At 39.3% G+C, this 72089-nt stretch overlaps 2 protein-coding genes across 3 annotated transcripts in view; both read left to right on the top strand.

Annotated features, from left to right (window-relative positions):
- LOC146641586 (uncharacterized) overlaps positions 1-497 on the top strand; it is a 33739-nt gene extending 33242 nt beyond the window's left edge. The window contains exon 20 of the mRNA XM_085399584.1: positions 1-497. This exon is cut by the window's left edge and continues 2259 nt beyond it. The gene's annotated coding sequence lies outside the window, so the exon portion shown is untranslated.
- Positions 498-30822: 30325 nt separating this feature from the next.
- Positions 30823-65111, top strand: abi3bpb (ABI family, member 3 (NESH) binding protein b). 2 transcript variants are annotated; one of them, XM_085399558.1, is made up of 24 exons: positions 30823-31102; positions 40254-40433; positions 45275-45343; positions 45426-45558; positions 47656-47837; positions 48050-48105; positions 48745-48769; positions 49138-49218; positions 49618-49692; positions 52270-52473; positions 53629-53706; positions 54172-54363; positions 55263-55328; positions 57342-57428; positions 58924-58992; positions 59102-59227; positions 59727-59816; positions 59976-60185; positions 60343-60448; positions 61556-61635; positions 62261-62290; positions 62377-62535; positions 62622-62744; positions 63416-65111. In XM_085399558.1, the coding sequence occupies exons 1-24, from the start codon at positions 31012-31014 to the stop codon at positions 63529-63531; spliced, it is 2628 nt and encodes an 875-aa protein (XP_085255684.1). In that variant the 5' UTR covers positions 30823-31011; the 3' UTR covers positions 63532-65111. The 2 variants fall into 2 exon arrangements, with proteins under 2 accessions (XP_085255684.1, XP_085255682.1); XM_085399556.1 differs by lacking the exons at positions 30823-31102; positions 49618-49692; positions 52270-52473; positions 53629-53706 and having other exon boundaries at positions 40258-40433.
- Positions 65112-72089: the final 6978 nt, after the last annotated feature.

Below are 72089 nucleotides of genomic sequence, written 5' to 3'. Positions count from 1 at the left end.
AATAGAAGTTCTCATCTGCAAAACAGCCTCTTAAAATCTGTCTTTGTTTTCTCTTTTTAAGTACTTGAATTTTCTGTTTGTTGCTATGAACTAAATGATTTGTACTAACTGTAGTTGATAGTACAACCACTGATATTTGTTTTCATATATGTTTAAGCTTGGTGTATGTTTGTCACTTTAGAATGCTTGAATCCAAAACAACTGTTTCAAAATGTCAGTCGTGACTCAAATGGCTTCTCAACCCCAAAATTCTTCTTTAAAGCAAAGTTGATGGATCATGTTCTATTGTTTTGCATGCAGGTCTCGGGCTTTCTGTTTTCCTCCATGTTTTGTTTTGTATTGTGTTTTCTATGTGGTATGTACAGCCAGCACAGGAGGGCAATATTCTGACCAAACCTGAGTGTTCTAAATGTAAAATGTAAATTTCTGATAAAAAAAAAAATCATCCTACTCAGAGTTTCTGTTTTAGTGTTTTTCCATAAATTTCCCACTTTTTTATATAAACTTTTACTATAAATAAGGATATTATATACCTTAATATTTTCTTTCTTTCTATCCAATTATTAAATCTGTCTGGCCACTCTGAAAGTTTCTTTATATTATTTATTTTTTCCACTGATTTAAAATAACCCTAACAAGCCATAATTTTTCACCCAATAATAGCGTGAAGAGAAAAAACTATTCAGACATGATGTGTAATTGTGAGCTAGCACAGTCACATTTTTCTAAAATAAAAGGATTTTTTTTACAAAATCATTTGTCTCACAGGTTTTTTTTTCCTTCTAATGAGAACGGATGAAATATACCACTAATGTTTTCAAAATTTCTGTGGCAAAGAATGTAAACTGTGAATTAAATATGTTATGCTTCAACTTACACTTACTAAATGCTGATAAACATAAGTGTTAACAGTGACTGACAGTCTGATGACACAAAGTCTGGATGTTCCAGTTGTTTTCATTTACAAGAAGGTTTCTTGTAATAACCCCTTGACTGCTGTCAGATGGAGGAATGTAACCGAGGTGAGCAAATACAGAAGGTGTCAGTCAAACTCATTATCACAACAACTTACTGACAGCAGAGGTAAAGGTGAATAAAAGCTATAACAACAATAAGATTTCAGGTTCATTGTCTATTTGTTTCTCCTGGTTTTAAATGTGATGCTTTCTCTTTTACGCTTTCTTTCTCTGTTTTCATTCTTAAAATTTCTTTGTGTAAATAGTTCTTTGATCCTTATATATACTACTACTACTACTACTAGCATACATTTTATGTTACATTTTTAAATATTTTGTTGTTTTTTGTTGAAACGTTCTTATTTTACTTTCAGTATATGGAAAATATCTTTATTTGAATCTCTGAAAAATGCCAAACTTAAACAAGAACTGGGCTGAAAATCAGTTTACAACACAGCGGAGGCTCTGTCATAGCTCAGAGCTCCATTTCAACCAGTGGTGTTGGAGATCTTGTTTGCAATTATGAATGTCATCAAATTTTGATCCACCATACAATCCTATCTGGAAAGCGTCTGAAAATCTTGATTTTCAAGTTCTTTAGAACTATACAAACTTTTTGCCTGACATACTGTATTTCTGTGAATACATGTTTCAATAAATCAGTGCACCTATTTCCCATTTTCCAAGAAAAATATAAAGGAGTGAGGGGTGACTCAAGACTTTTGCATACAGTACTTTCAGCTAACAGTCTTAGTGCAGAGAATGATGAGGCTGCTGATAGATCTCTTTCTTCATCATCTGACATACTAAATTCAGACACTCAGGGAGACTGATGACAAACAGATAAAGGAACAAAAGGGAAAATATTTTTGTATTTTTTCATCAGCTTCTGACAGAAGGAATGTTTAAGGACTTGTTGTTGTTTTTTTTCCCGCCTGTCCCATTTGGTTCTTTTGCCAGGCGAAGAAAGATGCCCAACGGATTAACTTTACCAAATGGACCATCCCGGCCTTGCCGTATTGGTCCATTTGATTGAACTTTGTTTTTATTGTTTATTTTATTTTATTTTCACTTGCTACACACGGGACAGACATGACTGGAGGAAAGAAAAGGGAGAAAGAAAGAGGTAGGGAAAGAAAAACAGTGGGGAAGAGGAACGGTGATAAAGGGCAAAAAACAAACAAAACAAACAGACAAAAAATACATAAATATATATCGATCACCTGTTGAGAAAGAAAAAAGAGAAAACAAGCAAAAAAGAGAGCAATATAATAAACAACATCATCATGATAATCTATGGGAATATAACAGTAAATACTAAATATTGGATATTATTGTGCAGCACGTAAGATCGACAGCACACAGTGTGCTTTGAGGTAGGATCCAAAAAGGGTGTAGTTTGTGTGTGTGAGCACCCGTGTGTACACCTGTGAGCATGAGCGCGCTTGTATTCAAAAGGTTCCTTCATGTAATGATCTGCTAGAGGGTGTGGGGAGCCATAGCGCCGTCCTCCAGGGCATGAAGAGATGGAGGAGATCCAGGCTCCAGACATCCAGAGACCCTCAGAGCACAAGAGACCAAGGAAGACCAACGGAGGGGCAACCGTGCCACTCTCCCGGAAAGAGCTGAGGAGAGCCCCAGATGAGGGGTCACAGCAGCCGCAGAGCAGGGGTTGCAGTGACGTGCCTGTGAGCTCCGCCGGCAGCCAGCTGTGCCAGAGTGACCGAGCTCCAGGCCAAGAGGCCGGGGGCACCCCACCCCCCGAAGGGGCCCGAGCGAGCCCCAGGCTCCAGGCCCCGACAAGCAGCCACCAGGAGTGAGCCGGTGCGTACCTGGACGCCCATCCCCGGACACCAAGAACCACGAACGCACCAATGTCTGAGGGCGTCTGCCACTGGCAGGGGGAGTGGTGTTGGGGGAGTGTGTGTGTGTGTGTGTGTGTGTGTGTGTGGGGGGGGGGGGGTGTTGTGTAATGCTAAGGGTGTAGTGGTGTTTCAGCAGGAAGCCTCTAAGCATTTTGTTTTTGAACTTTCAGCTGTCAGGAATGACTGATGTCTGCTGGACTCTTAAACATCACAGGATCCAAATCCCCGAGCAGTTTGTCCTTGATGAACATGTTTATTTCCATAGTCGATACTCTGGAAACTTTCAGCCCAAATGTGTGAAAAGCCCTCATTTTCTCCTCCTGCTTTCTATTTTTAGTTTTTCCATAGCTTGCTTTTGATTTGATGAGAAAATTTGCTGCACATTTTGGATGTTGTCCTTTCTCCCTCCTTCGTGTTTTTGATTTTCTGAGCACTCGTGTTTGATGGACCTAATAATGTTCAACACTTCTTCCTCTCTGAGCTCAGACACAAGTTGTTGTCAGCTTGTTTTGGGCTCATTTAGGGTCAAACAGACTTTTAGACTCCAGGAAGAAACAGAAAAAGAGTGTGGGGGTGCCTACTGGGGTCAGCGGGGGAGCTGGCCCCAGGGAGGCGCTGCTTGCCCCTCCCTTTCTTCCCTCCCCATCCTCAGCTGCCTCCCTATCCTGGATGTTAAACTCAATTGTTACACCTGGTAGAGCAGAACGCTGATCATTTTATTAAAGATGAAAGACTTTAGACAGTTTTTCAACTCTCAGTAATGCCATAGTGATCGTTTGATATATGGACCTGCAGCGGAGTTTAGACCCTGACACGGCTAGTGACGTCAGACTGAACAATCGCTCTACCACACCCACCCACACACGCAGGGCTTGGGGTGCAGGTATGTCACCAGGGTGCAGGGGAGGCACTCCCCCCTCTGTCCCCTTCTGGCCGCCTGTGCCTCAATTTTATTCTGCAACCTAGACATCCACATTACTCACACTCTCACATAACACATACATATAGGGCCTTGGGGGTGGGCACGTTTTACAGCATCCAGAGGATGATCGGTGTATTCCAACCCACCTCTGGCGCTGGTGCCCTACCCTCAATTTTAAATGCATTTAGACACTAAGGGTTTTCGGGAGGAGCTGTGCTGCTCTCTGAGAGGAAGCTAGCACCATGCTCTCCTGAGTTTTAAATGCACTTTAGAACAGCACACAGCAACACTACATATGAGCGGGCGTAGGGATGTTTGAGGTCTTCACTCACCCCGGTTCTGTTAGCCGTCAGGGCTGGGGTGCTGGGAGGAGGTGCTGGCCGTCAGACTGGGGTCTGGGATGCGGGGCCTCCCTGCTACTGCAGATAAGGAGGTGGTCCGCTTGCCTCCACCCCAGAGAGAAGGGTTACATTTCCTGGGTCTAGGTGTGGCTTGCCCCTCTGAGGGTGGGGGTACCTGGACCTGGAATATAGAGTATGTTTGGGGAGTGCGACTGTCTGTGCAGTGTCTATTTGTGTCTGTCTACACGTTGGGTGAGTGCCGAGTATTTGGTTGTGCATATGGGGTGGGAATGCACGTCTGTGTCCGCGTGTGCCTGTTCGTCTGTGTCTATATGTCAGGTTGGGTCTTAGACTCAACCTCTCTGGGTACATCTCAGGCCCTCTAAAGTACGGAGGCCTATCTCCCCTCACCACACTCCCTGCCGGTGGCTGATGCCCTCAGACGTTGGTGTGTTGGTGGTCCTTGTCGTCTGGGGCTGGGCGCTCATGTATGTACCGGCTCACTCCTGGTGGCCGATTGGCGGGCCGGGCGCCTGTGGCCTGGCTGGGCTCCTTCCGGGGGGTGGGATGCCCTCAGGCCTCTGGCCTCTGGGCCTGAAGCTCGGTCCTCTCTGGCACAGCTGGCTGCTGGCAGAGCCCACGGGCACGCCACTGCAACCCCCTCTGGCCTCTGCTCCGTAGCTGCGGGTTGACCTCTCGTTTGGGGCTCTACTCAGCTCTTCCCAGGAGGGTGGCACCGTTCCCCCCCTTTTGGTGGTCCTCCTCGGGTCCTTGTACTCTGGGGCCTCTGGATATCTGGGGCCTGGATCTCCTCCATACCTGCTTCACACCCTGGTGGACGGGGCTATGGCTCCCCACACTCCCTAGCAGATCGTTACATGGAGAAACCTTTGGAATACAAGCATGCTGATCCACACAGGTGTGCACACAGGTGTACACACGGGGGTGTTCACAGACGCGGATTGCAGCTTTCTTGGCTGCTGCCTCAAAGCACATTGTGCGCTGTCTATCTTGCGTGCTGCACAATATCGTTTATTATTTCGTTTCTACTGTTATCTACTGCTAGCTAGTTTATTGTGATGGTGCTGTTTTTTTTTTATTATGTTGCTTTTTGCTTTCTCTTCTGTTTTTTTTCTCCATACAGGTGATCCAGGTGTTTTGTTTGGGGTTTTTTTTCTTTCTTCCCCCCTTTCTCACCATCTCTTCTCCCCTTTGGTTTTCTTTCTCTCCCTCTCTTTCTTTCATTCTTTCTCCCTGTCCTATCCCCCAGTCATGTCTGTCCCGTTTGTAGCAACCGAAAATAAAATAAATTCAAAATTATAATAAAGGTCAATCAAATGGACCAATATGGCAAGGCCATGATGATCCACTTGGTAAAATAAATCCGCTTGGCATCTTTCTTGGCCTTAAGACAACAATTCTGATGGCTAAAGATCCAAACGGGACACAAAAAAAAAAAAAAAAGAAACAGAAAAGAGGAAAAACTTCAAAATTTAAACAAACTAAGCAGTAAAACGCAAGAAGCTTCTACCAAAGAGAAAACCAGAAATTAGAATGTGTGACATGATGAAATATAATAGCTTCATACATCTGAAATTGAGAAATAAGAGCAGGTTCATGAAGCAAACTGCTTTCATTGTTGTCTCTGTTCTCCATACACCAGGCTTGGGCCGAATAGCAAAAAGGTTGGGTGTTTATTGGATGAAGCAAAGTCTACATATGATGTATGTCCCTTCTTGGAAAAATGTAAGCTGTTTGTCATGAAAACTTTCAAGAACTTTAATTCCCTGAGGTCTAAGCCACCGTACTTGATATTTAGGTAAAAGGTAGTTATTGGCACATTAGTCAGAATGATTGTTTTCTTTGTTCCTTGATTGCCTAGACTTTGGGGAACAATTTAATAAAAACTATAGTTACATATTCTCATCGCCTAGGGTTAGAGTTGGCATTAAGGTTTGTGGTAAGGGTTGTCATGATGATGACTTACACCGTAGAGGGTTGTTTTTTCTCAAAACTAAAGTTCCAAGAGCTTTCCTAACACATTCATGAAAAGAAGAAAAAAAATAAATAATTGGATGTTAAAAAAAAGTATCTCCAGCAAAGTCTTGGATGCCTGTTTAATTATCGTTGGAACAAACTATGAGCTGAACAAGCTGTCTGCAGCTGTGGATCCTTAAAAATATCTTATTGCACAAGCAGAAGATTCAGAAAGGTGCAATCCGAATGTTCTGCAGTGCTAACAATCAAAGACAGATTTGGTTGGCTCCCATCTGCTTTGAAGTGGTCACCGTGTACAGGGCTAGGTAACTCCCAGAACTCCTGCTATGTTTAGATTGCTTCCTGGAGGTCCTGCTGTGTCAAAACAGCAACCCTTCAACCTGAATTTTAGCCTGGAAAAGAGAACAAAGTTGTGATGAGCAGCAGTTGTGTTGGTGTGGCCAAATAAGTTTTCATTACAAGCAGTGCTGTTCCAATGGTTTCCTGTGAATGTTTTTCCTCGGACACCCCAGGATGTTACAGCATGTCTCTGCTTTGAAATCCTATATTGGATTTATAGCTGTAAGTCTGTGAAAGTCTTTAGGCACATTCACATAGGAAGGGGCAGCCCGTGACCCCTGGATAGTATCCACAGAATAGAGAAAGGATGACATGATGAAACTTTAAAGACCAAAATCAAAACACTGGGTCAAAAACCCTGGCCCAATGCAGGAAGAAATAAAAAAATAATCAAAAAGAAATATGAGAACCACAGTGCAGTTTTTTATTCTGAGCTTTAAAGATCAACAACAGCACAGACCAAACCATAAGTAACAAACCCTTCCACATATTTGTGTCACTGCCCTCTGGTGACAGTAAACAGCGACAACATTTAGATCATAATTTCTGTAGCGCCAGCACACAGTTGTGCTTGTTCTTTGATCAGGAGAACTTCAAGAAGAAACGATGAGCATGATCCTGGTCCTAGACTCCTGACCTGATGCCAAGCTGTTGCCGTTGGGTCTCTAAGTTGTTGACAGAGACCCAACTTTGAGCTATGTGAGGCAATTGAACATGCACAAAGCATGTTCTCAGAATTCTAGGTGCAGAGGTGATCTGAAGGTCTGGAGGTGCACAAGAAGTCAACCTTGAAGGACAGATGATGACCAAGTTTTTAAAGGTATTTTTGCTTTTTACAACCACAGTCTCTGAACTTACTGTAGAGCCAGAAGTGGCTAAATCATTAAGTGGCAAAGCAATGGATTTTATAGCCAATGGACCAGCAAGGGAGTCATGGGGGTTTTGGAGGAGGAGATTTGGAGAGAATTCTTAAATGTCAGCTGGATCTTCTGCTGTGCAGACACAAAACACTGTTTTGTGTAAAACCTCCTTTAGTGGAGGCACAATGTATTAATTCTGTGGATTTTTATAAAGGAAGACACCTGCAGGTGTCAGATCAGGACAAAGCTTGAGTAAATGTAACTAAAACCATGAAAGGTTAAATGAATCAAAGTTAATCTATAACACACAATGTGTTGGAGTTCAGCGGTTTGTTCATCAATCATCTGAGTACAATAATAATGGCAAAACATGCAATTCTAAAATCAGATGTTTGGCTAAGTTTCTGCTTGAGTTTTGAACAGTTCATCCTCTAAACGCCATCTTTGTGCTGCAGCTGATCACTTTTCAAGTCATCCCTTTAATAAGCTGGAAAATATGAAACAAACAGGATAAAAAAAAAGAAAAAAAAGAAAAGTCCTTTAGTTCCACATGCTTGTTTCTGAGATATGAGGGGCAAACTCAGAAACTCAGACAGGAAGTTTTGTGGCAAGTCGTGGAAGAGAAAGTAAAAGCAGCTGAAAGATCAGAGTTCTTATTCTGATGAATCACAGGAATGTTTAAACTTAAGTCTTTTATGTTTTTTTATGATTTCTTCTTAAGTATCCAAAAACTATGAAGTGGTGCTGACTTGCAAGGCTTTCTAAACACTCTGAAACCTTTAGGCAGGCAAATGCTGGTAGAGAACAGACTCTCTTCTTTCTTATTGATATCAGGAGTTTCTGTTTGGTGAGTCTGAACAATGTCTGTAAGCTGATTGATTTCACACAAATATGTTTCTGAAGGATTTCAGACAGTGAAACGAGACTGAAGCTGTTTGAACAGAAGAGTTTTATTCAGGCTATTGCTCTCAAAGCACAACACCAACTTTAAACCTGCAGAGTTTAAAGGTGGCGTTGTGTCATTAACTATGTTTCAGTTTTAACTGAAGTCGAGTTGAATCCTTTTATTTTGAAAGCAGTGGAGACAGAGCAGAGCACAAAGACAAAATAAAAGCATTGGGTGGCGTGGTCCTCTGTGAGGCCACAATGACCTGAGCGTTCGGGATCTGAGTCGGAAACATTGTTATGTAAGGTTACCTGGACAGATGAGAAGCAGCTGCTTCACCTGGGAGCAATAACTCCATGATGACATCAGAAGCTGCAGACAGATGCATCATGGGAATGCTCGCCTGCTCCCTGCTGACAGAGCTCCCAACAATTCATTAAAATGTCAGATGAACCAATCACAAATCCATCTCCGCTACCCATCATCCTCTTTGTTTCCTTTTTCTCCTTAGTCCCATTCATCTCTTATTTAATCCTTAATTACCTCTTTTCTTTTCTTTATCACTTTAGCTTGCTTTCCCCTTCATTATTCCTTCCTTTCCTTTTTTTGTGTTGCCCTATTATTTTTTCTTTCACTATTTCCTCCTTTCTTTATCTTTTCTATCCTGTACTTATTTCCTTCCATCTCCTTTACTGTCATTCCCTTTCCTCTTTTCATTTCCTTTCATCATTTTATTATTTATTTTCCTTTCCTCATTACCTTTCCTTTTCCTATTCCCCTTCTTACTATCTTTGCCTTTTCTACATTGCTTTTTCTCTTTTATGCCCCTCTGCAGGATTCCAGAAGCTGACTAAAATGAAAATGGAAAAAAAAATGATTTAAGGGCGATGCAGTAAAGCAGCTTGTTTCAAGGCCCAGGATAATATAAAAAGTGATTATTTTGAGCTGTGACTGATGCAAAGCTGTGAGACTCCAATATTAATACAGGGTGGGCCATATGGCTTATATGGCCCGAGCATTCCTAGATGAACAGTTTCCTGGAAAGTGGATTGGTCATCGTGGGCCAGTTGAATGGCCCCCAAGGTCTCCCGATCTGACCCCCTTAGACTTTTATCTTTGGGGTCATCTGAAGGCAATTGTCTATGGTGTGAAGATACGAGATGTGCAGCACCTGAAACTACGGATACTGGATGCCTGTGCTGGCATTTCTCCTGCAGTGTTGCTATCAGTGTGTGAAGAGTGGGAGAAGAGGGTTGCATTGACAATCCAACACAATGGGCAGCACATTGAACCCATTTTATAAGTGGTCAGAAACTTGTAAATAACTCTTGAAAGATTAAAGTTACATTGAAACCAAGCACACCATTGTTTTTCTTGTGACATTACCAATAGGTTTGATGTGTCACATGGTCCTCTTCCTATTGAAAAAACAAAAGTTGTATCCAAGATGGCCGACTTCTAAATGGCCACCATGGTCACCACCCATCTTGAGGAGTTTGCCCCCTCACATGTGCCACAAACAGGACTTTAATATCACCAACCACTCCCATTTTATTACGGTGTAGCCATATAAATGGCCATCCCTGTAGTATGGCTCAGGTAAGGGCAGAATAAATTCACCTGAATCTTATTGGTGAAGTAGGTTCGTTCAGAAAACACATGATTGGTTGTTTTGAGCTGAAAGTCTTCAGCCCCAAAGTCCTGAACTCATTTGAATCCAGACATGCTTGCAGCTCTTCCAGTGAAATGGGAGGAGATTAAGCCGCAGGAAAACCAGGTCCTTCTGCTGACAGTTAAATCAGCTCATGAAGAATCGGCGGCCGCAACTGTAGGCCACTTTCTTTTCATTTAAGGCTGAATTATGAAGCCGCAGACTTGTTTAGGTTGGCGTCGGTGCCATAGTGAAACCGGAGTGCTGCACAAACCGCCAGTTGAAGGCTGCGCTGCTTCTTTATTACTGTTGCAGATGGTTGATGTCACTCTTCTGCCCCACACCGGTGAGCAACTGGGGCCTGAATAAATCACCAGCTTCCATCAGAATCCATGAGTTCCTACATCTCCCACAATGCACTCCTTCTAGCTCAGTTTCCCTCACTTCTGCCTCTCTTTAGGAAGTAAATACCTCCAAACTCTGATAGAAGTGAGCTCACAGTAAATGTTGAAAACTGTCTTGTTGGCTGAACATTTGGACCTCTGACGTCGCGATAATGCATCATTTCCAGGGTTGAGACAGTGATTCGGAGTTTGGCTCCACAGTGGCTCTGCTCGGGCAGGTGTCTCTTTGAAAGGTTTCTGGAAAGTATCGGGACTGGGCCATGTGGAGGTTTAATGGGAAACTCAGTCCTTGGAGAGAACAAGCGCCCCTCTGATCGTCCCGTCACAGACAGTTAGCTTCGGTTGTGTAACCGCTTCTCAAAAAACAAAAGAAAAACCTTGAAACTGTGAAGTTTTTTCCTTTTTTTGGGAAAAAAAACAAAAAAAAAAACCAACAAAAAAACCTCCCAAAAAAAACTTCTTCTTGGAGGTTGGAGTGATCAGTTTCATCTAATGGGTCTCAGGTTGAGTTTCATGTGCTGGAAAAAGCAGAGGTGAGGGATGAAATAACTGTTTGACGTCACCTCAGGCTGCAGCTCCACTCAACAGGTGACGTCTGGATCATCTGAGACTGTCGACAGCTTTAATGGAGACGACAGCATGGGTCGCAGGTCAGCTTACCTGAGTGCCAGCGTGACATCAGAGGTAGATAAAACACTGAGCAATTCAGGGTGGTAAATATTTAAACCAGCTGGTCTCGCTGAAGATATTTAAAGAAAAAAACTGTCTTTTTTATGGACAAGTTGTAAAGTTTCCATTTTATTATGAGGAAAAGCATTCTGGGTGAATTATGTATGTAATGCCAAATGTAAATCTCCAGTTTTACTGTGAGAATGAAAGTAAAATAACTTCCTTGTCTCTTTCTTTAGCTTCATTCAGGTGATTTGTTCTCCTGTCCCAGGTTGCTGACATGTGGACCATAGGCTGCAATCCTGGATCACCCTTTTCATGTTTGATTTTGTTTGAACAACATATATATTTCATATGTACATGTACATATATCCAGCATCTATCTTACAATAGTCTATAGTTGCCTGCTCAGGGATTGGTTACACAGGCCTAGAGACTGGCTGTGTCTGTCCCTGGTCTGTTAATGATCATGAAACTGATCCAAAGGCCCACAGTCAGTCAACGATGCCAGTTTTGTTTTTTAAGCAAATGTACTGTTTATCACGTTAGGGAAACCTGGAGTTAGCTGAGACTGAAGAAGAAGGATGGTTACCTGGATTAGTGATTAAATGTTTCTCCCAATGAAAATGAAATATCTAGAAAAAAAGCATCAACTTTCCTCATCTGGAAGAGTGAGCTTACATTAGGACATTACCTATGCTGCAGGGAAGTATTTTCTGGAGGTTGCTAGGTGATGATACTGCTCCAAAAACCTCGTGATTGTGTTGTTGCCACCAGGTTGCTGCAGTCATGCATAGTTGTCATCAAAGATGCTGTTTTGTCTGCAAATACTCGCTGCCTAACCACTAAGCAATAGCAAAATTTTACTTTGAAGGGAATCAATCGCTGTTTGTGTTGCACTCTTCAAAGTTTCTGTACCAGTTATAGAGTATCTAGCTAGTGTTTCCAGACGAATCCGCATCTTCCATTTAAAACTACTAGCAACCAAAGGCATTGCAAGGATGTTTTTGGTGCAGCACAGTATACCTCTTTGTTATCAATTTTATTAGCAAAGCTTAGTTTTTTCTGAGCGACAAGTAACCTACCAATCTCTAGGCCTGTGAGACTGGGGCCAACATATGCTAGCATATTCTACCAGTTCTCTGAATGCTGGCTTGTGCTTTTTGTTCATTTTTTTTTCAGTTTGGACATTGCTTCTTAAACCTGCATTTCCTCTAATGTCCATCAGATGGCAACTCCTCTGATTGTAAAAAAAGAAAGAACGAAGTGATGTCTTAGAGAAAATGAGCCCATTGATCACCTGATTCCTGAGCTCAGTAAACACTTTCCTGATGAGCTTATAGTTCCAGTCACTAGCTTCAAGTCTTATTTAATAAAATATGATGTTCATTTTGGAAATTATGGTCTCATTAGAGTCAGACAGGCCCAGAAAGCAGGGGAAGATTTAATATGGAGCTGCAGTTTAGAAACACCCCTCCCTTGTCACGTCTGGTTTCAAATGGTTAGCTTGAGGCCTGATGGTGGCTACGTCAGTGTGGGTTGTACATTTGTTGGAAACTGATGAGCCAAATAGTTTAAATTAGAACAAGAGAAAGGGACTTTGGTAACACTCTACAAAGACTCATATTTTCTTGTTTATATAAAGGTTATAGACATTAATCTACAGCCATACTTTAGACATTGCTCTGTGTGCTATCTGCAGTCCTCCTTAGAAGACAGAGTCCTTATTATTCCATCTCCTTATGCTCATCTTGGAATCTTTTGTCTCTCGCTCTGGAGACTGAAACATCAGATTATGGTCTGAAGGCAGTAACTTGTTCCACTGCAGCTGTTTGTGCTGATTGAAGCGACTGGACTGAAGCAGTTTGCTTCATTGCTTTGACTGCAGGAACACACACACAGAAAATCTGTCGTCTGCAGCTGGAGGCCATTCAGGAAAACCTGGTGAAACCCCCGGACGTGATGCTTTCACTGCCTGTGTCCAAAACAGAGATCACTGCCACAAACTTAACTGCATGTAGTTTCAGTTCTGCTCTCAATAACAACAATAACGTGATAACATCTGCTGAAAGAAGGGATCAACTTCTGTTTCTTCTTTTTTTTCTTTTTAGAAGCTATGGAAAAGGGCCGTTTGTGAGGACACTCAATTCAGCAGCTCACAGTTGGAGTTCCATGTGTTCAGATTAAAAAAAATGAGGAGGCAAAGCAAGTATGTGAGGATGGGTTGAGATGGAATAATTCTCCAAGGAAGGACACAGACTTCCTTGATACAGCAGGAAACATATTTGCATTCATAAATCTGTTTTGAATTACAAAGACACACAACAGTCAACTGAAGCTGCCAGCATTCCAGAGATGTTATCTCCAGGGTCAAAACCAATCTCAGCCTGATGGCAAAAACTGAGCAGTAGATTAATGGATATTGAGTCTTTTTCCAAGTATAACAGAGGTCCAGGCAGACAAAGCAAGAACTGCCAATCAGATTACAGTGATGAAGCAACATTTGATTGACAGCTAAATGTTTGTGAACAGATGGCCACACAACATCCAGTCCAGGTACACAGACTAATGTGACACAAGAGCCTTTTCCAAAAAATAGAAACAATGTGTCTCTTTTGTTCCATGATAAACTTTAAGAGACTGGACCATCAGAGCCATTGCCTGACGGCACTCACATATATGGGAACTTATTCCCACTAGCTGTTTTTTTTTAGGCAGAGTTACTATTAGACTTATCTTAAAATTTTCAGATACTATTGGAAATTTTGAGGTACTAATCTGATATTTTCAGTTTGTGAGTAATAGTCATAATTTTGAGATTCTAACCCAACATTTTCACAGATGAATGGCATTTTTTCTTTCTTTTTTTTCAGTGTAAAAACAAGCTTCCAAAACGATGTCATCTTTATAAACCTGTGATGTGAGTGGCTCAATCTGTAGTCAGTTAGATTGTGGGATAACAAAGAGCCAGAACTTGATGTCAGGAGTTTGAGTTGTGTTTGGGATGTACAGCTTTTTTAAATGTATGATTATTTTTTGACCTCTCTCAGTCAATAATATTTTAATTATTTCATTTTGTTCTAACTGATTTAACATCCAAATTCAAAGACACTCATCTATCCCAGGGGCGCTTGAGTGAACTGTTCCTCACTGTTTGGTGTGCTACTCTAAGCTCACACCAGTACATAGGAGATTTGATGTTATTCATGTTATTTTATGCAGATTTAATGTGTTTTGTGGATTGCAGGATTGCACATGTAGCCACACTTTGGTGAGTTTCATGAGACATCAAGTTCAGATTTTTTTGTTCATATTGTAACAGTAAAACCTCTAAAGCTCCATTGCTTTGAGATTTGAGAGACCAAACAACGTGGTTACATGAATAAATGAAAGCACTTAGTGAGCACGACCCCCCCCCCCCCCCATCCCCGAAGGGCAAAGTGTACTGATTTTCACATTTGGTGTAACTTTTCAGATTTCCCCCCAAATTAAATCCATCTTGAAAACTGTGGATGCTAGACTGCTAACAAGCAGATGTATAGACAAACAGAGAAATGCAACCAATTGTGTGCCAAATGTCTGTATTTCTCAATTCAGCTCAAACTGTCTTCCTTCAGCATCAAATTTTCTTTTTGTTACAATTTATGCTTTGCTAGCTACTGCACAATCTTAACTGCTGTGCAAACTATACAGCTACAACAGTCTGAGCCCCAAACTATTAAAGTGCTCATTTAATCTTGTCTGAAACATGCACCCTAGGAGGCATCCTTTTCAGAGGCCCAAACGAATGTTAGCCTGCTCATCTTGTACTGTAAACTGGCTTCATGAGCTGAGAACCAGTTGAAGAGAAGCCATTTATGTTTGAATGGCTTTGAATGTTCTTTTTTTGTTGTTCTTTTTATTTGTGATGGGGACAGTATTTCTCATCATGGGGCTGGGCCATCAAGTATATGGGGTTAGAGCTGGGCGATAGAACGATAACGATATGTATCGCGATATAACTTTTACTCGATAGAGAAATTAAGCTATCGCGATAGACCTCGCCGCTCTTGTCCTCTTAAAAAAAAAGAAAAAAAGAAAAAAGGTCAGCCGATCCAAATTCAGTAGCGCAGAGCCGAACCAATCACAGCCGCAGCGTCACGTCGCGTGACTTGTTACGTACAGCACAAGTGCCAAGCCGCACGTGTGTTTGTTTGGGAAGCAGCCAGCGGGTAATGGAGCCAGCGCATAATGGAGGAAATGAGTGTGCCGACTAGAAAAATCAACCGAGCGTGACCGAAGAGAAAACAGATGATGGTTCCAATGCCAGAGAGATTGTCGAACGGAAGAGCCATAGAAGTTCCGTAGTGTGAAGGTATTTCGGCTATTTCAAGTCTGACAAAAAACAGAGTAGCGTGCACTGTAAATTGTGCCGAAAGCAAGTCTGGAAATACAATAAACTGGTGCATGCGTCACACTGTGCGCCACGTTATTGTTTCGGTGAAATGAATTTCTACAATACTGTTAATTCTACTCTCTGCAGTGTTTAAATGCTTACATATACACACAGTTACTGTCCGTCCACACATACGACTCTGTTCTGCTTCTATGCCCCAGCTTTGTTTACTTTTTCCCACCGAGGCTTCTAGACTTCTGATTGGCCAACATTTCTGCACGGTTAGGAATCTAGCGCCACCTGCTGCTTTGGCATGTTCATAGCAGCGTTTTCCTTCATTTCTGCCTTTATGTGTGGACGGGATTATTTTTTAAAACGAAAACGGAAAATCTCCGTTTTCAAAAATACCCGTGTACGTGTGGACGTAGCCTCAGTCTCTGACTGGAAGCGCTAATTCATCATTCGGCCTTTGTCAGACTAAAGTAACCGTTAAAACTGTTTGAAAAGCTAAGCTATACAACAAGGAGAGATTGAGAATTTCCTTTTAGTTCTCAGTTTATTTGATATTGACAAAAGTTAGTCAGTTTTTTCTGTTCTTCTGTAAAACAAACTAAGATTTATTTTTAGAATTAATACTTTATTTCTAAGTAGAATTGACAATTTAGTCTGTTTCATTTGTTCTATTTTGAAACTTAAACGCTTTAGCGGCTGCCTTTTGTGTAGTTTGCAATATTTGCCTTTATTTATTTGAAAAAGTCTCATGTTCTTTAAGTACATCTACCCTGTTGAACTTATTATGGGAAATAAATATTTAAATAAAAACAAGCTGCTGATTATTTCACATTTTACTTGTGAGCAACGGCACATTTAAATCTTACAAATATAGTTATTTGGCTTATATCGTGATAGATATCGTTATCGCCTGAAATGAAAAAAAAACATATCGTGATATGAAAAAATTTCATATCGCCCAGCTCTATATGGGGTTAATGTTTTTTTGGGTGGTAAGTGGGGGGGTGGGGGTTGTGTTAATAGTAAAATCTTCAGCATCCTAATGATTCTTTTTTGTTTTGTTGGACCTCTTGAACCTAAAACTACAACTCAGTATCACTGCAAAACCTATATAAGACACGCCTGACTACTCTGTCCATTTCACAGTTTGATTCTCCAAAACATGACATCGACATGAATGCAGTAGTTGCAGTAACAGCAAGTTGAGATAATTTATTTAAAGCCAAGAACTTGTTTAGTAGACAAAAAATGTCCAAAGTGCAGTCCAGGGTCCGAAACGATTAAGCTAGGTGGCTAATATGTATATAAATGTAAATATATTATTAATGTCTGTTTAAACACTTTCCCGTAATTATTTTCATGTTGGCTTGAAGTAAAATATCTCCCTCTGTTTCTACAGCAACTTACTGAAACTTCTGCATGTGTTTTGAGGAGGCAAAGTGGGAAATGCACATGGTGTCAATTACAAGTTTTGTCGTGATATTGGGTTGAAATTGCAGCCCCAGTTGAAGGTTGCACAAAGTTTAAAATAGGCCAAAATCTCTGTAATTCATATTGCTCTTATCTGAATTCTCTTTTTGTGCTGTTGTGAGTGCTTTCCCAGGCAGGCTTCCATAAGTCAGCCAATCAGAAGAAAGTGAACATTTACAGGAGCCCTGAAGAAACAGGAGTGCCAGACATGTAGTTTCACAATCGCAGTCCACAAATGAGTGGACTCAGCTTTTAAAAGAGGTGGTCTCACATGTTCAGCCTAAAAGCTGCCGCACATTTTCCAGCTTGTGTCTTGATTTGCTTTCTTAAAGTCCATCATTAATTTCTATTTATTTTTATATCATCAACTCATAGAGACTTGAAATGCAAATTGTTACTCCACCTTCAGTGAGTTTCAGCAGAGACTTTCCCGCTTTTTTTTTTTATTACATTCAGCTTGAACTCCGATCAAATCCAACCTAGCAGTGCTGTAAAATTAGATTCAGAGTAAAATCTATCTGGGATTCTGGGGGATTTCCTTAAATTCTGGAAGAGCTTCTCTTATTTATGTCTCTCACTTGGAACTAAAGAGGAGGATTATTTTGCTATAGACTATCTAAAGAGGCGTTCTCTCCTCACAGAGCTTTGCTTCATGTAAGCTGGTATAGAAAATGAGCCATCCTCTTCTCTGCTCTGCTTTCCAAACCTGAGACGTTCCAAGTGGGGGAGCTGACATGGTGGCGCTGGCCTGCACAGGCGACATCTGCAAACACTTTCCAAATCGCCGCACCAGCTGAGCAGAAGCAGCAGCAGCAGAAGAAAGAGAACAGCTTCTAATGTGGGTTTTGGATGAGCTGGTTCTCCTGGGCAGCTGACCGTCGTGTCCCAATGGACCATCCATCTTCATAAACCTCCACTGAATGATTCTGCACAGGTGTCATTATGATCTTTAAATGTGTCTTTCAAAACATAAAGACGCCAATTTTCCATTTTACTGAAGCTCACTGGAATTTGTATTTGACATCAACATTTGTAAGATGTAGAAAGCCATGCACTACATAAAGGTTTTTATAAGACATAAAGACTTCCTTAGTGCTTCTAGCAAACACCACAGATTCTGTGCCTAATGGAAACAAGGCAGTCAGATTTTTCTGAGTTGTGGCAGCTCAAACATAATAAAGAAGTCTTAATTTAAGAGTCAGACCAAGTCAAAAGAAATTTTTACAAACCAACTTACTAAAAATACAACCAAAACATCTTAAAAACAGAAGTTTGAGGAAAAGAAAATCCAGACCAAGGACCCATCTATTGCCGTTTTCCGCAGCTGAAAGTAGACCACAGACTTCAGAATCCTAACAAAGTAAATGTTATTTGACAGACAATCAGAACAGTTTGAGCGTCTACTGTATTGCAGATGAGGCCAAAATGTTTTAGAATATGGAAAATAAACTCCAGACAGAGTTATGGAGCCAATGTGAGTCACATGATTGACGGTGGAAAACAAACAGAAACCAAAGCAGGAATCTGTTTAACAAGCAGTCAAAAGTGCAGCGGCGAAGTGGAGTGGACTGCAGTGATGCATGCAGCAGGCCCTGAATGCCTCATATGGAACTAGGAATTCACTGGTTACTAACTAAGCTTTTTTCCCCCCAACAAACCTTATATTTACACCTTTTGTGAAAAATGTATCCGTGTGGCTTTTTACACAGGAGTCACCTTGAAGTGACCTTGCAAGTAAACACAGGTGTTATCAATCACATTCGCTGAGACTCTGAACTTAAACAGAAAAGAGACAATAAAATGCCTCGAGGCTTGGTCTAATTGAGGAATCTTGATTGCTGAAGCTTTTTTGTATTTATGCTGCATTAAATATAGGCCAATGTGGGAAAATAAACTATCCTTGAAGGCCCAGTTTTTACTTTTTTAAGTTTAAAAGCATGTTTTTGTTTATTGGTTCTGTGGGAGTTATCAGTGTAAATGCACCACCAGGCCTTGTGGCCCTATAGTCTCCAGATTGAGGTGATAAAACAATTTTCAGATTCATTGTGACCTACATTACCCACTGAACTACTTTCAGAATGGAAAAAGCACAGCCTTCAGCTGTGATGGATTGAGTTGGATCTGATTTATGGCTCCATAAGACCCGAACATGGAATTAGAGGTCTGCTCCTCCACATGGGAACCTCCTCTGGGTTTAACAGGAGTCAAGATTTATTTGGAAAGCCTTTCTGTCTTTATACAGCAGATTTTCTCAGAACATAAACCTGTTCTCCAATCTATATGACTGCATATAAATTCAACAGGAAGGTTGATTAGCGTGCTTCCTTTGGTTTCTGACTTGATTCAAACCATCAGACAGCTCAGGTCTGTATATCCTTTAAATCTACCTTTTATTACCTGGAAGGCTGGACTGATATTCCAACAATGGCAACCATGGTCTTCTCTTAAAGATAAAGATAAAATCTGCTTCCCATTTGTAGTAATCATTCAAATGAGCCCAGACAATAAGCTAATGAGACAATAACTTCAAGGTTTTTCCAGCTACAAATGGGCCTTTTGGGGGATTTCATGAACAAAAAGGTTGATTATGCTTGAGTAAATGAAACCTCACTTAACAAAAGTGGTTAAAATACATTGTTATCACACACTGGAGAATTTCGTTTGGGACTGCCTGAAACACCTGAAGAGGAGCCAAGCATTGGGTAGACATACACTCCTGTTTTGCCTCCTTTGCTGTTATTTCCTGTAGGTCACAGCTACAAAAAGTATCACATTAATTTTTTTTTAATGCAGATAACACCCTAGTTTCTCATGAATGCTACATTGTCTTACAAGTGACCAGTTTTATATTATTTATATTATATTCTATCAATAAGGCCACTTATTATATATTCTACAATTCTTTATAGCCTTTTAATGCCTCTTGAATTTTAAAATGAAAATAAAATAATTTCATCCAAGAAATTGTAGAAATTTTCTCCCCATCATTCATGACATCCTTTTAATGCATCCTGTCCACTTCTGTTCTTATCCAAAGCATTGCAGCAAAAATACAGTGGGATGCAAAAGTTTGGGCAACCTTGTTAATAGTCATTACTGTCCTGTATAAATCATTTATTGCTACAATATAAAATGTCAGTTAAATATATCATATAGGAGACACACACAGTGATATTTGAGAAGTGAAATGAAGTTTATTGGATTTACAGAACGTGTACAATAATTGTTTAAACAAAATCAGGCAGGGGCATAAATTTGGGCACTGTTGTCATTTTATTGATTCCAAAACCTTTAGAACTAATTATTGGAATTCAAATTGGCTTGGTAAGCTCAGTGACCCCTGACCTACATACACAGGTGAATCCAGTAATGAGAAAGAGTATTTAAGGGGGTCAATTGTAAGTTTCCCTCCTCTTTTAATTTTCTCTGAAGAGTAGCAACAGGGGGTCTCAAAACAACTCTCAAATGACCTGAAGACAAAGATTGTTCACCATCATGGTTTAGGGGAAGGATACAGAAAGCTGTCTCAGAGATGTAAGCTGTTTCCACAGTTAGGAATATATTGAGAAAATGGAAGACCACAGACTCAGTTCAAGTTAAGGCTTGAAGTGGCAGACCAAGAAAAATCTTGGCTAGACAGAAGCGACGAATGGTGAGAACAGTCAGAGTCAACCAACAGTATGCGAGAGTGATGCAGAGGAAGCCTTTTCTCCGCCCACAGCAAAAGACGGATCTGCTAAATATTGATTTCATTTCTTTTTTTTGTGGTGTCCAAATTTATGCACCCGCCTGATTTTGTTTAAACAATTATTGCACACTTTCTGTAAATCCAATAAACTTCATTTCACTTCTCAAATATCACTGTGTGTGTCTCCTATATGATATATTTAACTGACATTTTTTTTATTTATTGTAACAACCAACGATTTATACAGGCAAATAATGACTATTAACAAGGTTGCCCAAACTTTTGCATTCCACTGTGAGATGTAACCTATGTGCACTCCATTACACAGGCACCTGTATGCTTTGGAATTGATTTTGAAATGTGATTGATTAGACAGGCTATACGTACAAAAGGCCACCTGCACATTACACCTAAAAGAGCTGCTTAGCCTTGGACACCCGTGGCATGAAGCTCTTAGAACGTAGTTTTGTGCTGATGTTAATGCCAAAGCCAGCAGAGAACTGACTTTTACACAGTATGGGCCTCAGCACTTGGCAGCTCCACTTCATTTTGTAATGATACCACTTAAATTTTACCATTAAATATCAAGGGAGAAACTGACTTGGTGCAATGGTGACATCCTGTTACAGCACCATCCTTGAATTCAGTGAGCTCTTTAGACTGACTCATTCTTACACACATGTCTTTTAAAGGCAGACTGTGTGGCTATGTGCCTAATTTTATACACCTTTGGCAAAAAGCTTGAAAGCTTCTGAATTCAAAGAATAAGAGCTGTGTTCCAGTGTTTTGTTTTGTTTGTTTTTTTCGTTTGTGGTTATAACATAAAGCTTAAAAAGATATATTTTGTTTTTTGCAATTAACACAATATTTTGTGATGAAGACCATAACTTGTGACGAAAGGATAAAATGTGAACAAGATAAAACCAGACTTTTGTATGACAAACAAGAGTATTGAGGAACCTAAAAATGGTTATCCACCATAACTCTGTTCTGATATGAATATATTATGTAAAGTCATTAACTCTGAGATAACTATACGCCCAAGAAAGATTGGTTTGTATGAAGTCCGTAAAATAATTATAGCTCTGGTCTATTTTTACCACTTTCATTACCACAAATAGTAATGGTATTAGTGTAAACAAGTTCATTGCAACTCTTGTTAATTTGTATCTGTGGACCTAAAGTGTTAATTTGTCACTGGTCGGGAAACTTGTACAAAGTCACAATTGAGGGTGGAACTGAGTTTGACAACAGACAATTTGAGCTTTAATTTTTGGGTTTGCCTCCATTTTCTGTTCCAAATAAGCTTGGTCAGCCTCAAAAACCGACTCATCTGCAGTGCCGAGTATTCGTCATGATTTCCCTTGTCCATTCGCCAGTTTCCCAGCAGCCCCTTAACTAGCATAGGCAAAGACTGAAGAACTCTTTGTGTTTTGAAACTTTCCTCTTGCTGTCTCATCTGCCATCTGATCCCAGGCCCCTCCACCCTCCAACAGGAATATGAAGCTCTGGCTCTGATTCCACACGTGTCTCTGGGAATCCATTCAAGGCACTTGGAAAGAAATACCCAACAATCCTGTAATTACCTCATTACCCAGCGCCCACCTGAGAACTGGGAGACAGCAAGCATTGCTCGTCCTCGAATGGTGATACTTCCTGAGCGTTCGGCCATGGAGAAAAAGAAATCCATGAAAGGAACAGGTGGAAAGAAAACTGATGGAACACCATTGGAGCTGATTTATCTAAATGGTGCTGGAAATCCTAAAGGAGGAGATGATATTCAGATGAATTCAAGAAAATGAGGGTAATGTTGAGGATGTGTAACCAATGTGGCAACCTCCAAATCTGACAAATGAGGCAAAAAAAAAACTGCAGTTCTTCTAATGTCCACTTGAGGCTCCAGCAGTATCTCAGTCCTCATGGACTTGCATGTTAAAACTTTACAGCAGGAAGTGCTTTTGGGTTCTCCTGTACAGGGGGCAGGGGCGGAGCGTGGGGGTGGCTTACGGGGCTTAAGCCCGGGTTGTTTTGTCAGAAGCCCGGGGTATTTTGGAGTGTAATTTTTTCATAGTTAGATGCCTGGCTGACAACTGTATAAAACAAAAAGTACACACAATATTCGAAGCACATAGTGCACACTGTGGGAATTTACGACTGTGCGTGAATCCCCCCCTGATATTGGTATGATCCAAGCTCAGGCACTAAGCGACTGAGCGAGGGGGCGGGGCAGCTGCTGCCCGTGAGTGCGCTGTTGGAGAGACGGAGCCAGCCATACTAAGGAGAGCTTAAGTTTGAGCAGGTACCAAAGCAAATCATTCGTACCGTACAAATAATGTAAATATGACGGTGCATCACGAAAGATTGATATCAAACTGATCACTTGACCAATATTATTTTACTTGCTCTTCAAGTGAATCAACAAATGGCGAAATGAAAAGCCGAACAAATGCTATTTTTTAGAGAGTCTTAGCTTACGTGTGTTTATTTCATATTTTCAGTTCTTACCCTCCCCGACTAATTCGGTTTCAGTTATGTACTGAAATATAAGAATGGACATTAGAGGGTTCTTTCAAAGAAAAAACTCAGGTAAATGTTATTTTATATATTATGCTTACTATGTTGTTCAGTATATTTCTATGCAAAACAAGAGGGATTTCAGTACACAGCAGGATATTCACATTTGTAACCAGATATTTACATACACTTTAGGGAGAAAACATAAAACATTTTTACTGTACAACATCAATTTAGAGTAAACTTTTGTTTTAGATAAATATTGAAATATATTTTGAATTAGTTAAATGTCAGAATAAAGAGAGACAGAGCTGTCTATTTTTTATCACTTTCATTAAATTTAGGAGTACATGTACACTAAGTTTGTTAATTAATAAGAAAACTCCAGACGATTCCATTCTGAGCTGAAGAAGCTTCTGATAGGTTAGCAGAGTCCATGTGAGTAAATTGGTGGCACAGCTGTGGATGCATATAAGGCAAAACACAGAGCCTGTTTCTTTGACATGGGAAAATCCAGAGATGTCAACCAAAACACCAGGAAAAGAATCGTGGAGCTCCATAAGTGTGGCTCAATTTGAATACAATTTGGTGCCATTTGCAATTAAAAAACACAGACAGTTTCTCTCTTTACTCTTAAAGTTAACAAATATGTTTTTATATTTATCAATCTAAAAAAATAAACATTTAGTCTGATTTGATGTTACAATTAAAAAAGTGTTTGTGTTTTGATCTGAAGAGTTTGTAAATATCTGGTTTCAACTGTATATTTGATGATTGTCAGCACAAAGAGGGAGAGAGAGGAGCAGAGATTGAGATGGAGAATGAGGACAGAACAGAGATGAACAAGAGCAGGTGAGACACACATGTTAGTCAAATGGTTGCTTACTAAAAGTATCACCGTATCATAGGTCCTCATGTATCTCGTACCTAGTGTTTCTTTTTAGGTTTGCTATTTTTCAAATTCTATATTTATTAAGTTCTGCAGGCTTGTTTGCACAACAAGGCTAAATAATTATATAAACTTTTCTCAATCTAAATATTGTACTTTGGTAGAATTAAATAAATAAGTGTAGTGCAGGTCTATGATGATTTTTAGTGCTACTATCATCTAGTTCTGATTGTGGTTATGTCTTGGTTAAGTCCTCAGTAATCCTGCTTTTGAACTGTTGTAGTCCTGTTTTAATTCTGGATCAGTTCTGGGTCTGGTTGAATTGGGGTTTAGTCCCTGTGTCTTGATACAGCCCCGACTTCGTTCTGTCTTGCTGCTCAATTAAAAAACTAGTTTAAGGTGTCCTGCATGTGTGATATATATATTTCCCTATATGAAGTCTACACCCCCCCCCCCCCCCCCCCCTCAAAAAAAAAAAAAATCCCACATGCATACTACCCTTTAGGGCTAAGCCCCGGGTGTTTCAAATGTCTGGCTCCTCCTCTGACAGGGGGTGATTTTTATCCACCACAAATGTGCTCCTTTGCAGTCGTCCAAAACCTCAGCTGCACTTCGATGACCTGTACATTGGTCAGATGCTAACTGGTTGATAAGTGGGCCTGAACAGGGAAGAAAGTAACAGCAATGTCCACTAGAAAAAGAAGCACAACCCACTTAATTTCACTTCAGCTCTTTATATGGTAGAACTCTTCTTTTTCCTCACGACTGGCTAATGGAACAACAATAACAGAAGCCATACATGTTTTTGACACATCCTCCATCAACAACTGATCCTCCCTGCAGGTAGACTCTGCTGTCGATGGACTGCCAATGGGCAGTCAGACCAAAGAGCTGTTTTTTGTTTCATAGACTTTAAGTCTTTTTGCAGCTATCACCCCTCCTTCCCAGTGGCCATTAAAAATGAATGCAGCTATACGCCACTCGTGCTTTTCAAACCCAGAAGCTACATTCAACTTTCATATTGTCTATTTGGTTGACAGGTGAATTATCTTTAATGCTGACACCAAGAAAAACCACAGTGTCTTTGTGTAAAGCAACATGAAGAAACAGATAAAACCTAAAAACCTTCTTTTCACCACCAGATTAGGTCCAGATGAAGCTCATCAGATAGGGGTCATTAAAAGCAACTGCACTGAAATTCCTCAATTATTGTAGCACTCATAATTCAAAGAATATAAATCCCTGCATTTATTAAGCATAATTAATATTGACTTTATTGACAGATTAGGGAGACTTAGTGGGGCTGTTAAGTGTAAAAAAAGGTCATGTGTTTCAGCCTGTTATGGGTCTTTGTGCCTGTTTTAGTGCTTCTCTCAGTTGTGCTGCTGAAGCCTGAAGGCAGACAAAGGCAGCATTGTGCAGCACTTTCCCCCAGAAAGAAAAAAGGTTATATAAGCGTCGCTGGGTTTTCTCTCTCCTGGCTTCAGCGCTCATCACCGTGATGCGATGCAGGTGACGTGTGGGCTCTGGCAGGCCGAATCAACGCAGGCGCTTTGTCAACAAGGGATGTTTGATTGGTTAAAGAGCTCCCAGGAACAGCAGAGGGCGGATATACTAAATGTCAGCTTAGCCCTGAAAGTCAAAGTTCACTCCACTTTTCTTTTCTGGAGACTTTGTGTTGAAACTCTCAACAAAAAAACAAACAAACCCAAAAACATGTGTTTGTAATGTGTTAAATATTCATACTAATCACGTTATCAGTAGGGTGATTTTTTTAAATGTCATGTGCATCATTTTCTACTAATTTCCTCCAAACGAAGCCAAACATTCTATTTCATTTCTTCACCACACTCATGGATCCACCGATGGGACTGACTTGGAAGCGTCTCCATTACTTTTTAAGATATGTGCAGTCATGAAGCATCTGAAGCCATTAAACATTTACAGATGACTGAGGAGAATGAAGAAAACTGGACTCGTTTCAAAAAACTGATTCTGTTGCAAGTCAGGGATTAAAACAGGCATGTTTTGGTTACGAACTTAGAGGAAATGCAGCAGCATTATTCCTGATAAACAATTCCAAGATGCCATTGCTATAATGTATATGTAGTATTCCTGGTAACATGTTTGTGTGTGACTTTAAATCTCTTAATCACATTGGAACTGAAGTGAAACATAACGTTTTATTATTATAATTAGTAGTAGCGGTTGTATTAATAGTGTTAATGAATCAGTGTGCAAAATGTTTTTATCTGCTATTAGAGTTCAGTCGTAATTGTTAAATCGACTCGTTTGGCGTTGGACTTGACTAAATTGGCCATAGAATAACAGCGGCTCATTGACCTAATTGGCTGCGTTAGCGTCATTAGCCCAATTAGCAGTGCAGTGGGAGCGTAGTGCCCTGGGGCTGTGAGTATGTTTCTAATAACAGCATCCTTAATTAGTCTGAGTCCGTCGAGTTGGGCTGCCGTTTGATGTGGGAACGTTTAAGTTTTACAAGATGAAGCGTGGAGCCTCTCTACTGCTCGCAGAGAAAAACAAGCTTTATGAAGGCAGACACGACGAGAGGAGCGAGCTTTCACAACCTGAAGTGTTAACTTTGGCTGCAGCTTGTTCAAGCTTGTTGTTCACAGCTGTGAGACTCTTTACTGCCCATTTAAACCTGCAACGTTCACACTTCAGAAGGAGCAGAATGAAAAGAGGATCCACTCTACTTCTTCACTGTAGCCAAACTGATTTATCAGGGACACTTTTCTCCTCAGGTTTCAGAGATTTCCTGAGCTGTGTCCTTTAACTCTTCCACTAGCAATGAATTACTTGAGAGTTTTAACTGTATGGAAAATGACTGACATACTTGCACGGAAGTAACACAGTCAAGTGAACAGGAAATTTAGGAACACAAGAAGGACAGACAAAGGTCAGAGGTAAGCACTGGATCTGTGGAAGTAAATGGGTAAACTGTCAGGTACGATATGAGGTAAAGTGGAAATCCATACGAAAAGAATAAGATTAACAAGCCATAAAGAGTTTTACAGTAGAAGTCAATGGGTTAACCGGAATGGTGAGAATGAAATGAATAAGGAGTGTAAAATAAACAGTTTTAACAGTTAAAAAAGCAGATAACAACCCCCAAATAAGCAGAACTTTATGGTTGAAACAAATATTTTTAAGTAAATTCAGTTTTGTTAAATTTTATTTAGGAAAACTATGGAAAGAAATTTTGTGACTTTCTCAAACTTAAGTATTTAGGAATCCTATAAGCTATTAGATTGAGGAAGGGGAAAACTATGCAAAAGATTACTATGACACAGTTCACAGGTTAGTCAAATGACAATCATATATATATATATATATATATGTGTATATATATATATATATATATATATATATATATATTAGGGGTGCAACGATATTCGTATCGATATTACAACAGTTACAACGATATTGAACCGTTCGATACAGTGCTTTCGGTTCGGTACGCATATGTATCGAACAATACACTATATCCCTGCTGGGATAATAGGCTGGCCAAAGGAGGAGATAGAAGCCACTGACATAAAGACAAGAAAGCTCCTTACCATGCATGGAGGGTTTCACCCCAAGTCCAGCACCCTGAGGCTGTACACTAAGCGGAAGGAAGGGGGCCGGGGACTGGTGAGTGTCAGCACCACAGTCCAGGATGAGACAACGAACATCCAAGAATACATTGGGAAGATGGCCCCAACTGACCGAGTGCTCAGTGAATACCTCAGGCAGCAGAAACCCAAGAAAGAGGAGGGAGACGAGGAACCATCATGGAAGGACAGGCCCCTGCACGGTATGTACCACCGGCAGATAGAGGAGGTGGCTGATATCCAGAAATCCTACCAGTGGCTGGACAAAGCTGGACTGAAAGACAGCACAGAGGCACTAATCATGGCAGCACAAGAACAAGCTCTGAGCACAAGATCCATAGAGGCTGGGGTCTATCACACCAGGCAAGACCCCAGGTGCAGGCTGTGTAAAGATGCCCCAGAGACAATCCAGCACATAACAGCAGGGTGCAAGATGCTAGCAGGCAAGGCATACATGGAACGCCATAACCAAGTGGCCGGCATAGTGTACAGGAACATCTGTACCGAGTATAACCTGGAAGTCCCGAGGTCAAAATGGGAGATGCCCCCAAGGGTGGTGGAGAATGACCGAGCTAAGATCCTGTGGGACTTCCAGATACAGACGGACAAAATGGTGGTGGCTAACCAACCGGACATAGTGGTGGTAGACAAACAGAAGAAGACGGCCGTAGTGATCGATGTAGCGGTTCCGAATGACAGCAATATCAGGAAGAAGGAACACGAGAAGCTGGAGAAATACCAAGGGCTCAGAGAAGAGCTCGAGAGGATGTGGAGGGTGAAGGTAACGGTGGTCCCCGTGGTAATCGGAGCACTAGGTGCGGCGACTCCCAAGCTAGGCGAGTGGCTCCAGCAGATCCCGGGAATAACATCGGAGATCTCTGTCCAGAAGAGCGCAGTCCTGGGAACAGCTAAGATACTGCGCAGGACCCTCAAGCTCCCAGGCCTCTGGTAGAGGACCCGAGCTTGAAGGATAAACCGCCCGCAGGGGCGTGCTGGGTGTTTTTATATATATATACTACTACACCCAGCACGCCCATATATATATATATATATATATATATATATATATATATATATATATATATATATATATATATATATATATATATATATATATATATATATATATGTATATATATATATGTATATATGTGTGTGTGTGTGTATACACATATATATATATATATATATATATATATATATATATATATATATATATAGAGAGAGAGAGATAGATAGATAGATATACAGTATATATTCCACCTCTGTAATATTCTTGCGAATATTTTTTTATATCTATAATTGAGTGATTTGTGTATATTATTATGTATTAGATTTGTAAACTTTGTACCATATTGTGTTATTTAAAAAGTTTAGTCTGTTACTGTTACTGAAAAATCTGGGAGATGAAAGGATTTCTTTCAGTTGTAGTTCTGCATTTGGCCATTGGGGCAAATATTCCATCCACAGCATCAGCTCTAATACAGTTTCTAATAGTAAACGATGACGCAGCCTCTGGATTTTGACCCACTGCGGCACTCCTTTGCCAGTGTTACACTTTACTTTAACACTAGTTACAACAGTATTGACACTTGATATGCACCTGTCATCATTTCCTTTTTTTCCATTTTTTTTCCTACGCTTTCTGCTGCTGTTGTGCAACACAAATCTCCGATACTTCATTCCTCTTCTGCATCAGCTGCTGTTTGGCAGTTTTCCCTTTCTCCTTCATCCTGTCGCATGTGACGGCACGTGTTGGATACATAAACCCAGAGTCCAGGGCCAGGTTTTGGGTTTTCCTTTCAGTCATCACTGCTGCTCCTCCTCCTCCTCTTCATCCTCCCTCCATTCAGGCTCCAACTTGGAGAAAACATGTCAGTTTTTGGCTCTGTGGCTGTTCTCAGCATGCACGTGTGAAGAGAACGGATGTGTTGTGATGTGGGCGGAGCTTGTGTGTGTGTTTTTGTGTGTGTGTGTGTGGCTTCCCATCGTGCTCAGGTCCAGGAGCAGCGAGGCCACCGAGGACGCTCTGATTTCTGCTCTGCGAGCACGTGCAACAAACCTCAGTGACCCAAACACACTGCTGCTGTGATCAGTGTGTGCATTGACAGATGTCCCACTGACAGACGCTCGTCACAGTAGTTTGTCCAATTCTGTGTTTGTGAAACATCCCCGGCTGATATACATTCCTGTCGTTCCTGTCAGTACAACCCTCAGAGATCCTCCCACACAGGTTCCACATCCAGATGCTGCTCTGTGAGCCAAACAACAAAACGTCTGTTATCAACATCATTTAGGTGATGATGGTGAAACATGAGGCTACAATTATACAGAAATTAAGTACAATAAACACTCTTTATACCACAAGAGGTAACTCTTCTCAACAAGCTGTCAACATGTGCAGCCCTTACATATATGATTAAATTACTCAATGAACTGGAAGGGGCTTCAAGGTCAAGGGCCCCTGGGCCTTATCATACTCAAAACCACAACTAAAGGACACAAAATAACAACAAAGTGTAACAACATCTACACAATTAAAAAGCCGCAAGGACAAACAAAACAACAAGAAAGACAAAAAACAATAAAGAGAACTGAAAGAAATCCAAAAAAGTCAAAACAACCACCAACAGCCACAAAACAGAGATTAAAAATGATCAAAAAGAGTCTAAAAGACCACAAAGCAGAGAAAACAAAAGGATACGATGTAACAAAAATGCAAAATGATACAACAAACTAACCACAGAGCCACAAATCAACACTAACAAAAAAAAGTCAAAAAATAGCTAAAAAAAATAGATAAAACTGCTAAAAATTGAAACAAGAAAACAACAAAAAGACACAAAAGAACTGAAGAAAGAAACAACATGAAAAAACAAATTGTGCACAACCAGAGAAATGTCTCTTACACTAATATGATTTTCTAACTTTTACATTAAAAAAAAGTCTTGGCACAGATAAACACGGGTGTTACAAACAAAGAACAGACACTAAATGGATGATTTCACTGTTGACACAGTTTCTGACGTGTTTGTGGTTCTTTGTGATCACAGCCTGCTGCTAACCTCCTGCTCTGAAGTGTCCAACAGCCAAACCCTGGAAAACAACAAAATGAGGAAAGGGAGGGGTGAGGAAGGAGGAGGAGGTGTGCATGATGAAAAAAGCAGAGAGGGGGTAAAAGAGAGAGAGAGAAAAAAAAATCATGTTTGAGGTCCAGAGAGAAAAGGGAGGGGTGCAGGCTGCCGAGAGAGGAGGGCATGTACAGTAACAGAGGGCCGTATGTGGGGCTTGGAGATGCCTTCCAGGCCACGCCCACCTGCAGAAGCTATAGATGTTGCCGTTTCAGTGGTCCCCCTCTTCACAGCGAGGACGTCCAACAGCTGAACAAGTCCTAAGTCCGACTGACCAACTGCAGGGAGAGGCACTTAGTGAAGTTGTCCAGCACCTGGTTGCTCCTCATCCTTTAAATCTGCGCCCCATCTTCATCTCCAGGCTAATCCCAGAGGCTGCATCCTCGCCTTCATCCTCGTCTCCTGCAAGCTGAAGCTTTGAGAGGTCATGCCGGGCATCGCTCCCCTCCTCCGAGTCCTCCTGCTGCTGCTCGAGGGCACGACTCTCCTCAGCGGCATCCCTGCACAGAGGATCAGAGGCAAGTGCACAAAACGGCATGCAAAAAAACCCAAGTTGCATAGCGTAATGGGAAGTCAACGGGGTAGCACGGGCATGAAAGAGAGCAGAAATAAGTAAAGTAACAGAGCTGTAATAATAAAAATGCAAAAACTAAAAGAGTAAATGGCTCATTTCATGCATGAATGAAACAGATTGGCATAAAGTTGTGAAACAAAAGATGGTGACATGCTTACAAGTAGTACTAAGCAATAGGAGGTTTGAAATAAATGAGGAAAATGTACAGAAATAAATGCTAAAAGAATGGAAGTAAGTGGGTGAAATGTCTACAGAAAAGAAACAAATAGTTGTGAAACAAAGTGGCATCAACTTGATAACAATGTAATACAGCAAATGTAGAATAATGTTTGCAGCAACAAAAATGTGTCCGTGGGTCTGTCAAACAGGATGGATGTAATAATTAAAAGTCGTGAGGTGTGAGAAGAAAAAAAGTCAGGTTTAAGTCATGAAAATGTGGAAAAGTGCAAAGATGAAAGTAAATGGATGTAGGAGATTTAGGCAGGAAGCAATGCAGGTACACAAGAGTGAAAATAAATGGTTAAATTATAAAGTAGGAGTAGGGATGAAAAATCTGTCCACAGAAGATGCATAAACATAAGAGAAAAAGAGAAAGCATTAAAGTTATGAGGACAACGCTAGAAGTGCTAAAGTCAGCATGATGATTGGGTGCAGGCAGGCAAATATCTCAAACGTGTCCAAATTAGTTCAATGTGATGAGTTTATTGAATCTTTTGACACATGAGGAAACCCTGAGGAAACTGAATGTTTAAGAGCTGAACAGCGTTTTCATGCTGCTACTTGTCCCAAGTTTTAGCAGAATTAGCAGATTTCCCTGGTTGGAGCGCCTGCTTATCCTTCAGTGTTCCTGCACATAAAAAAAAGACTCATTTGTGAATAGATTTGAGTTTTTGTCTTGCTTAATCTGCCATGTGTGCCGTTAATGACCTGTGCAGCTCTTCGCCTGCAGGTGCTTGCCTGATTCTGTCATCAGTGCGTTCTCTCCTTTCTGCTGACTCGGCTTCTTTGGCTGCAATAATGGTCTGCAGCTGCGGAGAAGTGACAGAATACTCTTTCAGAACACTTTATAATACATGCATTTTGGCCTTTTCCTGATTGCCTTTTGGCTGAGTGTTGAGGTGGATTTTGGTTCGGTGTCTTTGTCAGCTCCTGCAGCCAGGCTTTGCTGCAGGTTGTGCCTGCCCCGGCCCGATGGGAGGAGGGGCTAATTCATGAAATAACCTGTCATTTTTTTCTGCCTCATTGAGCTTTTTATGTTATGTAAGATGATAAAATCCCCCTCATTCAGAGAGACACGGTGGGCTGACGTGACAGCTCAGAGAAGATTACCTCACCGGGTGAGAGACAGCCAAGAGCAACATAGAGGGACAGAGAGAGTGAGTGATGTGTTTGGAGGAGCTCCGTGGTTTTTTTTTTTTCCAGTTTGTTTTATCTTTTTTTGCATATATTTTCCGCAGTTCTTTCTTTATAGGGAAGTTTATTGGTGGCAAAAGTACAGAGTGAGCAAAAATGTAATTAATGTGGTGAAGAATAAGAAGCACACAGGGACACGTGTGTAAATGTGGAACAAGTTTCGTGCTAAGTCCTGCTTTGATTTTGTTTGTTTCAGCTGGCTTTGTTTCAGATTCGGGGGATCCTTGACAACAGTTTCATCAGGCCACGCCCACATACAGCTGTTAGATTCAGTTTTTATACCGAAGCTCTTAAAGGGAAAAGTTAACTAGCCAAACAGGTTATTACGGGGCTCTCAGTGTTTGTAAAACAAAGACCAGTTGCAGGGGTTTTGTCATTGTTAAACTTCCATACAACTCCTGTTTTAGTTTTCTGGGCAGCTGCTTCAAAAAACAGCTGTTTCCCATTATTTTCGTTGAATACATCTAGGTACAAATAGAATTCGAGGGTTATAATTTTGCACGTGTAACTGTTTCTTCACATTTTTCCCTGTGCAAACTCAGAGTGGATGTAAAGCTTGTCCTATCAAAGAAATGCCATGAAATATTGCAAAAAGATTTCTCTTTTGACTTATTGTGTAAAACGATAAGGTGTCACTAACAATAATTTTTTTCTCTATTCTTCATTTTTATTAAATACCTCTCTAATTTGTTTGGTTTCTCTTTGAACTGTTTCTCCCCTTAAAAGCAGCCAAACTGAGTTTTTTTTTTTTTAACATAATGTTGCAGTTGACCTGAAGGGGCCCCCCTTTTTCGCCTTTTTTTTGGGTCATTTATATATAAAAAAAAAAAAACAACCCAAGGTTAGTCCCCACTTAAATGCTAAAACATGCAATATCTTTTGAGGCACCAGCAGTTAGTCAGTCCCCACAGACTCCCCATTAAAATGTCCAGCTTTACTCGAGAAGCCAACATGTTTGGAGTCGGATACACAAACAGATTTAATTATTACAAATGTAACTTCAGTTGCAGGTGACCTGCAGGGGGCACTAAGTAACATTTTTGTACTTTCATTGATTAGTTGATGAATTTTAATTGTATGAGTGGGTGGGTTTTTGATGCTGTTTCGTAGCTTACCTTTAGGGTGCCGTGACACATCTCATGATAACTAACATTTTATGTTCAGTAAATTAAATCCAGTTACACAAAAACCATCTGGAGGTGTGGCCAAAAGGGGGTGCAGGATCAATGTGCAGTCTTTTTCTCATGGAGTTTTTCAAATAAATAACTTTGAAGATTATTTCAGGATCAGTTTCAGGCTTAAAGTTGAGTTTCAGCATGTTTTAGTTCTTTGTGTATTTTCTTTTGGGGGGATTTCCCACCTGAAAGATGATAACAACCCTCACTGAAGCCAGCAGCAGGAGCAGACGCTTGGAGGTCTAGAGATACCGGGGCCTGTGCTGTATCACAGACGACTGTTTGAGTTCCACCACACTGTTTTACCGTTGCTGCTAATGAGCTGGCTTGCTCTGTTGTCTGGTGGCATTTCTTCCCTTAAAAGGAGCTGCTGCACACTGAGTGTGTGCAGAAACAGACTCCAGACTGCACGCAGGTGATTTCTTTTGCTAACTGGAAAATGTTATGTGTGTCTCTCTGGTCGTCCGACTACGACCAGTACCTTCTAATACTGCATCTTGTGTGGTGGTTTATTGTTCATGTTTTGTTGCAGTACTCAGTGACTCATGTATCACTTTTTGGTACAACATTATCTTTCAGTTCATTTTGATGTTTTGCTGTACTTCTAATGTAATTCTTAGTGGTAGTTATTTTGGAACCTTTCTGGGTTATGAGCAGTTTATAGCTGCTCTTTGTGCATAGTAATACTTTATGTGTTCTTTGTGGATCAGATGCCGTTTTATAGTACTTTGGATTGTTTTTTCCCACAGTACTTTGATGTAACAGTTTGGTTTCTTGTAGTATTTTAGCCTTTGTTAGGACTTTGTGCTCCTTTTTGGTACTTTATTTTGAGCAGTTTTGTGGTACTTTCCGATTCATAGCAGTGTAAGTTTAGAGTAGCTTTATATTTACTTTGATGCACTTGGTTCATTACTGTTTGTTTGTGCTACCTGGTGACATAGTTAATGTATAGTTCTTTATACTACATGGCAGTACTTGTTCTTTGGTTTTCATATTTTGCACACTTGGGTGATTTTTCTGTACTTTTACCTCCTTGTGATACCCTTTTCTTGTAGTAAGATGAAGTAAAAGACCTGTTTTAGTACTCTTGTTGGTAATTGTTGAGTTCTTATGGTTGTTTTTTGTGCTTCTGGGCATTTGGCTCTGTGCTGTAAGAATTTATAGAAAATGTTATGCTTTTTTGACTGTCTTTTGTAATGTTGCAGGTATTTAATGTAGCACATGTGATGATGTTAGTTGATGAGAACACTGATAGCTTTTTGAGCTATTACTGTTTGTGGGTTTATTTTAAGATTTTTTATAGTACTTTTGGTTACTTGCTGGAGTACTTTTTCTTCCATTTGACGCTGGTTTCGTGGGTACTTGTGGTATTTTGTTGTACTTAATGTCTCTTCATTAGGGTCCATTTGTTCCTAAGGAAAAATGAGAGTCATTACAGAGATATAAGAGTTTGACACACCGAGAAAACTGCTGCAGCTGGGATATGTTGTCCATGCTTTTGGGAGGGGGAACCCTCGTCTATATTAAGCACTGTTTTTTGTTTGTTTTTTTTCCGTGGGGGTGGGGGGCTGATGTCTGTCATGATGTTGAGGTTTATCCCTCCGCCTTCGACAGGCCAAACAGCAGTGCCAAGAATGAGCTACATGATTCCACATGTCCAGCATGTTGGCCTCTCTGCAGGCTTTTCTCATACTGATCTGCATGAACAAACAGCCCAAAGAAAACCTAGACAAGATGATGGACTGGATGTACTTGAACACAATGACATGCTTGGAAAAATCCAAACCTTACAAAAAATAAAAATAAAAAAGAAAACACTTGTCTAGTGATTGGGCACATGCCGTTCCTCGCAGGAGGCTTTAATGCCTAATTAGACCTGATTGTTCCACTGAGCTTCTGCACAGAGAGTTAATCAGCTAAAACAACAGTTCAGAAACAGAAAAATGCTCCTCTGCTGGAATTTATCACTTCAAACTGCTCAATTGGGCTCCACATTAACCTGTAGTCACTTCTATGAAAGGATGTGTCTTCCAGCAGCAGCTGATTTAACCTTCCTCTATTTAAGGCTGAATAACCGCTCACATAAACATCACAGAGCCTCAGTTGATGGCTTCAGCTGATAGAGATACTTGGATCATAAAAGGTAGGAGCACAATTTACAGATCACAGTGTTTTTTATGAAAGGTTTGAGGCAATAAATCTTCGTTAAAGACCTACAAAGTCAAAAATTGTCAACATTCCAGCATTCAATATCATCTACATGGGCTTTGCAACACCATTACAATTCAGTTTCAGTTCAGTTTTATCTACAGTATATGGCACTAAACAACAGTTGCCGCAGGGTGCTTTATATCAAGAAGGTAAGGTGAAGACTGTACATAACACAAAGAAAAGACTGAAACTCCAACAATCCGATCACCTGCCTATGGGAAAGTGCTTTGGCCACAGTGGGAAGGAAAAACTCCCTTTTAACAGAAATAAACCTGCAGCAGAACCACACAAAGCAAGGGGCAGCACCTAAATTGGTGCACATTAAGTTGCTGCAGCAATCTTAAAAAAAACTGGACATTTTTAAATACAGTGTTTTTACAAACAAATTTGTTTGTAATATTACAAATTTGCAGCGTTACATGAGCATTGTATTTGGATCATAAATGTACCGGTATATAAAAAATCCTTACAATTTTCTGAGATACTGCATTGTGGTGACAGCTAGACAAGATCTACCTGATAAGATAGATTATCAGAAGCTAGAGAATAATAACAACTGTGTAGTGAAGTTCTGTGTTCAGAGTAGAAACATTTTAAAGACAGAGGAATTTTTGGGATTACATGTGGGAAACCTTACAAAAATCCAGCTAACAGGTTCGTTATGCTGGGACTGGTTTGCAGTTCGTCAGAAGCCAGTCTGAATGTTACCATAGCTCGGAAAGCCACATGAAGGCACGGAGAGGAACATGAAGCGTCACATGTGTGATTGCCTCGTCATTGAGTTTTCCTGGTGTGGATTCAAGAGAAAACCAAATGCAGATGAGCTCTTAACAGCTTCATCATGTTCAAGCAAGTCGGTCCTCTTTAAATGGTGGGAAAGTGTTGGAAAAACAAGCAACCCTGGCTGATGTGGAAAACTTAAAGAGGCTGCAAGTCCTGCTGATTCAGCCATTTTAGGTTTAGGACTTTCCAGGTCAAAGTTTGAGTTCTTCTGGTGTATTCACATGAAATAACCTTGTTTTGGGTACAGTTGGACATTCTCAGCCTGTATCACTTCGCGGGTAGTTGAAGTGTCTGCTGAACTCTCAGTTTACAGTGTTTCATTGATGTACTGTTACTGTGACGCTAAAGGAAAACTGAAAACAGACTGATTCCCAGGCAGCTTCTGAACGTCTTTTCTCCAGTTTCTGAGTGGATTATCAGAGATAATGATGCACAGGAAATGGAAGTCAAATCTGTTTCATGTCTGTGAGTTCTGACTCTGAGGAGGCTAAGTTTGATGCTGGCTTGGTTTAAAGCAGCTTATTCACAGAGTAATTTGGACCTCCTCGTGCTTTCCTGTGTTTGGACACTGTCAGAGCTCTGGGGCCTGGAAAATAAAAAGTTTATAGAGAAAACCCTGCAGGACTGAAACATTTTGTCCTTGTTAAAATTTTAAGTGTGGACCATGATGATGCACTTGAACCCTGCAGACAGAGGTCAGGAGGATCTGCCACTGGACACCAAACATGCTCATTAACTGCTTGAGCAGAGGCTCTGAGGGAAATCGTAAAAGCCCATGAAAAACAGAGATATACAGACAGTGGATTGTAGATGAGATATCCATCTCAGCATGAAATGTAATCAAAGCATGACTTCCCCTACAGAACAGACTGTATCTTCAGACTGGAATGTTCAGTCCAGTCAGAAACTTCCATGTTACTGGACTATAAACTGGACAGAGCTTAGAATAGAGCCAGTATTCATCCAGTTGAGGTGGTTTGGCCATCTAATCCAAATGCCTTCTGGACACCAGCCCAGGTTTTCTGGGCATGGAATGCCAAGCTCTGAGGAGACCATAACGTACACCAATATCATGAAACCAGTTGTATATCCCATGGATCTCTCTCAGGATCCCACAGGAGGAATTGGAAAACCTGAGGAAAGGATTGTCTTGAATATAACTTTGGGTAAGAAGAAGAAAATTGACAGACATAATTCTTGTCTCTTTGAAATAAATTTCTGGCAGCTTCATTTTGTAATAAAAGTGTTGGAAAACTCTAAAAACTCTTTCCATCATCAGGAATTTAATATAGCATTTATTCCAAAAATGACGTCCCCAAACATATAAAACAGAATCTCAATAACCTGTCAAGGGAAATGTGGTTTCTCTCCAACAAACAACAAACAAAGCAAACAAAAACAAGAAACATTTTAAAATTGTCTCGTTTGAAGACATCGTGCAACACTGGCCGTCTGTGTTGCAGGATTCTATATAGGATCTCTTTTGTCATTGGTCCTCCAAGAGAAAATAGCATTATTTTAGAGACCTAAAAAATCCACACTGTGCTGATTGATTATTGTGCTGTTCATGTAATTGACATGTTAATTCTGAGAACTGGTTTGTGTCCTTTATGGACGTTTTATGAACTTGGTCTAGATTCTTGCTTAGGTCCAGGCACTAACCTAAACCTGCATGGTTTAGGTTTTTGTTTGATGGAGCTTTAAATCAATAAAACTTTCACCATGGTTTGTTTTTACTGCCTTTGATTTCTAAAAACACAACCTTTACTCGTTTTTTTTTTCAGTTGCAGTGAGATTATCTTGGTTTGTTTTAGGAAAAGGTCCTGCTTTGTGTTAAAATAAGTCCCTTGAGAATGCAAAACCACATGTTAGGAAAAAAACTTTTGTCATCTGCAACAAGTTTCTCCTTTGTTTTCATCCTGTGACAGTGGCTACACCAGCAAAGAACATGTGGCCACAGTCTCATGGTTTCTATTTCAGACACCATGGAAAAAGACGCTAAAGGGGTACCCGCTGGATCACAGTGTGACACTGAGTGGGCTAGACTAAGCTTCAGTGATTAGCTTTGAGTGCAAATACCCTCTTTAATCATGTTACAATAACTTTAAATAACTCCTGCAGTAAGTAATAGGCCACACTTTTAACTGTTGATTTTTCCCCATTTCTTTCTAAGCTAATTTCTATAAAAGTAAAGTCTTATAGGCAGTAGAAATGTTCTCTCCAGACCAGTTTTAGAGTTTTGGGCATCTTATTAGAAAATCCTTATTTGACTGACTTGAAGATTCGATAACATGCCATGTTTCAATCACTTTTTGAATTAAAAATTTAAGTATCTTGTCTTTGTGTTCATAAAGACTATTTAATTAATTTGTACTTAGAGTGAAATGTGGTTGAACTCTGAATTCTTACTTGATATCCAAGATGATTGACTGTAAAAGCTCAGAGCGACACTGGAGCTGGTGTAGAGTTTGAGTCCTTGTCTGTCCCCACTTTGGTCTTTGATTTTTCTGTAAAGCTAAAACAAATGGTTCCTCTCTAACTGTTTGTGCTAATTTCGCAAAGTGTTCAACTGTAATTATCATCAGATTGATCTGATACTACCTGTTTGGGTTTGACAGAGCTCAGTGGCACACTGGCAGGAGAAAGAAAAAAGAAAAAGAAAAACTGAAATGGCAACATGACTATTGGAAAATGAAATGTTATTCCAATTAACATAGTTTTTTATTATGTATATAAAATGTTTTTGATACATTTCAATTTCTTGAAACTTAATTTATAGTGCATTTTTTAGATGCAAATTATGGGTGACTGCAGCAACCTGTTAGTGACCAAAGCAATCAAAAAGAGATTTTTGGTGGAGCAAAATAGTAAATGGCCTGCATTTGTATAGCACTTTTCTTAGTCTCTAAGGACCCCAAAGCACTTTACACTACATTCAGTCATTCACCCATATTCACACACTGGTGATGGGAAGCTACATTGTAGCCACAGCTGTCCTGGGGCACACTGACAGAGGCGAGGCTGCCGGACACTGGCGCCACCGGGCCCTCTGACCACCACCAGTAGGCAAACATGGGGTTAGTATCTTGCCCAAGGATATTTGGCACGCAGCTGGGAGGTAGCCTGGGATTGAACCACCAACCTTCTGATTAGTGGTTGACCTGCTCTGCCACCTGAGCTACAGCCACCCTTTTTATGACTGATTTCAACTTGAGACAGCCAGCAACCACTCATTAGCAGTCGTTTTTACCTATCAACCAGATGTTGCCAGTGGGTCTTCAACCCATATTTATGCCTTAGTAAATCAGAGCTTGGTCTTGAAACATTTAAATCTGGTCTTGGTACCAATTTTTTGAGTCAAAAACCAAAATGTCTTTGAAATGTATCACACAGTTCTGACTTTGTAAATTTTTATTACATGAACTTTGATTATGTTATGATTTTTTCTCACCTTGAGTATTTGTTGTTGAATTCCTGATATTCCCTAATAGTCTTGCTTCTTCTCTTCCTTAGTGCGTCGACAGAACATGAAGGTTCGAATCAACGCCACTGGTGACACCATTGTGATGAAGTTTGTGCGTCCAAGTCCAGATGTGAAGTTAGAGGGTTATATTCTGGGTTACGGCAGCAGCATGTTCTCCAAACAGTTCATCCAGCTGCCTGAAAACGGACAGCCCTACGAGACTGAGATGGGTAAGACCCACAAATATTTCTTCATCTACAGTATGTGCATATTTATAATGTTTTTCTTTTCCAATCTACTTTTCCATTTGTTTTAATCAGTATCAAGTTGTTGATGAAGATGGTCTTTGCAGATAAAAGGCAGCAGATCTTTATGAATTTCCTTAAAAGTTTATTAGAAAAAAATAGTACACTTGGGCAAAATGAAACCTTCCACTCCCTTTTCCGAATATTTTCCCTTTATACAATTCTCAGAAGCTGAATGTATTAGTGTCTGTCTTTAAAACATTAAACAGGTTCATGAGGAGATGATTAAATCTGTGCCAAACCACGACTTTGTGTTGTTTTGATTCTGGAACTTTTGTTTCTGCATCGGTGTGACCACCAAACCTCCATGTCTAAAGCTTTACACTCGTGGGAAAGTGAGAGTTTCTGTAGGAATACTTTCGGGAAAAGAAGAATGTAAGAAGCTTTGAGAAGCAGCAGAGTCTCACAGTGACAGCAGCAGGTGGCTCTGATCCGTTTTCTGAAGCGCAGCCAAGAATTTTTATCCCATCACACCAAGAAAGCTCTAAAAGTTGCGATGGTATGATGCATATAATCGGCCACAGTGAGAGGGTTAACAGAAAACCGGCTGAAAGTCATCCTTCAACACCAGTTTTCATGCAGGATGAGTTTGTTTGCACTCCTGCAGACTTGGGACTAAATGACTGCAGCAGCTTTTGGAATTTAGACCAGAATTATGAGGACTTTTCTCCTCAAGCAGGAAAGCCCATTTATCATCTAATGACAAATATTGGCTCTGCATTATGCTCACAAAAAAGCACCAGATTTGGCTGAAGTTTGTTTATGGTCTTGGATACATTTGCTTTAGTGAGAGATGTGGAAGTGAAAAAAACATAAATCCTGGGTCAAAACTGCTTATCGTGTTGGCATTATGAAACATTAAAATATGACTAAATTTGGCTGAGGTTTTGTGGTGATCCTTTGTGTGAAAACCCAAAATTTGCTCAGTATTGCCGTGTATGTTGGCAGAATTAGAAGTCAAGAGGCTACAACATTTCGGTTGATGGACAGGTGCCAAAACGCTCAACTTTTCTTGCCTTTTGGATGTTTTTATCCAGGTTCTCTTAGCCTTGAGAGCTTAATTTCTTGGTGATGAGAGTGTAGCAAATTTAGCTTTGTACTTTCTTTGAAATCAACTAAATTGGGCTGTTCATGAATGACATTACTGATTTTAGATGCAGTTGCAGTTCTTATCAGCTTTGAGCTTTTTTTCATCCTGCTGGAAGTAGTTTCATACTATGTTTAAAATTACACAGACGTTGGCTGAGGTTTAGTGGTGCTATTTTAAATACTTTATTCACTGCGTCCCTACTTTTCTGATTAATGTACAGTAATAGTGACTTTGCTCCAGTCTCTCTGTGTGGGTCACTAAGATACTAATTCAATGATGAAGAGGCGGCTGAAGGTTGGTAGACAGGCCCTCATTTACTCGTGTGATGCTAAATTTTTGTCTTTTTTTCTTCTTCAAATCTTATGGTAGAAATAGCCAAATTGTGCCAGAGTGTCTGGCACTGGTTTTCTGGATAGATTTCTGGTAAAAAATAAATGTGGTAGTTTTTCCTCAGATGATTGATGGAACTTCCTTAAAAGTTGGCATCAGTTTTGGTGGAGACTTCAACAAAAAGAGCCCAAACTTTTAAAGACAATTTTCTCATCAACTGCTTGATTGGCTTTGATGAAAACATCCGAACTCTGGCATAATATTTTGCTCGTGTTATAAATTGGTACAACATTAGTAGTTTGCTGAGAAACATCAGCTTTACTCCAGTCTCTCTGTGTATCGCATTAAAGATACTTAAGTCAGATATGGAAGTGAAGTTCCAACTTTTGATTAAGTTATGGTCTGTTTTTTTAGTCTTTTGGATGCTGTATGTTTTCTGACTCTCTTTGAGCAACTGTGACCACATAATTTCCTCTGAGACTAATAAGCTAATCTGATTCTGATGATTCTGATTAAAAATTGCCAGAATTTGCATGGTCTAGCTTTGATTTTCTTGGTATATTTCTGATGACATAAAATATATTTTGCCATTGATGATTAATTAATATGACTTAAAATTTGGCTTAGGTTCGGTGAACAAAAAAGCTTTTCTCATCAATTGTGAGCTTCATTTCTTTACTTAGTAGCTTCCCATATGGAAAAGAAATAGAAAGAAATTATAAAAGACTTGCATCAGATGTGGCCTACTTCATATAGTGAATCATATAAGGCTTATATGATTTACTCATGAATGTGGCCACTTTCATATATTGTTTTAGTAAGTATCCAAAACATACAAGTTTCATTTATATAATTTTTCTAAGGATCTTATATCTGTTTTCACTCTTGTATGCTTTTCATATAAGTTTCACACAAGACAGATACAAACTTTATAAGATTTATTTATATCTTTTCCATATGGGTTTGTACCTTGTTCAAACTGTGCAATATCTGGCTGAGGTTTGGTGGACAGCTCACCACACATCCAAACATCTTCAGATTATTTGATTTGAATAATTCAGATCTAAGTGTTTCTTCCTTTCTTGGCATTATGAGACATGCTGAGTTCATGTGCTGCTGGGAAAATCAGGTATCCCATTCTTCCATGTCATGTTTACTTTCCTCACTGTGGGAAAATTAAATCCAGCAGACAGATGATAAACACATATAAACAGTTAGATACAGGAGGATCTTGGAGCTCCTCTGGGAGAATTTTAATTTAATCTCCTTCTTCATTTTCACCACTCATCTCTCATCACTGCCACTTCTGCCTCAAGGTCATGTCATGTCAGTTTGACGATCTGGGCGGGACTGTGGTATCAGAACTGCTCTTAAACATTTCCTGCGGTGTTTACCTTCCTGTTTAAAAACCCTCAATGGAGGATCATCCATCAGCAGATCCAGGAGGACTGCAACCGCAGTGTTGACTCTTTAAATCCGATGCTGCCGGTGGTTTCGGGGTTTTGGTTTTTTTAGCCACATGAGACACAAACATGGCTTCATGACGACTCAGGGATACTTCACCATTTCCTCTGCAGGCAAACTGTTGCTGTTTCAATTTAAACTTTACTGCACGAGAGTGGAGAAACAGTAGCACTGTATGGTGTTAAAAACATCTGAATTTTGGCTCAAGTTTGGAGGATGGTTTGGTAAATACAGACAAATCCTTAATCTGTTTAGGGCATGTGATAGATGGGGCCATTTGGGGGGTGGGACATGTTTACACCTGTAGAGATGAATACAGTCTCCTCTCAAACCAACAAAGACACTGGTTTGTTTTTGGAAAAAAAGTTAAACATCACTCAGTCCAGAGAACTGTCAGAAAACGCTGTAATTTTAAATGAAGTCATTTGAATGAGGAGATTGTGATAAAGAAGCATTTCATCAGCTGACAGCGGCTTTGTTAGATGCTACAGAACATCGTGATACAGGAAGAAATTACCATATTGATCGCACAGATGGCTGAAATATTAATCAAATATGAGGAGCTGAGTTATTGATCACAAAAATCAGGCGATATTTGCAGAGTAAATGTGCTCAGTTTGACAGTGAGGCGTTCCTCCCCCATAACTGGTCATAAATAAAAAAGCTGAATGGTGTCCAGGCTAAAGGCAGGAAGAAACAGCAGCTGCTTTAACAGTCATTCATCATTTAAAAAGGTCTCCAGAGAGGTTTAATAAGTGAGGGTGGAACTTTTACTTTCACACTGATGACTGAGTGAAACTCAGAGAGCTCAGTCATCAGGAGGAGTTCAAAGGTCACTAAGAAAGGAACAATGATTTTCAGTGTAGGCTTACAAATGATTTTGACCTGTAATTTTTATTCTTTAAAACCACTTCATAGCTGTTTTACAAAACTTTGTTGTTATTTTATAAGACTTTCTGGTGCGTTCACCTAGTTGTTTTGCAGTTTTGTAGCTATTTTTACATCATAACTGTTTTATCATAACTTTTGTAATACTTTTTTTTTTTTTTACACCTCTTTAAAACTCTTTGTAGCTTTTGTGATTTTATATTTTGTAGTGTTTTATGATACATATAGTGCCGTAGTTATGTGTGCTGAATATAATATCAGTGAGTTCTCAGTGATTCCCAGACATTTACAAAAGTTTCTTTATTTTTACGGGGATCTAGGCCAATGTTCCTGTATGTAAGCCACACTTTGCACTGTTAAATTGACTAAAGAAAGTCAGACTAAGAGATGAGTTTGTGCTGGAAAAGGAAACCGTGCATGTGGGTGAGAACAGAAAAAATGACAGATAAACACAAAAAGGTTGAGGCTGAACTCTGGAGTTAAAGACGCAAAGAACAAAAGCAGAAAACATTTGACTTGGATGGAAATCAGATTATTATGAAAGAAGATGTGAGTGTTTTCACATGTGGATGTTTAAACTGCCATCCTTGTATTTCAGCAAAGAAACTCTCTCCTTATCTATAATCATTCACATCTGTGTGTCTACTTTCTGTCCATGTGTGGGAGGAAGGTGGGGGAGGGAGGGGGCAACAATACCCGCCATGACATAATCACCATAAGAGAGTGCAGAATTCCTCACATGTTTCAGCCTCTATGAACTCCCACATGAGATGTTCATGTTTCTGTAGGGAAGGTTGCAACATACTTGCCATGGTAGTTGCAGCAGTACAGGTTGTAACTGTACCACTATTTGAAAAAAAAAAATGGTACTGTCTGCAACTGTGTGTTGTGGTTTTATCCAACTTTGTTGTTGTTGGCTTTTATTCTTCTTTGTCTGCATCATTCTGTTGGGTGTACATCACAAAGCCTGACCTCATTTGACATGTTTTTTCAGATGCAGAACCAAAGTACCTGGTGGCCGTCCAACCAATCCCAGCTAACGATGTGAAGAAACACTGCACAGGTATGCTGGCAGCTACATGTGGGCTTCAAACTGATAAACAGGCCAACACATAGTCTCACTCTGTACTCACTTGTCCCAACAGGTAAAGTGAACCTGGAGAAGCCGCTTCACCTGGTGATTGGTTCTATTAGCCCAACCGCTGTGCTACTGTCCTGGGGAAACTATCTGAAGACACCCTATGAAGGGAACATCATGAACGAATGTCTGGAAGACGGGTGATTAACTTCACTTGTTGTCCCAATGCTGATTGCATGTTTTGTCTAAGCTGTACACTGAGCTCTGTCTCTAAAGCTTTGAGCTTTCAGGGATATTTTAAGGAACAGTTCATAGTCTGGTAAAATATTGCAAATTAATTTTTGGGGTTTACCTTTATGATGAGTAACTTCACATATGTCACAGATTCATCATAAAACCAGTTTTGGTTTAGTGAACATGAAAGCTTTTTACCTCCTCTCATGTATTTTATGTTTTATGGACAACCAGAAAGCCCTGTTCCAAAGCTCGACGTTACTCAGAGACAAATCACCTTCAACCAATCAAGATGATAAATTACAACCCTGAAATCTCCACTGCTGTTGAGCTTGAACTGTCCCAGTGTGTTGAGTGATATTACACCGACTGAGACTCACCAATGCTCTTTTCCATCACCCCTTGATCTCTGCTGCCTCTAATAATACATATTTTTCCTTCCCTGTCAAACAAGTTGGAGGAGCCATTGGAAAGCCTGACCTAGGCGTCCTCTGCCACTCTGGGCGTCTTATTAAAACCTAATGTCAGCTCCATCTGTGGAGGGTTTGGCTGCTGCCTCAGATTTTTGGATCCCTGCTCTGAAAAACAGAACTTGAAGGAGTGAAAGTGGAGATTGGCTTTGTGGTCGCCAGAATTAACAACACCTAATGGACAAAGTTGTTTCCACACTGAGGTCACGGTGGATACAGGCAGCCAGAGAGAAACCGCACGGCATGAAGACGCTGGTACTGGATTGTGTATGTCATCCATATGTCGTACCACTGGGACACTTCGATGCTTTCTGAAACCTTCAGCCTTGTGATCAGGGAAACTTTGACAAGATGCAGCCGAACACATCTTGCACAGTCTACGAAGCAGACCTGCAACCACAGTCATCAGTGATTTAGTTTTGTTTACTTCTGCATAACCCAGTTTTTCTACCTATGAATCTCAGACATTATGGCTCCTTATATAGTTTCAAATCCCTTTAATATCAACTAGACACAAAATTATAGTGTATTTAAAGTGGGTCAAAGTCTATTAAATGTAAAAGCTGCACTTTGAAAGCACATTCTTTTTGTTCTGCAGCTCTAAATGGGCTCTTTAAGCATCTCTCTGATTTTAGTTTTGAAAGTTCAAAGCATTATTTCACTTAACAGCAATGTATAAAAACAGTTGGTCAGATATTAGTACAATTTCAAACTGCTTAAGTAAGATAGTGGCCATAGTTTTGGATTGCATATGAACTTTATATCAGTGTCACACAAGTTCCTGTTAATACCTGCCTCTTTAACAAAGAGCAGCCAAAGCAAAGACTTACAGGGGAGTTTGTTCCATTATTTGGGACACCATCTGGCAGTTTGTCCTCAGTCTGTAACTATAAGCATTTTGTTATTTTAATAGCTAATTTAAAAAAAGGTAAAATAAATAAAAAACTATTTTTGTGATTCCCTAAACTGTGGTAAGTGCTGGTTAGCCAAAGATTTATTTATGTACAGTACACTTTCAATGGATACAAATACACACCAGTTGTAATTTGTAGACAAACATGTACATTTTTTACACAGCTGTATCTGTAGGTAATTTTTATTCCTATCCTTGATAAAAATCTTTACCATAATGGTATTATGGCATTAATTTTTTTCAAATACTTGGCTTGCTATTTGTGTTTATCACAATATAAACCTAAAATATGAGGAGCTTGAGTCACTCCTCCAGAAATGTGTGATACTGTCAGCCTAATTAACCCATTTCTTTGTATTTTTTCGAATTAGGCAGCTGGTTGCTAACATGTTTAGATCAGCTGCTTTACCTGTTTCCTCTGGGTAAATTACAAAGATAACCTTTGTGTTTTATAAAAGTTAATGAATGTAAGCATGGCCAAATCGATGTATTGCTGAAACACAACCAAGCTATTGAGAATTTAAAAAAAAAACAAAAACCCAAAAAACCCATTACATATAAGCATATGAAGTTAAAATACAATGGACCAAAAATAGAACTCTGAGGAGCTCCAAGGGCAGTTTTCAGACAATCTAACCACCTTGCTGTTGGTAAAGGCATTTTTCCTTTTTCTCCATCAGATTCTACACTATCCGCTACAGAGAGAGAAACAGGAATTGGATCTACCAGACATGCCCAACAAGCGACACAGTCATTGATAACCTGAAACCCAACACGCCTTATGAGTTTGGCATCCGCTCCAACAAGGATGACCGCAGTGGCACATGGAGCAAACCGGTCATCCACAACACCAGCATGGGCAGTAAGGAGTTACTTACGTACTTGTCACCACTGGAATCATAAAGGCTCAAGCTAAAGAAAACATCAAGCCTTGATTTTGATGTTAAGAAAAAGTTTACAATCTCTTCCAAGAAAAGTTTTTATTATCATTTTTTTTTGCAAAGCAATGGCTAATCGATCTTTAATAATAATAATGATTAATTTTACTGCTTTTTCTCTGCACTTTTTTCACAGATAAAAATAGACAGAAATCATACAAGCCACGTAACAGTCCTCCAGTCAAGCTGGGGGTAAGTAACCTGCTGTACTGTAACAAAGCAAATGCTACTACATCTGCGATGTAAATGTGATGACCTTTAAAATTTTTAAATCATGGATACATGTAGAATAGACTGCTTCAAACTTTATATTTACTTAAATACCTCAAAATGTACTTGAAAAATATTTAATGAAGTAAATAATAACATGAACAAACTATGCTGCGCTTACTTTATGTGACATTAATAACATTTTTTACTGTTTGCTTTTGTATAATTATGGCTATTTATTATGGTTAAATTCTAAAACATCAAAAAATGTGCCATATTTTTAATTTGTGTATTTGTTTTTGGTCAGTAAGCTTACTTCATATTTAATGTAAAGTATTATGGCAATGAATATGCAAAAAAGGTTTTCTTAAATTAATAAAACTTGAAGAAAGAAAATAGGAAGATATACAAAAACATTGTAAATAAAATTAAAGGTGAAGATAATAAGTCTTCATTAAAGGAAAATTACCTCTGGGTTTCCACAGAATTTAAAGGTTGAGGTCAAATTTTTCAAAGCAGTGCATCACGAGCTTAGGAGTCCTTGTGTTTATGTATATTTGATTTAAACATGTCTAAAGTTGACATTCTTTGTTCTTTCTTTTTTTTTTCTTTTACAAACAGACGCCCCTCTTTGCTCCTCGTTATGGTAAGATTTATGATTTTGTCTTTAATTAATATATAGTCTGTTCAGTCATTATCTCTTCCTGGCATGATTTGTGGAATCTGTTTGACTTCAGTTTAGGTATGTACAGTCAGTAATGTGTTCTCATAGGCCACCACAACAAAACAGGTTCAGGCTGGTTCGAAACACTCACACTTTGCAGTAGGAAAAAAACAACAACTTCCAATTATCCTGAAGTTCAAGCCAAAAGCTTTATGCACCAAATATAATAGCTGCTCATCTTTCTGAAAACATCAGTCTTGTATTGTGCACTTAGACATCTGTCTGCTGAACTGCTCATGCTGAACCATTTCATTGTTTTTCTTTTAACATCTTTGTTGACTTGTTTGCAGCCCTCCACAACGGAACGGGCCCTCGAACACCTCCTTTGTTCAAAAACCCAGGGTTCCCTGGAGCTCCACGCACGTCCTTTGGTGATTACCGCTCTTTCTTTCTTTTCTCCCTGTCTGCATACTTTTACTTTTCTTCCTCTCTGGGCAACAGAGAAGTTTCTCACACAGCACAAAAGCTTCCTTAAAGGGTTCCACTGATGGAAAACAGGCACCAAAATGCAGTTTCAATCCTCACATTGCAGATGTGAGAAAGTGAGAAAGCAAATAATAGTAATACCAACATTCTTTAAATGTTAGAAAAGTAAGAAATTCACAGCACTAAAGGATGTTGAAGATTTGTTTATAAAAAGCCTCATCAGTCTAACCCAATGGCTGCTTTTCCCAAACTAGGTTTCACAAAGAATTGATTGTCTCTCCAACCCTATCCTCTTTAATTTTGACATTTTTCCTCTTATAAACCCACCGTGTTATTTCCAACAGCACCTCCCGAGAGCCAGCAGGAAACTATCCCTGTGCCTGGCTCTTCTGAGCCCAAATTTCCTCACGTGTCCCCGGGTAACGAAACAGACGCTCTTTTATTCTTTAATCATCAGCTTCACTCATTTGCAGTCCATCTTTACCTGCTTCGCCTGAGCCTGTGGTGCACCTGGGAGGGGTGGAGGTGGGGTGTGCAGCTATTGAGATTGGCTGCATGTTAGCATGTCTTAAGCCCAGTTAGAAAGTCAAAACAAGGCGAGGAAATGATGTCCCTGGAGATCAGTAAGTTCCCCTTGGCCTGCCCATTCCAAAAGTAGCTGCAGCTCATTTTTTCAAACCACACTGCTGAAATGTATATGACAGCCATCATGCTTCAGCATTCATCATCAATTTTCTTTTCTCCTTTCAGCTGCTTTCTTTGATCAATGATATTTCTCTTTCTTAGACTTTTCAATTAATACCTGATATTTTTTACCTCTGAGAGGTACAAGGGCTCAACATTACAGCATTATCATTAAATATGTAGATTATATTCAAACCATCAGCTATTTAAAGTAAACCAGTTTCAGTCAGAACTCCTCCATTCCTCTGTCATCCTTCTTGTCTGTCTGTCCAGCTGTCCCCATCCTACTTGTTGCAAGTCACCGCTCTCTTCAGTCAGTCTGCATGTCAGGAGTGCATGTCAGCCAGTTCAGACGCAGACGTGGTTGGAATTTCCCATCCAGGAAAGCCAACACAAGTCGTTCTGCAAAATCCTCCCAAAGTACAATGTCTTCAAACTTTTCTGTATTTCTCTGAGGTACGAGATTATAGGGAACAAAATCAAATTCTTTAGGCATCTGTTTGAAAATAAACAAATCTTGTGGAATCTAGGGCTGGGTATCTGGTATGAAACCAGAGATTTCTAATTGGTTTTAACAGAAATATTAGATCTTGATCTACAACAGGAAAATGCTGGCTAAATACAATGGTGTGAAAAAGTATTTGCTCCTTTCCTGATCTTCTGTTTTTTTTGTATGTTTGTCACACGTCAATGTTTCAGATCATCCCAAAAGAACTCAATATTAGACACAGATAACACAAGTAAACACAAAAAACAGTTTCTGAATGAAGGTGTTTATTATTAAGGGGGGGGGGGGGGGGGGGGGGGGGGACAACAACAAAAAAAAACTGCATGTGCAAAAGTGATTTCCTGCTAAACCTAATAGCTGGAACAAGCAGCAGCAAGTGGAGTCAAGCATTTGCGATAACTGGCAATCAGTCTTTTACAGCACTGTGGAGGAATTTTGGCTTACCCCTCTTTGCAGAATTCTTGTAATTCAGCCACATTGGAGGGTTTTTGAGCAATACCTGCCTCTGTAAGGTCATGCCACAGCATCTCAGTCAGATTGAGGTCAGGACTTTGACTAGGCCACTCCAAAATCTCCATTTTGTTTTTATTAAGAGGTGGACTTGCTGGTGTGTTTTGAATGGTTGTCCTGTTGCAGAAACCAAGTATGTTATAGCATTCTCCTTCAGGATATTTTAGTAGAGAGCAGAATTCATGGTTCCTTTTACCATAGCAAGTCTTCCAGTTCCTGAAGCAGCAAAACATCCCTAGACCATCACACTACCACCACCATTTTTAATGATGGTATAAAGTTCCTTTTCTGAAATACTGTGTTACTTTACATCATATTTAATGGCATACACACCTTCCAAAAAGCTCAGCTTTTATTTTGTCACTCCACAGAGTATTTTCCCAAAAGTCTTGGGGATCAGAAAGATGTTTTCTAGCAACACTTAGACAATCCTTCATGCTCTTTAGCTCAGCAGTGGTCTTGGAACTCTGTCATGCAGGCCATTTTGCCCAGTCTCTTTCTCATGGTGGAGTCATGAACACTAACCTTAACTGAGGCAAGTGAGGCCTGCAGTTGTTTAGATGTTGTTATGGTGTCTTTTGTGACCTCTTGAATGAGTCGTCGGTGTGCTTTTGGGGTAATTTTGTTTGGCCGGCAACTCCTGCGAAGGTTCACAGCTGTTTAATGTTTTTGCATTTGTGGATAATAGCTCTCACTGTGGTTTGCTGGAGTCCCACAGCTTTAGAAATGGCTTTATAATGTTTTCCAAACTGAGAGATCTCAATTAATTTGTTTCTCATTTGTTCCTGGATTTCCTTGGATTGCATCATAATGTATGACATTGAGGATGTTTTGGTCTATTCCACTCTGTCAGGCGGGTGCTATTTAAGTGACTTCTTAAACCTGTGTTTAAAAACTGCATTCTGTGTTTTGCCTAATATTGACAGTTTTTGATGATCTCATACATTTAAGTGTGACAAACATAAAAAAGAACAGAAATCAGGAAGAGGGCAAACACTTTTTCACACTACTGCATATCACCAACCAATAAGCCAGTGAGGACCCTTCATTATGAACATGTTTTATTTAGTATCAAATGAAGTATCTATACCATGTCCTATCCTGACAGAAAAGCTAAACAACTTTCCAGTTTTGAAAGACATGTATCTGATGACTTGAATTTCTCCAGAGTTGCTGGATGAAATTAGTCAAAATGCATGTCTATTTTATTTTATATCATAGTGTACACATCGTGCAAAAACAAACACTGACCAGTTTCCTATGACCTCAGTACCTCTCTTCTCTTTCATCCCAGAAAAAGGAAACACAATTAGAAACAACAACACCCAACCAGCGGATATTCCCACTCCTGCCCTCCCCAAACTTCTGTCCACCAAAGCCCCCCATGCCAACATCACAGCCGTCCTTCTTACTAAGTTAGCCTCCAGAGGTGACTCCAGTCATGTGCAAACCACTAAGGCACCCACTAGTGCACCTGAGAAGCCTCGTAACCCCACTGGTAATTCCTCCTTACAATCTTTTTTTTGTCTTTCTTTCTTTTTTTTGTCTGTGACATAATCATTACGTTTTAGAAAACATACAGTTTTATCATAGTCAGCTTTGGTTGAAAAATATCTGTCTTGTCTATCCATGTCGCTTAATACTTAAAAATGTTCTAGACTCAGTGTATGGTGTCCATGAATATAAAAGCATCATCTGCAAATAGTTTCACTGCATTTGCCATATTCTGTCCCAAAAATGCCAAATGTTCTTTTCAAAAGTTGGCTTCTTCTAAAAAATCCTCTTTCTGCTTCTGTGAGATGTTGTATCTCTCAATATCTAAGCCTTTTGGGGGTGTAAGTAATGCAATGTTGTTCTTCAAAAATGAGTATGAACATAGTTAACAATGTTCTGTGTTTAATTTTTCTTTTCACCAAATGAATCAGTGTATTTTCTTTTCTTTTTAAACTGTGTGGGCCCACAAAAATAAGAGTTTCATCCAACAGTTGAACTTTACAAAGAAATGTAGCACACTCAGCTGCTGTCAACAAAGTACTTTTTAAAAAATGTATAGATCTTAAAATCTTTTTATCACACATTACCTAAGGTGTTGAAAATAATCATAGCAGTTCTACAAAATTGGTTGGTTTTAAATGTATTTTTTTAGACAGCTGAGACATAACTGACTGAATACTTACTTTTATTTAGATTTAATTTCTGCCTCCGTAAACTGCTCATTTGAGGTCAAAGGGCCCTGGCGACTGTTACTATATCACCCTGTTACCAAGGCAAGTGCCAGATGTACTTTGCACTATGTGAAAAGATCTGGTACCAGGAGTTGGTGGACTATTGGCTAAAGACAGCACATCCTACACTGGTCACATACATTTTTTTAGGTTCTACACCACCTTTGTAAGATTTTGAGGAAAGAGCTCGTGATAAGTCTTCATAGTCAAATCCTACTTCTTAAATGCACTTTGAATCCAAATGTAACCGAGGCTTTAAAAAGTCTTGCCATTCGTGTCTTACCTTCTCAACAGTCAGTTCTGCTTGGCAAACTTTAAGAAGAATATTTACATTTTCAGGTTTTAATTTGACAGGATGCAGACCATCTCTCAAACTGAAAAAGGCCTTCATTTTTTTTTTAGTGTTCAACCTTCTTTTTTTCATACAGCTGTTGGCAAATCACAGGACGGCTCATCACTGCTGAGATCAGCACTGGCCAATGAGCGGGCCAAAACTAACACATGGGGTAATAACAACCTCACAAACAGCTTCCTTCATCTTGCAATCAAAAGCAACCTTGCTATGTCTGTCTGCTGTTAATTTGCAATCATCTCTTTCCCTTGAGCTTCCAGGCAGCTTCCAGTGAAATTAGTGCTAAAGGTTTTTTTCCACAGGAATGGCTGCTCAATCCAGGAGTATCACCTTCACGCACATTTCATCTGGTGTTTGCATGCAGCACACAATCTTCCAGTTATCAAAATTCATCAGCATCTTCGATGACTGGTTTTTCAAGATTGTGAGCGCTTAAAGAATCATCTTGGTCCCATCATGCTCATTTGTTTATTTATTCCATAAATTCAATGACATCAGATTTAATGGTCCATCACTAACGATGCTGCACAGGGCTGCTGCAAGCTCGCTTGTCTGCCAACACAGATAAAGGTCAGATCAGACTGTAACACAGGCCGTGCAACTGTTTTTGATCTTTTAGGTCAAGGAAACAAAAGAAATCTCACTCCATCGCTGCCCTTGCAGCCCTACAACCCAGCAGCTACCACAGTTACCGGATCCATGAGGCCTGCATCGAGAAACCCTCTCTTTCCCTTCTCTAATGGCTTCAGACAGCCCCACTCCCCCTCCTCTAGATCGAGTAACTCATCCCCAACTTCAGGGAAACTTGGGGGTAATCCTCCTTGTACCTGTTTCTTTTATGTTCACTTTGCTGCTTTGCTGTCTTTTACTGTCCAAGGGGAAAATGTTTTGATAGGCTAAGCCATGAAATATATCTAATTTCAAGTACTCAAGTTTAAGTTTGACTTTTCTTTTCAAGTCAAATGCAAATTGGAAAAATACTTACAGGCTTATTGATTATATTTCTCTCTTGTTCTAGATTCTAAAATCAAGTCGATAAAAATTGATACCAAAAAGAACTGAAATATCAAATATACCTACTATTTAGGTTGTAGAATCTTGAGATATTCTAATCAACGCTGATTGGTTTTGCCTCTTGTGGACTCATTATCTTCCAGTTTCCCATCTATTGTTACTGTCTGAGACATTTTGGGGGCTTTTGCAATGGTTTTCTATGCCACTATTCTTTCAATTTTAAGAAAGAATTTCTTATGTGTCTCAACACTGTTTCGCATCTCATCACCCCTCAACACAATTTTACTTTTGCCTTTTTTCTGATTAAATGCTGTGAAACTTCATTTTTGTTAACTGTTAGCTGCTAAATGAACCTTTCAGGTGAACAACCAAACAAGTCCGTTAAAAGCTTTGGCTAAAAGTTTAATAGATCAACTAGTGGGATTTTATATTGCTTCCAGAATAAATAATGCACATTAAGGTTTATCTTTGGTTCATAACTGATCCATGACAAGAATTAAGGAATTCTGTACAGTTAAGGAAATGGACAAAAGTTGGGGAAAAATGGGAAAAGTAGGTGTTCCAAATAGTCAAGACAAGTAAAAAAAAAAGAAGATTTATTTGGTTAGAAAAGGACTTGGTTGATTGTCCTCTCATCAGGTTCAGTTTTCAGAGACAGTTTCTTTCCCTTCATAACACTTAGTTTTCTCCCAACAGTAAATGGACAACCACACCGGGGCATTTCCCCACCTAAACCGGCCATATGGTCCCGACCTCGATTGGGTAAAAAAGACCTTGTTTGTCTTTCTGTGTTTCATCATTAACCCTTCACTCGCTTTTGCAGCATTTTCACCTCCACTGCAGCTCTTGTTGGTGTTTTTTGTGTCCCTCCATTTTTTATTAATACTTTAATGTCCATGCACTATTCATCCATCCATCCATCCACCTGTTTGTCCACCATTGGTCTGTCCATCTGTGTTGTCTTTTTGTCCCACATTCGCTGCCTCAAGCCAGTTTTGAGCAAAGCTTCAGTCAGAGAGATTTAACTAATCAAGACGCTGCACATGGTTGATTATGTGAGTTGGTTACTTAAGCTCAGCAGCTGATTGTGTCCCTCTGTGTTCTACAAGTTGTTGGTGGTGGGGAGTGTTTAACCATCTGGTTTAAGGTTGTGGTTGGGGAAACTGTAGCAAATTCAGAGACCTGAGACCTCTTCAACTCTTTGGGTGCTGGGCTAAAAACCATTTCACTGCTTCACTGTTTCACTGCTTTGCTCTAATAACCATGTAGAATATTTCACAAAAAGTTTTAATTATTCCTTAGAACCAGTTTAAAAACATTAAACTCTGACCAGTTTGAAATAATGTATATTTTCTTGGATGAACTCCATCTGCAGATGAAAATGGTCAGATAATACACTAAGGTCACTGAAAAAGTTTGTTTGTGGATGTATGTTTAAAGATTGTGTTTTACAAAAGTATTGAATAATTAAGCTATTTGTTGTCTGCAGGGTTGACTATTGATTTTTTTAAACTTTGGCCATTTCCCCAGAATTCAAACTTTTTTATGCTACTGCACAGTTTTTGCAGTTTTTGGGAACATTAGCATGATGTTTTTTTGTTTTGTTTTTAAAAAAAAAAAAGCTGTGTGTAGTTTAAATAGTGTTTCCAGAGTTATAATCTAAAGAAAATAGTCTGTTATCTGCTGAAAATGATAAAAATTGACAGAAAATAACCTGTCAAGATTATTATCAAGAGCTACAAATTGATTCGAATCCTTTTTCTGAAACTGGCCTTTTAAGTTTATAGAGAAATATCTAAAAATATACATATAAGGCATCAATGTTATTGGGAGTGTTGTTACTCTTTTAGTTAAAGTAATGCTTCTAAAATGTAACTTAGTTAATGAGAGCTGGTGTAGCGTGTTATTGCTGGCTCAGACCTGCCTACACTTGTTGAGCTTTACTCTGTACATTGATATAGTAGTAGTTATAATAGTTGCTATATGGGCTCTCTCTCAAACTCAATACCATTATTTTATTTGTAGTGTTTGGTTTACTTTCTGATGATTTGGAGTAGTTTCCAACCCAACTAGGAAAGAAAATAGTAATTTTGCTCCAACAATTACTTTAATAGGCTTAACAAGTTGTTGGCGCAAACTGGCTGCAATATTTATTTGGAATAGGAACTAACGTACCAATGAAAGAAAAATATTAGAAAACTTTTTTTTTCATTTGTTTTTTAGGAGAATAAGCATACATATTTTTTTTTGTACCAGCAAAAGTGTTTTTAAGTGTATAGAAGTTATTCTAGTAATACCTTCAGCAGAGGTTAAACTCTCTGCAGTGACTTTCAAGCATCAGAAAATTCAATAGAATTTGAAGTCTTTCATAAGCAGCTAAAAAAAGAGGGTGATATGGGTTATGAGAACTTTCACTTTAGATTCAGTTGTATTATGAGTTAGGCCACCCTCAGAACCCATCTGACAATTGAAACCCGGTCAGATCACAGTTTACAAAAGTTTATAGTGAATTATACAGTTAATGATTTACATTGTGCATGGTGTCATGGTGGGCATGGTCTTCCTGTCCAGTATGCATGAGCTGGTTTTGGTGTCATCAGTTTTCTAGTTTTGATGTTTTGTCTTTTGTATTTTAACACCCAGAAACCACTGATCTATGACTTTTTGACAGAAACTTAAAAATACAAAACCGAAAAATGGCCAAGGCATCTCAGGGCTTTATTTCAGTATTGAATACAAACTCCAGTTTTAATCGCAGTGCCTCTCCTGCTGCAGTGAACAACTCATTGCTGGAGGAAAAGAAGTCTGAACTCCCTGAAGTGTTTGGTCGTTCGGGTCCCACGACAGAAGAGTGGGTTTATGGTTGGTAACGGCATGAATTTCATTTGTCTGCACCCAAAACTTGCCCATGCCGTGTGCTGACTGCCGCTCCAGTTGCTCTACATCGTTAAGACTGCATGGTTTGGTGGTGTTACATGTCCAGAAACAAATCTTTAGAAGGACCATGAAGGAAAATACTGGCCGTCAGCTTGAAAGTTTTGGCCAAAGGCTTTGGAAAGTATGCGCTCCCCTGATCGTTAGCTTACTTTTACAGAACCTCACTTTGCAGAGCTTTGCGCTTTTTCTCACCACAGAAATTAAAGGAGGAGACTGTTTCTAATTAGCCTGTGATGAACCTGGCATCTCGACTGGACCTTTGGTATTATTTTAAAAAAGTTCTGTCCAGGGTCCAAATGCTTCAGCTTGTGCTTCTTGCCTGATTGCGAGTGCGATGAGCTTCAGACATCTTGCTGCAGAGATGCCGTGTTTAGAAAACCCTCACGCGAACCAGGACAGCATGGCGTGCATTGGACAGTTTTCATCAGAATGTGGAAACCTCTGTTTGATTTTTATTTTAGAATTATTTGTGTGAAAAAAATCATACCAATATGTATTTATTCTAGTTCTGTATTGTAATCACGAGGCATTTCTGAACATAGGCTATAATTATAGCACAGTTTCCACTCTGACCTTCCAATATAATGATCCTTTGAGAACACTGTACCTCTTGTGGTTTCTTGACAAGCCTCCTAATTTATGTCCAAGAATAATACAAGGTTTATCCAAGTAAGCAAAATATCTCTATGAAGCTTAAACAATTTTAGCCAAACTTCATGTCAAACAACAGCAAACATTCATACAGGCAGCCCATCATACATATTTACATGCAACTGATTGAAAGGAATGCATCTGTGTTGTTTCATGTTACGAGCTAACATGTTTCAGGACTCCATCATCTTTCATGTTCCTGGCTTTGCATTTATTCTATTTAGTTTTGGAACCGAGTCAATTCCTTGATTGTGAAGAATTTGGCTTCTGCTTAAATAAGAGGAAAGGGGGCAGGGGTGGGGTGTAATTGGCTGCAGGTTCTGGACTTTAGTCAGAAAAACACAAAAGATCTTGTGGGATTACAAGGAATTGTTCATGTTTTAAGGTTCATTTGGCATTTGGAAATGGGTAGGGAGTTCTACCTTAGCTGAAAAAATATATATTTCAAGAGATTAGACAGCACCTGGCTAGAAAATAGATCCAAATTGGCTGTTAAAGCTTTATTTTTGCCTTATGTAAAGCAATACTGTCCACAGACTACAGAACAGGCCTGAATCTGATCTAAAACAGAGACATTCCCATCATGTAATACTTTAGAAAATTATTGCAGCACTTTATATGAATAGTAGTAAAATAAATTTGAAATGACTGTACATGAAAGAGACCCTTTAATACAAAAAGTCACAAGTGCAGAGATGGTTTAGATCAGGACAGTAAAATAAAGGCTGATAAGGTGGTTGTAACAAGATAATGTTTTTGTTTCTTTCAGGATCTCCTGCTCGTCCAGCAATACAGATCAACAAGAAGCCAAATTTGGTTGGAAAACCTGGAGAAACGGGTAGGAACTCAATAAGAAAAACAATGAACTTTGTCTACACCCTTGTTTAACTGCGACATTTATAGTTTTCTGAAGGTTGAACTGTTTTTGTTTACATATTTTCCATCAGACAAAGTTAACAACTTCAAACAGAATGATAAACTGCCTGTCCTGAAACCCAAAGTACCAGCAGTGACCGCCAAGCCGATCAAACAAGAACGGAAACAGACCACAACTGCAACACCAACTACTACTGGTACAAAGATTTCCACTTGGCAATCAAGTAGTAGTCATCAGCCCAGTTTCGTCCAGTTTACCACATGCAAACTGCAATTTAAGACAATTTTCTCCTGCTTATTTTGAAATGTTTTGCTAGTTTAACCAAATGCATGTGACCAATGATTGAACATGAAGTCTATTTACAATATGCTGCCAAATGGGGCCTTGCTGGGCACTTTAAAAGTTTTCATGTCAGTCACTGCTTTCTTTGAATAAAGCTTTTGGAAAATATAATATTTTTTAACTATATACTCACTCCCAAAAGAAACCCACAAAAACAAAACAAAGAAAAAAATATTTTCATGGACATGCACAATATGCACAAAATATCACAAACCAGCTTACAAGAAGTAGACATACCTTCTTGTAATATTTTGCTTTGTTTACAAAAAATGTTGCACATAGAAGGAAGGTCATTTTGTTCCAGAAGGTTTATTCTTGAAATTAGACAATTTGTGTTGTGTTTCTTCTTTCAGCACCTCGACAGGAGTCATGGGAGGAGTCAGATCTTTTTAAATCACAGCCATCCTCTGAGATTGACGCCATGGGCAAAAAACGTTACGTAGGTAAGCTGAAATGGTCACTTTAGCAGGACATTGGGTTTTACCATATAGCGATACAGACATCAAAACAAGCATTTTTTGTTCCAGCTCCAATTACATATACAAAGTGAACCTCAAACCCCAGTGATACTTATGCTTTACATTCATGTTCTCTTTCTACAGCACCTCATGTCATCTACAAAACTGGAAAGAAACCAGATGAGCCTTGCTCTATTACCTCTTCCCTCAACTACTTTCCCGAAGATGAACCCAGTGAGACAAATGTGACATCACCACCAAAGACTCCACCCTCCAACCTCACTGTGGTGACAGTGGAGGGATGCCCATCTTTCATCATCTTGGACTGGGAGAAGACTGACAATGAAACCACTGGTACTTATTAGCTGAATTTTTATTGCAGCAGCCCAACAAAAAACTGAATGAAATTGAAACTCTTTGGTGACTAACCTATAACACTCCTATGGTGGTTTTAGCTGTGTTCTATCACGATTCTGTTGGTCATGTCCTAATTCTGTCATCCTCTTCTCAGAGTACGAAGTCATCTCCACTGCTAAAGGCCCAGATGGAGAACAGGTTTCCATCCTGACTACAAACCAGACTCACACTGCCGTAGAGAACCTCAAACCTGAGAGCAGGTAAGTTCTACCTAAATTAGTTTTCTTTCTTCAACTTTACTTTTCATGAAGTTGAAGTCAAAGTCAATTTCTAAATTGTAGAATTTGAGATTGGAAATCGACCAGCCTTGTGTACCATGTGCAAATTTTCACAGCCTAGCATCAAGGGTTATCTACAGATTTATTTACCATGATTTCATGTTATGAGATTGATTTGCTGTGTAGCCAAGAGAACCAGTCAATTTGTCGGCTACACAGAAGAAAGAGAAGACATGAAAAATGTGAAAACACTCCAAACCAAACCAGGTCATTACAATAAAGCAGGTTTATACATATTAATCTCTGGATGTTAAGTGTTTCTGCAACTCAGATCTGACTGAACATCTGCTGGTTGGCGTTGCAGCCATTTCATTCAGCTGTTCAAACAGCCCAAGTTAGTTGAGCCCAGTAAAATAAGCAGAGCATCTGTTACGCTTGCTGACGCTTTAACGAGCCGCGATGTGGGAAAGCTATTTGGTGTGAAGGAAGGTGGTTAGAAATTAAGTCTGGCCAATTGCAAGTCTGGACTCAAGTAAAACCATATAAAAATAAAGAGCTGTGAGCAGAGGTCATGGTTTTCACTGTCATGCACGGGTTGCATGATGTTTGTGACTGTCCAAGCTTATAAAACCTGTTTTAACAGTCAGTTGTGTAACTTTGATACAGTATAAAAGAACAGAAAACAATAGTTGTTGTATTGTTTTTTTAGTGACCTAGAGGAAATGGTTAAGGAGAAATCCTTTGTTACAGTAAAATCACCATTATTAACAAGTAGCTTCAAAGTAATTTGTTAATAATTCCTTAAAAGTGTATAATCAATAAAAAATAAAGGTAGTCTATCCAGAGAAATGTAGTATTAGAATATATTGGTACTTTAACTGGGCTGAGCTGATGTCTTTATTTTATTTCCTACTTTACTTTGATAAATTATAGTTCTTAAAAAGATTTTGCAATATAGTTCATACCTAAGTAAGTTCTGCATTTTCTTGTACTTTGTGGCATCTGAGTTTGCTGTGTCATCTTTGAAAAGTTATGACTCTATTCCTGATTATGTATTATTGTAATGCTATATTTCCCCCCATTTTTTAGTTACGAGTTCAAGGTGAAGCCAAGGAATGAGCTGGGCTCAGGTCCTCCCAGTGAGCCAGTTACCTTCAACACAGAGTCAGGTACATTCCTGCTCAACTGCCTGTCTTTAGAGAATGCACAAGCCAAAGCAGTTGCAGTCAAACTGAAACTCCAGGACCTCTCTGTGACTTCAAATGTTTTAAACAACAAGTAGAAATGCTCCAAACTTTCCGCTCATCAGTTAAGACTAATGTTCACCCTCAGCGGCAGCTACTGTTTCTGCCCATTTCAAATTCACTTAGCAGGAATTGCAACTCATTGCAGATGTATAATTAATTATCGCTATTGCATGAAGGTAATTTCCTGCTAGAAATTTATCATAATGTGAGACTTGAGACTTCACTCCTGATTGCCTACAAAATACAATTAATCAGTTATGCAGTCATCCATAACTGGACTTTACTGATAGAATTACTAACAAGTCATTGATTTAGTTGTTTTTTAAATGCTGACATCCAGGATATTGATTTTTTCAAACATTGCACGAGTGAATTGATATCCTATATTTCAAACACAGAGAAATAATTAAATGTTCTGCTTCACTGATCTAGATGATGATGAAAGTTGCTGCTCACGTTATAAGAAGGCACTCCTGCATCAATGTGCAGTATCAGTTATGCTTTCTTTATATAAGCTGTTAAGACCCTGTTGTTATTCTTTCCTTAGCGGACCCCAGAGTGAGTGAGAACGTTTCAGGTAAATTAACATCCACCTTATGTCCACATGGTTATAAGAAAAGCCTTTGTTTAAAGGTAGAAAGTTATATTTATTTTTCTGTACAGGAAAAGATGCTATCTGGACTCAGTTCCCCTTCAAGACAGACTCATACTCTGACTGCCATGGCAAACAGTATGTGAAGAGGACCTGGTACCGCAAGTTTGTTGGTGTACAGCTTTGCAACTCACTTAGGTACAAGATCTACCTGAGTGAAACACTCAACGGTAAGTACAAATGCTGAATTTATTGCCCACTTTAACAGGGAAACTGATCCCAGATCTGATCTGTTTCTCTATATTTCCCCTTATAGGTAAATTCTACAATATTGGAGATCAGACTGGCTTTAGTGAGGATCACTGTCAGTTCGTTGACTCATTCCTGGATGGGCGAACGGGCAGACAGCTCAGAGCTGATCAGCTCCCATCCAGACAAGGTATAAGCTTTATTTCAGTTTTCCTGAATTTTTCCTGAGCTCCTTAGTGAGCATGCATTTTTTGGACATTAAGATCCAGTATACTGCATGATTTGTCTTAAAAAAAATGGAAATTAGTTATACCTGTACTTACATCTCATTTCAATTCAATTCAATTTTATTTATACAGCACCAAATCACAACAACAGTCACCTCAAGGCCCTTTTTATTGTAAGCTAGACCCTACAATAATACATACAGAGAAAAACCCAACAACAATTATAGCACTTTGGCAACATTGGGAAAGAAAAACTCCCTTTTAACTGGAAAAAACCTCCAGAAAAACCAGGCTCAGGGAGGGGCGGCCATCTGCTGTGACCGGTTGGGGTGAGACATAACAGACAAATGTAAAACATTATATTTAAATCCAGTGTGACACCCACTTCATTGTCATTGTCTTTGATGCCCATCTAGAATAAGAGTTCAGAAACCAGAGAGGACATTTTAGAATCTTTTAGTTTTTCCATTTCCTTTAGAATCACAATCATTTATTTAGTATTAGATGTCTGTACATTTTTATTACAATAAATAGGAAATTCTGCTGCTCTTAATCGGGTGCTTTGATACAAATTAGATTGAATGTATCAGATTTAAAATATGTTCCTCATCACGTATTGTTCTTTTTTGTCCAGGTTTCTTCAGAGCATTGCGTCAAGAACCTGTCCACTTTGGAGAAATAGGAGGACATTCTCATGTCAACTACGTCTCATGGTATGAGTGTGGAACACCCATTCCTGGCAAATGGTAGACGAACAGTCATCCTCACAGAGGCCTATGATGGGATTTGTTGCCAAAGCTTGGATGGCTAAGCCGTGCCTCTGAATTCTCTCAACCATGTTACTCAGTGCTGTAAAAATGTACAGGATATACTTGTCAGGGACTTTGTAAGGAGAGAGCATTCATCATAAATGATATAGCAACCATGCCTCATTTTTAATATTTATCTAGCAGCAAGGCTAAAGTGATGTTAGAACATGAAGATTCATAGAGGTATCGTTTCTCTGACTCATGCTAGATATATTTTATTTTGTGTTGAAATAATGGGAAGCTGGCTCCCTGGATTACTATTTTCATAACTTGTGAGATGTTATTTATCAAAAAGTCTTTGATTGCATTGCTTCACGAGGGCCACAGATGGGAATTCACAGGAGGTTTTTTTTTTTTTTTTTTTTTTTTTTTTTTTTTTTTAGAAATGCCATAAAAAGTAATTCAAGTGAGAGGTTTTAAAAGATACCATCCTGCTTCACATTCATCCATCGGCAACTGGCAGTCACCCATATCACCAGTCTTTAACCAATGCTTCACTAGTTAGTGTAGCGAATATAGACAGCATCATGAGTGATACATTTACTGGATATCAGCAATAAGAAACCTATTTTAAACATTAAAAGTAAATAATGTATTTGATAATATAAATACCAAATAATGTACTTTCTGCTCTGAAAGGTGCCCCAAAAATACAGTACGGTGATATTTTTCGGGAACTAAGTTAGCATTGTAGGTAACTAATCCAGCTTTGTGAATCTAATGTTCTGTAATTAATTTTCATTATTAATTAATTAATCTGCCAGTTATTTTTGATTAGCCAAATTAGTCATCAAAAATAAAAAAGTAAAAAATAGCCCATCCAATTTCTGAAACACATATTTAGCTTACTGTCATGTAATTCTTATATTTAAGAAGCAGCAAATGTTTTACTTGAAAATAGACAAACAATTAATTGATCATCCATTAACTGATCTATTAATGGAGAAAGAGCTGCGGCTTTTTATCATTGTCCTTTAAAGAAAATATCAAGCTGGCCTGAGTTTTGGTGCTTTAAACTACATTTTTAGGTGAAATGCCTAAAATTCATGCTTTACATGTCAATACGTTGGATGTGTTGACTGAACGCTGAGCTTCGGTGAGAGGCTTCTACACTTGCATTTTGCACAGCAGAAATGTATTTATATGTATATGGAGAGAATGTTTTTTTTTTTTTCAGTACATTTTTGCAGATGCATTTCTCTCACCATGACCAAAAAAACAAAAGGAAAAAGAAAACCAAATGGTACTATAATATGCTCTTCTTTGTCCTTCCTCGTGCTAGAGCATGGTGGGAAACTAATATTGCTGCCTGATTGCAAGTCAAAAGCAGAATTATTTACATTTTAATAACCAAATTACATTTAAAGATTTTATTTCTAGTTAGGTAGGGTTAAAATATTCAAATGGGAAATTAACTTGTTAACTGGTCTTATAGATGGAAACTAATTGCCATCTGATGCCTGGTTAATCACATAAAACATTTCCCTAAATACAGTCTCTTTCTGTATTTTACCAAATTAACTCATTGGAGCCATAGTTGCCCCAGTGGTTTTTCAAGCTCAACAACAGACCCAGTCATGCAGGCCTAGCAACCCATCACATGGCAACCACCAGTTACTAGGGAAAAATATTGGAGATTGGTTGCTGGATGTCACTGGCTGAACCTGGTAACAAAGTAGGTGCTGCTCCAAAAGCCTACAGGACCTATAGATTAGCATGGAAGATACCAACATGCTTGCAAACACTCTTAAAATATTTTCCCTAGCAAGCAGTCTATAGGTCTGTGAGACCTGTGAGCCTAAAGTAGGGGCAGCGATAGCTAGATCAGGAATGCTATGAGTATCTGTTTCCTTGAGTAGCTAGACAACCAGCCTGTATGCAGTCTTCAAAGGAAACCTCAGACACCAGTTTTATTTACTTACACTATTTGTCACAATCAGATAGCTGCGGGAACAATGAGCCATCTGGCTCAGAACTCAGACATTTCAGTCTTTAAAGGGTTTGTATATATCTTCTTATGGAAATTATGCATGAAAATAAATCCTGTTGTATTGTTTGTGATATTTTTAGCAACACATAAGAAAGGCATTAATAACTAAAATTGAAAGATACCATTTTTAACAATTTTTAACGAATGTAAAGTTTCATCAAAACAAATTTAATGACCCAATGAACAACAAAAATGTCTGAGACAAAATCTGATCATAATAACAACATTAGTAAGAAAACAGTAATAGATAACTATAATGTGGCTGAAATGTTCTAATGATGTTCTGATGGCTAGCAAATCCAGAAATATCTGCATTAAACATGCTGTTTACTTAACCAACATCCGGAGATGGCAACTAAGTTAGAAAAAGTAATGGAGTGCCATGATCTGCCCTTCTACGTGTCTTCAAATGGGCATTTCTTTAAGGGCACCTAGTCTGCATTGTCTTACCTGTCATATGAATATAACATTAAGATGCTGAATGTTAATATTCGAGTCACTAGGTTTCAAAGAATGAGGTTCAAGTAATCATTCTAAGCCAAAAGCTCAGCTTTCAAACTACTCTGAGTAGTCAGTACAACCAATACCAGACAGTATAACTCTGTCAACAGGCTTCCAAATGTTGGCCAATCAGAAGAAAGAAGGGGGAATGGAGTTGTTAGAAATGCTTAACAACTCATTTAATGAACTGAGGGGTTCATTAAAAGGAGGGCTTTATGAAGGGCAAATATAAGTATCGATTTTTATTTGAACTGTGAATCATGCAAAGCTACTCTAGTAGAGCCAAGAAAAGAAGCAGAGTGCTGAAAATTAGCAGACTAGGTACCCGTTCAATTAGTTGCAGTGTGTGTTGTAATATAAATTTTCTCCCTGGCAGGAAACAGATTACATGACTGTGGTATCTGAGAGGTGCAGTAATGAAAGTCGCAGATTAGGGCTATTAAAAAGCGCTATACAAATGCAGGCCATTTGCAGGCCATTAACTAAATTGCTAATCTATCTTTATAATACTTAAGGCTGCCGTTAACTTCCTGTCCTTCCACCAGCCTCAAACTTACCTACTGTCACACTAATAATATATGGTGGAGTGATGGAGGCAGAGACAGTAGAGAGCAGTGATATAATACAGCATTAGCGGGGTGTTTTCTGATTCTTCCACATAGTGTTGCACAGTCCTGCTTAGATGCTGTTTCCTGACAATAAAGCAGTGTACTTTGCCTTTACCTTCCAGCTGCAATCCTGACCGCCTTCATTTATAAAGTCCATTATTATAAAGCAGGGATCATTTAAAACAGAGGAGTGCTTTGTAAGGAAAAATAAGAATGTATTGCTGTTGATGTTTTTCTACATACATTTGTTTCTATATTGATTTTTAACAATAAAGAAGTTTTGAGTCCTTTTTAAAAAAAGTGTCTTTATTTACCCTCCACATGCATAAAGCTTTATCAGTTTATTACCTAGAACAGAACCTTATTATGTTTTTCTATTTTCTTAACTACTATTAATTGAATTAATCAATACCTAATTCAGAGTTGTCGAGATTTGGAGACTATCCCAGCTGTCATAGAGTGAGAGGCAGGGTACATCCTGTAAAGATCACTAATCGGTTGAAGTAAAATAATAAATTTAACCCATATTTCCTAACTCAGGACACAGGAAATGTGTTTCGTTGAAGATGAGAGATGAAAATATCAACAACAGTCACATCCATTATGTTTAAATTGGGAAATGCTCACAGGGATTAATCAGAGAGTCAGACAGGATGGAAAGGAAGTGTTTCTCTTCAGCTGTCTTCAATTGCTCATCTCCAGCCTCTTTACAGCTGAAAATTAGAAGTTGGTGAGTATCAAAGTAAACGCCTGTGACTGTAAGGAGGGAGTAAACGCCACTTAATGTTAACACAAATAAAAATCTGTTCTAAAAAATTTCAGTTCACACAAGCACTGAAATCCACCTTTAGTCACAGACAAGATTAAATTTTTGCCTTTTGAAGATGATCAAACAAGTTTAAAGAATCTTAGACATTAATTTTCTGCTTAAGCAACTTCTTGAAATGAGCTTATCAACCTGTAGCATTTCAGTCTGGTGATTAAGTTTGATCACTATACTCAAAGACACAATAGTCTATATCAATACCTACAGGGAGTGCAGAATTATTAGGCAAATGAGTATTTTGTCCACATCATCCTCTTCAGGCATGTTGTCTTACTCCAAGCTGTATAGGCTCGAAAGCCTACTACCAATTAAGCATATTAGGTGATGTGCATCTCTGTAATGAGAAGGGTTGTGGTCTAATGACATCAACACCCTATATCAGGTGTGCATAATTATTAGGCAACGTCCTTTCCTTTGGCAAAATGGGTCAAAAGAAGGACTTGCCAGGCTCAGAAAAGTCAAAAATAGTGAGATATCTTGCAGAGGGATGCAGCAGTCTCAAAATTGCAATGCTTATGAAGCGTGATCATCGAACAATCAAGCGTTTCATTCAAAATAGTCAACAGGGTCGCAAGAAGCGTGTGGAAAAACCAAGGCGCAAAATAACTGCCCATGAACTGAGAAAAGTCAAGCGTGCAGCTGCCAAGATGCCACTTGCCACCAGTTTGGCCATATTTCAGAGCTGCAACATCACTGGAGTGCCCAAAAGCACAAGGTGTGCAATACTCAGAGACATGGCCAAGGTAAGAAAGGCTGAAAGACGACCACCACTGAACAAGACACACAAGCTGAAATGTCAAGACTGGGCCAAGAAATATCTCAAGACTGGTTTTTCTAAGGTTTTATGGACTGATGAAATGAGAGTGAGTCTTGATGGGCCAGATGGATGGGCCCGTGGCTGGATTGGTAAAGGGCAGAGAGCTCCAGTCCGACTCAGACGCCAGCAAGGTGGAGGTGGAGTACTGGTTTGGGCTGGTATCATCAAAGATGAGCTTGTGGGGCCTTTTCGGGTTGAGGATGGAGTCAAGCTCAACTCCCAGTCCTACTGCCAGTTTCTGGAAGACACCTTCTTCAAGCAGTGGTACAGGAAGAAGTCTGCATCCTTCAAGAAAAACATGATTTTCATGCAGGACAATGCTCCATCACACGCGTCCAAGTACTCCACAGCGTGGCTGGCAAGAAAGGGTATAAAAGAAGAAAAACTAATGACATGGCCTCCTTGTTCACCTGATCTGAACCCCATTGAGAACCTGTGGTCCATCATCAAATGTGAGATTTACAAGGACGGAAAACAGTACACCTCTCTGAACAGTGTCTGGGAGGCTGTGGTTGCTGCTGCACGCAATGTTGATGGTGAACAGATCAAAACACTGACAGAATCCATGGATGGCAGGCTTTTGAGTGTCCTTGCAAAGAAAGGTGGCTATATTGGTCGCTGATTTGTTTTTGTTTTGTTTTTGAATGTCAGAAATGTATATTTGTGAATGTGGAGATGTTATATTGGTTTCACTGGTAAAAATAAATAATTGAAATGGGTATATATTTGTTTTTTGTTAAGTTGCCTAATAATTATGCACAGTAATAGTCACCTGCACACACAGATATCCCCCTAAAATAGCTAAAACTAAAAACTACTTCCAAAAACATTCAGCTTTGATATTAATGGGTTTTTTGGGTTCATTGAAAACATGGTTGTTGTTCAATAATAAAATTATTCCTCAAAAATACAACTTGCCTAATAATTCTGCACTCCCTGTAAATAAGCAAGTAAAATTCAGAACTTGCCAAAGGTTTCTGTATATCTACTCCAGGTACATATTAGAGCTAAGATAAGATAACCAAGCATGCTGACGTTACTTAAAAGCCCTCTTACAAATGTGATTACTTCTTTTCTGAAAAAATAACGCAGCAGTGGTCAAAATGCCAATTTTGATCATTTTTATCATGCAAAAACACAACTTTTTCAAAATACCTTGCAGTCCTGTGAAAAACTAACTATACCTCAGTGTTTCCATGGGAATTTAAAGGGTAAGTAGCAGCCACATGATGCTGATTTGAATGCACTTGATGAAAAGCAGAAGTTTTTTTCAGTTTGCGGGTCTGGAACCTTCAGGTGTGTGTTAACACGGTGCCAAAGAGAAAATACATCAGCAATGAATTAAGGGGAGCAACTGTTGCCCATCAGTCTGGGAAGGGTTATGAGGCTATTTCCAAGGAATCTGAAGTCTATCATTCTACAATGAAAAAAAAAAAATTTACAAATCAAAAACATTCAAGGCAGCTGCCAAACTTCCCAGACACGAATGGATATCACAAGAAATTCACCCCAAGGTCAAACTGTGCAATGTTCAGAGAAACTGCAAAAAGTCCAAGAGCGAAAAACTGTACTAAGTGTTGCCGTTCTTCACAGGTTCAATGGTCGTCTTAGAGAAAGTGAACCTAAGAGAAGACGTCTTTAAATTTGGAAAAATGACTGAGGTCTGGTTGGACGCAACTGCAGACTCCACACTGAAGTCATTAAAGTGAGGGACGAGAACATTTTTAAGGGATCATATTGTGTTTTTAGCCCCTTCTCAGATCATCCATCCTCATATTACCCACAAACCCCCTCATCCCCCAGTGTCACAAATTCAACCGCAATTCCAGTTAGAAACACCAGCAGTGATGTGACAGATTACATCAGTTTTCCAGTTCTGAAACCACCAAAGAAGGGAAAATAGTGACGACTTCTCAACTCTGTGACCAGAAAAGTGGAGGTTTGTTCACCATGAACGAGGAAGAGAGAAAAAAATCAGAGCAGGAAGTCTCGTCAGAATAAGAGCACCATGTCAGGTCTGCTGTAATTCCACCTTGTGATGTAAGACATGAACGCTCTCTCTGGATCACTAATGACAAATGGGACAACTGGTTGGTGAGGTAATGCCTGGTTCAGAGAGGCTGAAACAGAAAAAAACCGTGGGAGAGTTTGTCATTCACGACATGTTGCAGAGGTTGGTCAACATGTCAACAGCTGCACAGTTTCTTTAATCTGAATCAGTCTGGTACCAAAATGCAACAATAAACTTTTCCTTGTGTTGCTTGTTGCTGTTTATTTGTTGCTTTTGATTGTTGCTGTTTCCTGTGTTGATGATGATTTTTGTTATGTTTACTGCTGTTCAGTGATTCTTGCTGTTTGTTGTTCCTTTTTCTTGTGTTGTTATTTGTTCCTTTCATCATGTTATTATCATTTGCATTGTTGCCGTTCATTGGTTATTGCTTGCTGCGTTTTGCAGTGTTTTCCTGTATTTGTGTAGCTGTTTTATTGCTTTTCTATTTGTTGTTACTGTTCATTGGGTTATAATCATTTATTGCTTCCATTTGTCGTGTTTTGTCGTGATGTTGCTATTTTTCTTGCTTGTTACTTTTTGACATTTGAGGCTTTTGATTCTTGGCTGTTGTGGTTGTGTTGCTGTTGTTTCGTGTCTTGTTGCTGTTTTTCGCAATGTTGTCTTTTACTGTATTTACGTTTTAACTTTAAGTTGTGCTGTTACATTTTGTTGCTTTTTTAATAAATTTGCTTTTCATTGTTTTGCTTTTTGCAATCTGTCACTTCATTCCTTTGTGTAGTTTCTTTGTTGATTTCTTTTTGTTACCGTTTGTGTTGTTACTTTCAACCTTTGAATGTTCTCTTGCAATTTTTCATGTCATAGATGTTATTGAGAATGTTGATGCATGTAGCTTTGTTGATATTGACATGGGCTGTATCATATTTTCTTGTTTATAAGTGTTATATTGCATTGTTTTTATTTGTTGTGATGTTGCTTTCTGCGTTTAGAAAGACAGCGCTTGACCTGCTGTGGTTTGTGTACCAAGCCAGTGGATGTGTTTTTTATATAAGTGAGGCTAGTTATTTGTGTTTTTCATCATTTTTTTTCATGTTGGTGCTTTTTGCTATCGTTTTTGTTCTGTTTTTACCTTTCACTATCTAATACTTTTTTTTGCATTGTTATCGAGTTATTTTGTGTCGTTAGTTATGTTGCTATTTTTTGCTTCTGTAAATTGGATACTCTGTTTTGTAATATTTTAATGACCTTGTGGTTGAAGCCCTTTGGTTGAATCCTTTGGATTTTTCCCCTACGAGTGTTCAGAATTGTTAGGACAAAGGAGCATTTTCATCACAAACTCTGCTTCTCTGTTGTGATTTTTGTTTATTCGCATGGCATCGCATCAGGCTCCAGACTTGATCTGAGAAAAGCAGCACTGCATTCGCCTCGATCTCCAGGAAATTGAGATTTTCTGGTTTTAAGCAGGAAAGTCGAGAAGCGTGAGAGAAGGCAGCTGCATGCATTTTGAGGGATTTCAGACACAGTTGTAGCTGCATACAAACGTGTTGCATGTTCGTAAAACAAGAATTTTTGCAGCGAAACGTGAGAGACTGTAAAATCATTTTGAACTTGCTACAGTTTGTAATTTCAGAGCCCCCAAAACAACATGGCAACTCTCCAGACTTTTTCACTTTCATTTGACATCCTGCAAGTTTTCAATATGTCTTTAGTAAACAAAAGTAGGTTTTTCAAGTTTACATTTGGTTAAGA

The sequence above is a fragment of the Rhamphochromis longiceps genome, linkage group LG23 (assembly GCF_057381845.1).
Source record: "Rhamphochromis longiceps isolate RC_006_pf linkage group LG23, R_longiceps_female_GT1.1, whole genome shotgun sequence".
Classification (NCBI taxonomy): Eukaryota; Metazoa; Chordata; class Actinopteri; order Cichliformes; family Cichlidae; genus Rhamphochromis; species Rhamphochromis longiceps.
Note: the sequence above shows the minus strand (reverse complement) of the source record. Positions and strands in the feature narration are given on the sequence as shown.

What these genes read in the sequence shown, in the direction of transcription:
- abi3bpb (XM_085399558.1), top strand. Translation starts at nt 31,012, where the DNA reads ATGCCGGGCATCGCTCCCCTCCTCCGAGTCCTCCTGCTGCTGCTCGAG. An exon ending in GTCCTCCAGTCAAGCTGGGG is followed by an intron (nt 48,106 to 48,744) that starts GTAAGTAACCTG and finishes TTTTACAAACAG; the next exon opens with ACGCCCCTCTTTGCTCCTCG. An exon ending in GGCCAAAACTAACACATGGG is followed by an intron (nt 53,707 to 54,171) that starts GTAATAACAACC and finishes TTGATCTTTTAG; the next exon opens with GTCAAGGAAACAAAAGAAAT.